This window comes from Dipteris shenzhenensis, chromosome 13 (genome assembly GCF_047967505.1).
Source record: "Dipteris shenzhenensis isolate YYH24624 ecotype China chromosome 13, Dip_SZ_1.0, whole genome shotgun sequence".
Taxonomy (NCBI): Eukaryota; Viridiplantae; Streptophyta; class Polypodiopsida; order Gleicheniales; family Dipteridaceae; genus Dipteris; species Dipteris shenzhenensis.
The window spans coordinates 27,550,096-27,622,184 of NC_141608.1; the positions used below are offsets into that span (position 1 = coordinate 27,550,096).

The 72,089-nt window shown below is 41.1% G+C and overlaps 1 protein-coding gene across 7 annotated transcripts; it reads right to left on the minus strand.

Moving 5' to 3' along the window:
• Positions 1 to 28,226: 28,226 nt before the first annotated feature.
• On the minus strand, positions 28,227 to 53,013 carry LOC147895236 (serine/arginine-rich splicing factor SR30-like). 7 transcript variants are annotated; one of them, XR_015541998.1, is made up of 15 exons: positions 52,873 to 53,013; positions 45,860 to 45,984; positions 45,708 to 45,773; positions 45,450 to 45,524; positions 44,612 to 44,714; positions 44,435 to 44,481; positions 44,253 to 44,310; positions 31,115 to 31,164; positions 30,863 to 30,919; positions 30,481 to 30,539; positions 29,831 to 29,947; positions 29,601 to 29,628; positions 29,424 to 29,495; positions 28,756 to 29,291; positions 28,227 to 28,344 (listed from the first exon to the last, which is right to left on the minus strand). XR_015541998.1 is itself a non-coding variant. In XM_087383769.1 (15 exons), exons 2-14 carry the CDS (start codon positions 45,944 to 45,946, stop codon positions 29,271 to 29,273), a joined length of 840 nt encoding a protein of 279 aa, XP_087239895.1. In that variant the 5' UTR covers positions 45,947 to 45,984; positions 52,873 to 53,013; the 3' UTR covers positions 28,658 to 29,112; positions 29,229 to 29,270. The 7 variants fall into 7 exon arrangements, 5 of the variants coding, with proteins under 5 accessions (XP_087239895.1, XP_087239894.1, XP_087239893.1 ...); XR_015541999.1 differs by lacking the exon at positions 28,227 to 28,344 and having other exon boundaries at positions 28,658 to 28,867; positions 28,963 to 29,291; XM_087383769.1 differs by lacking the exon at positions 28,227 to 28,344 and having other exon boundaries at positions 28,658 to 29,112; positions 29,229 to 29,291.
• Between the last annotated feature and the right edge of the window lie 19,076 nt (positions 53,014 to 72,089).

The window sequence follows — 72,089 nt, forward strand, 5'->3', positions numbered from 1 at the left end:
ATTTGTGCTATACATTTTTGTCAAAGTATCCCATGCCTCCTTTGGTGTGCTTGCATCCTGAATATGCATAGAATATGAAATACTGATAGACAGTCAGTACATAACTTTTCTGTCTCTCTCATGCTAGCCTTTAAATGCCTGCAACTCCTGTTTATTAGGAACATTAGGAATAACTAGTTCTTGTTCAACTCTAGTAATGAACTCCCAATAGCCTTTTCCCTTAAGGAAATTCATCATTCTAAACTTCCATGCTTGGAAGTTGTTCTTATCAAGCTTTTCAGTGACAATCTGTGAAAGAGCATCAGACGCCATTACAGAACACTGCAAAAATATTATGTCACTACAAAAAAACACAACTTCTGCCTCACAAATGCAATCTACAAAACTGACGAAAGTGGTATTTGACCACACAGTCACTTCCTAGTGACGATTATGCATCAACAGGCAATAAGAATGATTATGTCACTCCCAATATCTCTGTGCACAGGCATACAATGCAATTTCTCGAGTAACTATTCACTGACATGCGGAACAGTGGTCACACAGCAAAAACAAGGCACTTTCCTGAGTGCCTACGGAAAACTTCCGCCAGCAAAATGGGCCCGAAAATGGCCTTGATCAAAAAAATAATGTCACCAAGGGCTTTGCCTTCTCCTGCATTATATACTGCCCTCTCACCGCACCGCAAAGGGCATCCCAATCTGAGACACTGCACTCTTGCACTTTCCAGCTATGCTACCTATAGAGATTTGCTCCCAAACTCGAAAAGGGACAGCAACACTGATCCTCTTACCAAGACACCATGAACTTGGTTTGCTTTCTTGAGCTCCTTGCCATGAACCGAGCTCTGATACCATGTGAAGAGAGGGGGAAAGAAGCAAGGAGTCTCACTTGCAACTTTCTCACATACACAATGGGGGAATATACACAAAGGTGGAGGCTGAAAACGGTTTTCCTCTTCTTAGTTGTGAAATCCAAAAGAACTCTCTCTAAGTACAAAAGGAATAGGTGAACCCTATATGTGGGTCTCAAACCAAACTCATCTAACTAAGGTGGCATACTAATTGAGCCACTAACTAGAGTACATAAAGATAGCTATCATCCAACTATTATTCATGGGTGGTGTACCAACCGCATCTGCAGCTAACAAGTCGGTGACATAAATGCACAACAGTCACCTTGGCATATCATGAGTGGAGCTCGATATCTCAACACCTCTCTCTCTCTCTCTCTCTCTCTCTCTCTCCTGGTGTATAAGCCATCCTTCCCCACCAAGTTTAAAAAAACCCACGTGGGTCTTGGTGGTTAAGGCTCTGGTTTCTGTCGTTGGGTGTTGTGAGTTCGATCCTCAGGGATCGACGTCGGATGAGTCAGAATTGGCTCCGTGGGATTGTTCCTACGACGTTAAAAAAACTATCTATCTCTCTCTCTCTCTCTCTCTCTCTCTCTCTCTCTCTCTCTCTCTCTCTCTCTCTCTCTCTCTCTCTCTCACGGTATTTCAAAGATTGGAAAAAACCTTGCCGCATGGCTTTTCGATGATTGAAATGCCACATGGTAGTCTTTTTAAATAGTATAAAGTAGTTTTTTTTTATGTGTTTTTTTGGGTTGTGTATATGTGTTTGGTGAAATTTTTTAAGAAGGCAAAGTTACTTGGATTTCTTTCAATTGGTAAGATCAAATTTATAGCCATGCTTGTTGGCATCATGTGTCCCAAGGACACCATCGAGTGCGAGAGATCCCAACTCCTAGCCACGTATGCCTCTCTTCCCCCAAAAGGACTTTGGAGGGATGAGAGAGAGAGGGGAAATCAAGACAATATATCCAAGGCCACTAGGGCCACATTATTGCTTATGGGATTAAATCCCACCAATGCCACATGTTTATAGTGCGACAACAACCAATAGACCATGCTCCCCTTAGGTCAATCAAGGGGTGAAGGCTACCACCTCCAAGACCCCCTTGTGGACAAACCCTAGTGCAAACAAATGTGACCAACTGGTCAAACCTAACAAAGACCAAACAACACAAGGTCGGGGGCAATCAAACACAAGCCACACCAAATGCCACGTGGGTAGCACGTTTGCCAAAGGCCACACGAGGGAACACACATGTCAAGGAGTCAACAAGAGCTGCTGCTATTGCTAACACACACAAATTGAATCGCACTTGAAAGTCACCACACGAAACATGAGAGTCTGTGCCATAGTTGCGCAATTACCATGTGTCACTCACATGATGGATGCACAAAAATCCACCATAGTTGTATGACAATAGGGAACACCTAATCTAATAATATGTTGCATGAGGCTACTGCATGTCCCAGGGACATCACTGACTATAGGGGGTCACAATCGCCTACCTCTAAGCCACGCACACCTCTGTCTCCTCCGAAAAGGTCCAAGGAGGGATGAGAGAGAGAGCGGGGTAATCAAGACAATATATTCGAGGCCATTAGGGACACATTAATTTTTATAGGAATAAATCCTACCAATGCCGTGAGTCCTACAATGGGTACCGGCCAATAAACCATGCTTCGCTTAGCTCAATCAAGGGGGGAAGTCCACCACCTCTAGCAATTCCTACTTCCATAATTGATCAAGATAATACTTATAAACTTTTCCAATCTCTCAGCAACATGTTTATGTTTCTCCATATGCTTATTTTAGTCTTTTATATGTATCCATAGTTAGACCGTGACCTACTTCATAAGAAACATATTCAAGAGATTTGTTCCACCCTTCTCTTGCAATTATGTGTGTGTGTGTGTGTGTGTGTGTGTGTGTGTGTGCGTGCGTGCGTGCGTGCGTGCGTGCGTGCATGCATGCGTGCGTGCGTGCGTGCGTGCGTGCGTGTGTGTGTGTGTGTGTGTGTGTGTGTGTGTGAGTACATGTGATATGAGAGCAAGTGAAACAGACATTCAAAGAGAGAGAGAGAGAGAGAGAGGTGTGGAGGGATAGAGTCATGGAGGGAGGGAGAGGGTGTGAAGCGAGAGGGTATAAAGAGGGGGGAGAGAGAGGGAGAGAGAGGGAGAGAGAGAGAGAGAGAGAGAGAGAGAGAGAGAGAGAGAGAGAGAGAGAGAAGAGGGTGGGGAGGGAGGGAGGAAGGGGGTAGGGAGGGAGGGAGGAAGCAAGGGAGGGAGAGATAGAGGGACTCTGAGAAAGAGAGAGAGAGAGAGAGAGAGAGAGAGAGAGAGGTGTGGAGGGATAGAGTCATGGAGGGAGGGAGAGGGTGTGAAGAGAGAGGGTATAAAAAGGGGGGGGAGAGAGAGAGAGAGAGAGAGAACAAGGTGGGGAGGGAGGGAGGAAGGGGGCGGGGAGGGAGGGAGGAAGCAAGGGAGGGAGAGATAGAGGGACTCTGAGAGAGAGAGAGAGAGAGAGAGAGAGAGAGAGAGAGAGAGAGAGAGAGAAGGGGGCACAGAGGGAGGGAGGGATAGGGGTACTGAGAGAGAGAGGGAGGGAGGAAAGAGAGAGAGAGAGAGAGAGAGAGAGAAGGGGTGTTTATGAAAGGGGGATGGCTGTATAGACGAGTGTAGAGAAGAAGAGAGAGTACATGCACAATTAGGGAGCAGGAAACATACATTCAAAGAGAGAAGAGAGAAAAGAAAAGAGAGAAAAGAGAAGAGAGAGAGCATACTCACCAAAAAAATCCCCCAAAATCCAATTGCATCTACTCTTGCACTTGACAGATGAAGTGGCATATGGAGGCACTTTGCATTGCCAATCAACGTTTTTTCTTAGAGTAGTTTATGAAGGTATTGAAAGGGTATATAAGACCAAAAGCTAGACCAGAGGGAAACATGGTAGAAGGCTAGCTGGTGCAAGAGTCAATGTTTTAAATTATGGAGCTTCTTATACAACTCATGCCAGACATGCCTCAATTTTGGGATCATAGCGATGACCCACATGTTGTAGGAGAGATTTGACAAGGGAAGGGAAATTTAAAAAAATGAGTATAACCTTCCAATAAAATTTGAACACTTTTTGTCTTTACAATTGTGGAGGAATTGAGAAATGGACCAAAAAATATGAAGAAGAAAGAGCTAAAAGAGAGGAGCATAGAAAAGTGTGGGAAAGGGCCAATAGAGGTAGGAAGAATCCCCCAGAGTTACTAGAAATGCCAACTAAATGCACCATGATTTGCTAGAAGACACTCTCAAAGTTGCTAGTCAAAGAGAGGAGATTGTGACAAAAAGGGAGGAGGAATTTGCATGAGGTTGTGATAAAAAGGTATGTAATTATCTTGCTTTTTGTATAAACTAATGAGAATCATTATACCATTCATTCAATGCAATGTGAGCATATGGTAATCACTATTGATTAGAGAAAATTGATGTAACGCACAACACATTTGATCGAGGCGTCATGGCCAATTGTTTATAGAAGAGTAGAGCTAGTGCAAGGGATACAAATCTCAAATGGACTATGTTGGAACCATATAATATATTTTTCAAGATAATTTTAGGAAATTCTAGGTATTTGTGTTTGATGTGGAATGGTTCAATGTGGTCTTCCAAGGTGCTCAAGCTACAATCAAGAAGGATCCTAGCAGGGTTTTGGCCATTGACTCAACAAAAATTTGGGTGGACCTTAGTGACACATTTGTGCTACCCACGCATTGTGAGTAAGTAAGAATTTTCTTATATGGATATCATTTGCAATTCAACTTCATGAAATCTTGCATGAACATATCATGGATTTTTATTTTAGTTGGTCTTTCAACCTGATCGAGTGGACAACCAATGGTGGTTTGTGATTCAAGTTGCACCTAGAAACCAACATGTATTTAAAGATGTGGAAGTAGAGAATGAAATGAAAGATCAAGAAATAGATGGCTAGAAGATAGCACTTCCCATACCCCTTCTTCTAGAGTTTTGGAAAGTGAAGATAGTTTGAGTTAGTCAAAGTTTTGCTTAGATACTGATTTTGGAGACCTTGATCTACATGTGGAAGATGTACGAGACCTAGCCACAAATGCTTATTGAGAGGATAAGCATCAATCTCACAATGAATATTCCAATGAGTCTTCAATTGATTAAAGAATGTAGATCAATATTATTATTATTTTGTAAAAACATTTGAGTTTAATTTTATTTCTGCAAGGTTTAGGAAGGGTGGAACCCCACACTGCCCATATTTTTTCATGTTAGAATATCGATGCTTTTTTCAAAGCTCTGTTTTATTCCAAATGCATTTTCAACATAAAAACGGACGCTATTTCCAATAGGCAACATTATTATCGATGCTAATATCGACAAAAATATGGACGTTATGTCCTTCTAGCTCTAATTATGACTGAAGGCTTCTCCACTAAAAAACTAAATGATAATCATTGAAGAAAAGTCAAAATAGGAGCTAATGGTTGTAGTGCCCTAGAATTTAGGCTAAGAAAGAGTATTGGAAAAAGGTTCCACTATCTTTTGCTGGAAAGCTAGTTCTACTCAAACATATCTTATGTGCATCCACAATATTATGGCTCCATTTTATGTGTGTAGTGTTGCCAGCTAAAAAAATATTGGGACAGAGACCAATTGGGACGTGACACACCTCTTGAGGAATCTATATGGTGTTCATAATTGATTTTAGAAGGATGCATGGCAATGACAAAGTAGAATGGTGAGAACCATCAGTCAATCAAATGGAAAATGGTAAAAATAATATAGTTCAAATTGGTCAGCACCCTTTGAATAGGACGTGGGTATGGTTGAGTCAATGATTGTATGTTTCAGGGGTGATTGTCATTTCCTTTCTTGTAGCGCGGTCCGCCATCTAGTAGAAAGTCAGACCTTGTGGTTGATAGGCCTTTGAATCAATACTTCCTTAGTTATTTGAGGTGCTTCATGATAGTCAGTTAGAGACCTCTCAAAGCTTACACCAACTGGTTAAATTCATGGGGAAACCATTTCCAGCTGAGAGTGAGGCCACAAATGGTTGTGAGTAGAGAAGAGACATGGAGATGAGGGTGAGCTCTTCGTTGAGACCTCTGCTATAGTCTTCGAAGCTTGTGGTCTTTCCATCAACCTTGACCTTTTGTTATGGCCATCTTTCTTGTGTGCTTCTAGCTCGAAGTGAGCTCAGTTTTTCCACTTAGGCCTTGAGGGTGCCACTAGAAATATGTAAGATAGCATGTGCGATGTGTAGTCTTAACGGTGACTCACATGTCATGGGGATCTTGCAGGAATGCCGATGGAGCCTCCACTCCAAGATACTCCTTATGAGAGCAATGCAAGGCACGAGCCATCCGCATGTGTCACTCAAGCGGCTCCTGGATTGTTGCAATGTGTTCCCACAAGAGAAAGGGGGAAGGGGAAGAAGGCAAAGAGAGAGGAGAAGGGAGGGAGAATGAGAAGGGAAGAGGAGAGAGTGAACGGGGATGGAGTGGCAAACACAAAGGCACTACAAAGGAAACATGCCGATGGAACCTCCATTCCCCAAGGGGTCCACTAGGGTTTATCATATGGCACCACGTGAGTGTAAGGGAGGGGGGTTATATAAGGGAAGGAAGGTACATTTTATAAGGTAAGGTCCCGTAAATAGGGGGTAGATAAGAGGAATTTTCATATATGTATTGCACATAGGTGACGTCTCCTTATTACTACTAGTGAATCCCCTGTGCTCCATTCCAAGCTACTCCTTGTGAGAGCAATGCAAGGCACGAGCCATTCGCATGTGTCACTCAAGCAGCTCCTAGAATGTTACAATGTGTTTCCACAAGAGAAAGGGGGAAGGGGAAGAAGGGAGAGAGAGAGGATAAGGGAGGGAGAAGGAGAAGGGAAGAGGAGAGAGTGAAGGTGGATGGAGTAGCAAACACAAAGGTGTTAGATACCAATGCTCCACTCTCGTATAAATATGCGGGAACTAGGTAACTCTACTTGTAACCCCCCCATATGAGAAGAAGGCATTTGAGTAGCTCGGTTATCCAATAGGTCCTGGTTTGGACACCAGATGGGAGCCATGTGTGGCCTGATGGCTAGACGGCTTCAGATAGAGTTGGCACACCACCAACTAGGCTACATGCAAGTGTGGGAAGGCATCCCTTGACTGACCGCACTGAGGGTAGACAGAGCATTTCCTGGGGCAGCCCATGTTGAGAGTTGTGGTGCCATGAGCACATGTAGAGCAAGGTATGAGCAAAGGGTAAGCTGCCACATGGCATGGAGGAGATATCCCACATGTGAGCAAGCAAATGGATGTAAGTACCCTCACCACCATGAATGATGCAGGGTGTTTAGAGCTTAGAAGAAGCTACTCGATGAGATTCTTTGAGAAAGGATCAAAGAAGATTGGCTTTTAGGCATTGTAGTTGCTAATGCATGAAAATCTATCTTTCTTTTCCCCATCTCTCAATACTAGTCACTTTCCCTAGTGCAATCTCTAAGGGTGCATGATTTTGAACCATTTGTAAAGGTTTGGGGTCTATCCAAATAGCTTGTATGGAGGTTCAGGTGAGATAATCTTTGGAAAAATGCAACACAGTGATTATGACAAGATTTGTTTGTTAATGATGTAACTTTGAAGAAACAGTTAATTTGTAGTTCATTTTGTGTAGTTGTCTTGTTTTGTTTTATTACATGGTTTGAAAACATTCAAAGATTTATTTTTTTTGTAAGAAATTTCATGAGAAATGAGTCTTTTCCACTGTTACTATTAATCATTTTCTACAAAATATTGCTTGAAATAGATTTCGAGATGTTTGGGAGCATATAATTTGTTTTGAAGCAAGAACCATGAACTTCAACATTCCTAGAACACAAGAGGGACGACTGGGAGGGACAAGTTTGATCACATTTTTCTTTCAAAGAACCTTGCTCCAAGACTCTGGTAGTGTTGATTCATGTAGTTTTAGAATGTTTTTAGTTTTTAACTCAAATCAGGGTCCATCAGAGCAACTTGCATGAAAATGAGATTTTATGATGCAACTTTGAAGAAGAAGTTGATTTGTAGTTTGTTTTGGTAATTGATACAAGCTTTGACGAGGAAGAAAGTTTTGCTTGTTTTAAAAGATACACTCTTACTATTGAGGTTTTTTACAAAAGATGGTTTGAAATGGATTTGGAGTTGTTTGGAAGCATATAATTAGTTTTGGAGAAAAATCCATCAACTTCAGCATCCTGGATTACAATTGATAACAACAAGTTTGATCACATTTTTCCTCCAAATATCCTTGTGAGGTATTGTTCATTCACATAGTTTAACAATGTTTGATGATAAGTAAATGTTTTTTTGAATTTTTAGATTTCAATCATTAGATTTTGCATGCAATTGGGGTTTTCATTTTTGCTCGATTTGTTACTTTTCTGAAACATGTCATGTTTGTATATTGTTTGTTGATGTCAATGTTATATTATATTAGGTGGAAAGGTATGAAATCATGCAAGCCCCTTGAAATATTAAAAAATGTGGATATCCATTTTCAAATTAATGCAGAGAATGCACCATTTTTAAAGAGGAATGAATCCTCCTTAGCAAGTGAAAGTGATTTAGAAGCTTTTTGAAATCAAGGAAAAACACATATGGATTTGTGGTTAGAAGGGAAAATAAATCCAATAGATCCAAAATTTTATCACTCATCAATTCCATGGATTGACCATCTTAATACAGTTTTTGTGCAAGGGTGAGAATGGTTTGTTAGGATATTGTCAAAGGACTCGTCCCCAATCAATAATGCCCACTCGTGGGACAGTGATCCTTGGTAAATTGAGAATCACATTGAAAGTGTGTATCACAATGTATAATGTATGCTTAGTGTACAGTTGCTAACGCATCAACCATTTCATGTGTGATGTATGGGGTAGCCTCCACAAATGACTTTAATCTAGTAAGCTCTGCATCACCAAGTATTTTAGACCTGGTTCTCTCCTAGTGACTCCATTTCATTTTAGACCTAACACTTGCTTTCTAAATGCCCCTTTCTCAAAGGGTAGCTACATCATCATATCTCCAATACTTCCTCCATTGAAGCATGGAAAAATGTTGATCCAAGGTTGATTTGAGTCACATCCAAGTAAATTGCAAAAGTCGGGCAATAGGTTCATCGTATCCAAGATAGTGTTGTCTCCAATGAAACCAATCATGTTTTGCTAATGCTGACAATGGGATTTGAACTTGGATTCCCCAAGTTATATAAGTATGATTAATATAGCTCTATTTCATGATATTCAATTATATTTTTTACATGTACAACATTACAAATAGTTCGCCCATTTTGAAACCATGCATTGACATGACACATTATGTTTAATCCAATGGACAAGCCATGATGAGGATGCCGCATGTGTTAGATGAGTGTTAAACCTACCTAAGTTCTCTCTTACACACACATCATAAAATAAAGAGATCAATGAAATGGTACTATCCTAACACACGGAAATAATGCAACAACAAAGTGTGAGAGATAGCAAAGAGAGCACCCCAATTAAGGGTCTTCGTCCTCACTTTATTACTTTGGCAATCCATTACAGTTAACGACTCTAAGGCCAGAACTCTAAATTACACCTAGACCTTCAATCCAATGAAATATCCACTTTCTTACCTATCAAATCCTTTTGAAGAGAGTAATTTTCTTGAGATCCCCCAAGCGGTAAATCCTCTGTCATGTCTACTCCCCCTCTTGAAGGAATGGACATGGTTCTCCTAGAATGGAACAGCTTCATTCGTGCTATATGCACCATGTCATCTTTGTTTTTCTGGTTTGGTGTGCATCGGAGTAGAGAATAGGTTGTCCTTCCCACTTTGTTTGTCACTTGATAGGGACCAACCCACTTTGCTAAGAACTTCTTAGGGAGCCCTTTTTTCTGGGTCAAAAAATGCAGCATTACCAAATCTCCCAGCTGATACTCTATGTACTTGTGGCATTGGTCATAGTACCACTTTTTTCTAGCATGTGCTTTCTTTAGATGAGTAGCTCCATTATGTCGAATGAATTGCAAAGCTTGTTGTAAGAAATTTGACCATTGGACTGTATCTGGAAATCTAGGAGGTCGACCAAATAGCGATTCAAATGGACTTATCTGTGTGGATTCTTGCAACTCTATATTTTATGTTGCTAGGACGTATGGTAGTGAGGCATCCCAATTAGTGTGATTTGAATCAATGTGCATCGCTATGTTCATTAGTTTGATAGTTCTATTAAACTTTCTGTTAAACCATTGCAATTTGGATGCAACAGACTAGTGAACTGCCGCTTAATGTTGAGGTTAGAACCTTGATCAGATAAATTTATGAATTTGGGACAATCATGTTGCAGAATGATGTTATCAATAAGGAAATTTGTGATATTGGATCCCATGCCAACACTAGCAGTTTAGCAATCATGCATCTAGTCACGTAATCAGTCAAAGCTATGATGAATGCATTGCCCATTGCTCAAGTTAGAAAAGGTCCTGCAATATCGTAAGCAACCAATTCGAAAGGTTTTGAAGCTAAAATCGATTGAAGATTGAGCCCACCGGCTTCCTTGTTGGTGATTTGAACATTTGATAGGTAGGACACAATTGAAGGTAATGGTGAACAAATAACCTCAGCTTTGGCCAATAAAATTTTATTCTAAGCTTTTCTAAGATATTTATGACCTTAAATGACCTCCAAAAATATCATCGTGAAATGACCTTAAGTACAAATGCTGCATTGTTTGAGGGACATACAACCTGGGTTGAAATGGTGGTTAGTGAAAATAAAGAAGGCCATCATCCAGTTGAAAATTAGATTGACATCGACTAGACCTAACTTTTGACATCAAATTTGAAATTTTTGTGCCTTGTGATGGAAGGATTTGCAGATCATGTAAGGAAGGGAGGGATGTATCAGCGATTGGGACTAGTAGTGGAGTACGTGAAGCTACAGGCAACTAAGAATTGGATGACGAATTGTGAATGATTTGGACAGACTGATAAAAGACGCTTGACAAGGCATCAACAATTTGATTCATCTTACCAGGTCTATAGGCTATGATGACGAAGTCATAGTCTTGCATAAGCAAGATCCACCAAACTAGTCTTCCATGGGCTTCCTTTTGGGTTAACAGATTGACCAATGTGAGATGATCCATTTGGATATAGAACTTATATCCATGAATGTATGGTTGAAATTTCTGAACCGCCCAGATTGCGAGACCTTCTAGCTCTGTTGCTAAGTAGTTAGATTGTGACTTGGACCATGCTTTACTAGCATAAATGATTGGACGCCATTGATGGTCTTGGTCTTGTTGCGTGAGAACTGCTCCCAAATCTTTGTCTAAAGCATCTCTCCCAAACATTTGACTAAAAACCACTTAGTAAAATCTGGATGCCTCAACAACACATCTTTTTTCAATGCTTCACGAATTTCATTGAATGCCTTTTGATGCTCCATCGTCACTGAAATGGTTCCTTTGATTGCAAAAGTTTGCGCAATTGGAAAGACAATGCTTCCAACTTGGGTATGAATCTAGAGCTGAATTTAGACATACCTATGAATTGATGAAGCTAGTTAGTAGTTGTCAGTGTAGGATAATAATGCCTGTACTTTAGCTAGATCTGGTTGTACCCCATCGTTTGAAATTATGAATAACAAATACTTCATCTGTGACTGAGAAAACTTACATTTATCCTTGTTGAGATTGAAATTATACTTTTTGAAGAGCTGCATTACCTTATCTAGCACTTGGAGATGTTCTTCTATTGTCTTTGTGTGAACTAAAACATCATCCAAATTCACCACCACTTTGCCTTGCACAATCAAATCGTGCAACACAAAATTCATGAGTCTTTGGAAATACCATGGTGCATTCAACATTCCAAATGCCACTATGTTGAATGCCATTCAACATTACAAATGCCATTATGTTGAATTTGTAGAGGCCAAAGGGCATTCAAAATGCGCTTTTGCACTTGTCCTCTTCTTTCATTGGGAATTTGCCAGTAGCCGGATTTCAGATCGAGGGATGTGGAATATTTTGAGTGAGCTAACAAATCTAGAAGGTCATCCATTCGAGGCAATGGATACTCATCCTGCACTGTTACCTTATTTTTAAAGGCATGAAATCCACACAAAATCTAAACTCATTGTCACTTTTTGACCAAATGTGGCTCACAAGCCCACGGACATTTTGAATACCTTATGATATTCTCCTTGAGCATCATCTTGACTTGTTTGTGTATCTCTTTAATCTGTTTAGGAGAGCATCTTCTTTGCGTGCAAAGGACACTAGTCTTGTGTCTGTTGTTGGGACTTCATGAATTACATTAGTAGTTGTTACAGTTGGCCTTTCTTTAGCAAAGGCTTGGGGGTATTTTGATATAAGTTGATTAATTTGTGCTCAAACCCATGCGTCTTTGACTATGGTTGCAACTGAGACCTGATTTGAGAAATGCCTTGAAGATATCCATTGAATTGGAGGCAAATTGGGCAACAAAAGAACCCGATTGTTGAAATCAATCAACCCACATCAAAAGGTGCATTAATTTGACACCAAATTGAGATACTTTTTTTGAAGGTAACTGCTTCAATGCTTGCAATTGCATTAGCACGTCTTTGATTGTGTTTGTATTTCTAAAGTCAATGAGAGTGCCAATTGCAGGTGTGCCTAAGATATTGAGTCCAATTGATGGTACAATGCAGCTGCAAGACCTTGAAATGCTAGTTTGATCTCCTCTACCTTTTGGTGATCATCCCATATGTGGTACTCGGCCAAGCTGTTGAAGCGGTCCAGCCACATATAGATATCCTCATTCGGAGACCAAGTGAATGTCTTAAGTTGTACCTTCGAATCATGACCAGGACTAACATTCGACATTGAAGCACATGAGTGTGATGCTATCACAGCTACATTTGAATTTGAATGCACCAATTCGGACAACAATGTCACAAGAATCTCTAGCATGATTTGGGAAACAACCCTGAAGAAGACATTCATCCAAGCTCCCAACAACCCATTGGTAAGGATGGCCCAAGCTAGAACTTTTCTAGTTCAATTAGCCTACCTGACTAGCTCTAATACCAACTATTAGAATTACATCTATGGAGGAAAATAAGTAAACATGGCTGAGAGTTGCATGGTTTGAGCAATGTAGACACATAACAAACGAGTTTATTTATGATGAAGTCAGCCTAAAAGTAGAAATGACATCATAGCTTAGTTCTTAGAAGAGCATCTCAAATCCTACAATTACTCAATTAAGATTCATCAATCTCGCAAGGAACTCTAAGTCGAGAAGTAGCAAAGCTTTAATAGCTCTGTTATACAGAGTTAAACGGTGGTCATCAGTGCCATTGCCATAGTGCAGCGATAAGTATTAACTACTTTTATTAAAAATTGTGTCTTAATGTTAAAAATGCAGCATCATCCCAACTTTGTCTCTATTCCCAAATTGCAAGTACTCGAAGCTTCACATGTAGGTTCAAAATGTAGCATCATAAGTAATTTCTTCCAAACATTCAATTATTTCTAGTATTACATGATCCTTATTTTCTCATTTTGGCCATGTTTTCCCACATCATGTCTGTCCACAGGCTATGACAGTTTGCATCTCTTGTAGACTTGAGATGAATCCCTTATAAAACTTGAGATCAACCCTAAGGTTGCTAAAAAACCAAGAGCACAATAACAGTGTGAAAAAATAGCATGAGAGGCATAATTGGAAATGTTGTTGATTGTTATGCAGATGCAACATGCATGCCAAAAAGACAGAGGAGCACGGGAGGCTACCACGTGTCATTGAGTGAGGAGTTTCTACTGGAGACACGTCTCATAGAGGGTGCACAGAGGACAGGCAGACTGAACACATGGCGACAATGAGCGCGACGCATGGCAATGTGCGATGACACACAAGTCACAATGAGGGGCCAATGGTCACACACACACACACACATGTGTGTGTGTGTGTGTGTGTGTGTGTGTGTGTGTAATATATATTTTTTTTAATATTTATATTTACAATGAAAGATGACATGAAAAAATATAATTAAATATGTTACGTATAATACAAAATCTCTCTCTCTCTATCTCTCTCATCTCTCTCTATATTTATTTATGTATAATTAATCCTTTTTAAAATTCTTTTTATTTAAAAGTAACTAAAAAGCATTTTAAAAAGGATTATTTATAAATAATCCTTTTTAAAATGCTTTTTAGTTACTTTTAATTTCTCTCAATTAAATAAAAAACAGAGAGAAATTAAAAGTAATTAAAAAGCAGGTAAAAAGCATTGTAAAAAGGATTATTTATAAATGAATGAATATAGAGAGAGATAAATCAAAATTAAATAAAAAGAATTTTAAACACAATTACTTATAAATAAATAAATATAGAGAGAGATCTGAGAGAGAGAGAGAGAGAGAGAGAGAGAGAGAGATTGTATTATATAATGGTCCCCTGATGAGCTTAATGAGTCGTGCAAGCCTTTAGAGTTCCCAAGTGGCTATCAAGCACCACAAATCGTGAAGGAAGTATTCAAAGAGAGGCCAATCAACCCCAAGGATTAGGGGCCGGTGGACACCAAGTTTATGTTGGATGGCCAAGTGCGCTACAAGAAAGGAAACGACAATCATCCCTTCTTCAAGGAATCATAAAATCATCAACTCAACCGCACCCATGTCCAAACTATAGGAAACATATCTTTGAATGTAACTAAAGTTTCCTTCTGAGTTTCTTCCTTCACCTCACAATATGCTCCCTATGTAAACTTGCTACAAAGCTACTCCCTACTTAAACTTGGATCCAAAGTATAGGAAATATACCCCCAAATCTGTTCCCATAGCACCTAAAGTCTCCTTGAACTCAAGTTCTTCCTTCATCTCACAATATGCTCCCTACTTGAACTTGCTACAAACCTACAAACCCTCTTCCTAACAGTAAAATCATAATTGAATAAATGTTCTACAAACCTACAAGGGAACCACCTTCGAGAGAATGTTTGAATGTCACTAGATGTGGTGCTAACACAGGGCGCCATGTAATCAACAATGGATTCAAAAATATCCCTATGTAGTGTGGAGGTTTCCATGGCATGGACCTTGCAAATGTGCCTAAATAACACTTCTTCTCTCTCCACATAGGACTTATGAGACAGAAAATATGAAAGGCATCCCTCTCCTGCCTCACAAAAAAGTAAATTCAGCTCTCTCATTCCTTCCCTAGAGGTTCATTGATTTTACCTACAACATGGCAACCTCCCTAAACTATCCTTCATAAGTTTGTAGTTGTGAAGTTGGACACTGACGGCAATGACAATCACAAGTTTCAATTAATGCCTTTTGACTTGGCCTTGAAGTGTTGTCTATGCTCTATCTTACCAATGTATTCGTCCTCCAACAAGTTGTGATCCACTTCTCTATTTTATTCGTCCTCCAACAAGTTGTGATCCACTTCTTCCTTCAGATTTTATAAATCTCAATCTTTGTAAGGATATATCCCCAATTTGATGTAGGTTTAGAGCCCATGGGATTTCCCTCATCCTTACGTACCATGAAATTTTATATTGGCTCAAAAAATGATTCCTTGATGGGAAAATCAGCAACCTCTCTTGCCTCACAAAAGAGTAAATTTAGCTCTCTTTTCGGGTAGTTTGAGTAGCTCCAACCTTAAATGGACAGCAAAACTCACATTCTTCAAGAAAAAGAATGCATTGCAGTTACCATTCATTTTAGACCATTGAGGTATGGATATGAATGTTGTACCAATTCATGGAGCTAGGTGCTCTACCAACACACATACAACTCAACATTGTAAAGGCATGATCGCTAATTGTGAAACCTCAAAAGTTGAGAAGCCTTGCTGCAAAATAATAATCAACCATTGATACTTTGTCAGCATTCTTGGCCCAATCAAATGTTTGAGAGATTACAATGCACGCGTTCCACAAAAAAATATTGGTCATAACAAGGGAAGGTGAGGGGGGTTGAGAGAGAAATTGTAAGGAAAAGGTTGTGGGTACATGTGAGGGGGACTGAGGGGGCATCCATGAGGAAGGGGGAGGGGGACGTGGAGTGAAGGGAAGGGGGGAAATGATTGTAGCCCATGAGGAGGGGATGGTGAGCAAAGATAAGTGTTTAATGCAACGAGATGGAAGGGAGAGATGGAGCGAAGGTGAGGAGGAGGTGGAGCAAATTTGGGGGGGCTCAGAGAGCACCAGCATAAGGAGGAGTAGTGAGGAGGTGCCAGGAGAAGAGGATCTGAGAGACATGATTTCACTATGGGCTATGCAATGGGTGATTACAAAGTGGAGGTTGGAGAGCGTGCCTAAGTCTTGAGGGGGGGGCACTATGTAAAATTCCTATATAGGACGTGCGATCAAGAGGTATTAGAAAAACCCCTATCTAAAGATTTATAACCTATATACACCCCCTGTTGCAAATTTTGAGATGATTAAAGTATCCTTTATGTATGAAAATTTTTACTTTCTGAATTAAAAACCACTTTATGTTTGTATATTTTCAGTAACTCCATGAAAATATGAAACCTCTTCCACTGATCTCACCCCTTTTAGAGCCGGCTTTGCACATCTCATGTATCTATGATCTTTGACCATTCTGTGATATTTAACCATTTTGCCAAAAAGGAATTCTTTGACTAGACATGTGCCTAAAGCTCGTGTTGAATTCTAGGTTGGTTGCAACTTACCACTCTTGGAGCCTCATGAATCCTTGATCTTTGACCATCTTATCTTATCTTACTTTATACTAAATATAAAGGAGACTAATCCAAACATGCCACCTTGAGGGGTTTTGGAGGTTTGGAAAGAGGAGGGAATTTGCAAGAGGTTCAGTTAGAGGAGGAGGTTCAGAGGGAGTGGAACTTGGAAGCAGTGGAAGTTGTGACATGTCACATTGGAGAAGTGAGGCACAAAGGGGCACGTAGACAGATGATGACATAGTGCAACCACGAAGGTAGACAAGACTGAGAGGGTGGGCACACCAGAAAGGGACCAGAAACTGACATGACCATTGGCAAATTGAGTCCCGGAGGTGTGACAATGATGCGACGTGGGATTGGGTTGGCATGCCCATGTGGCCTGCAAGTGCAACAGGACTCCAATAAATGGGTTCGCATGTTGACGTGGCCCACCATCTAGACTGATGGGAACAGGCCTCCAATAAATGAGGGATGATGGTGTCATGCTAGAGGAGAAAGGATCCAAATATCACTGTTGTCCTTCAAAATGTGACCCACACAAGATTGAATTGATAGCTTTGGCCTAGGGGAAGGGGAGTGCTTCACCATTGTAGAAAGAATGGGAGCAAGCAAAGATAAAGAGGTTGGGAGGAGGAAGAGGTTGAGAGGAGGAGGCTGAGAGGAGATTGAGAGGAGGAAGAGGTTGGGAGGAGGCTGAGAGGAGGTTGAGAGGAGGAAGAGGCTGCGAGGAGGCTGAGAGGAGGAAGAGGCTCAAAGAAAGGTGGGGAGTCAATGGGGATAGTTTGGGGAGACTCCTGGGAGGAGTTTGGGATGCTAGGGACACTTTTGGATATTTTCAATTTTTTGGAGGGAAAAAAAAGTCGCGGATTTGGGAGCCTACCAAGAGAGCCTAGGAGGGTATTGGGACCATCCAAAAGTTAAAGGGGGGAGTAAATGCCTCAAGAAGTGGCAGTGGCAAGAGAGAGGCAAGTGGAAGCCTAGTGGGGACCAAGGAAGACTCTACACCAATGAGAGGCCAATATGGAGTCCTCCATTCTTTTAATGCCCAAGCCTTCCCATTGGCTGGTTTGCTAATCACAAATCTTAACGGACTAATCTAAGAGGCCCTTTTTGAGTCCAAAATTCCCCTAATGTCTCACTCATTAGTAGAGTAATTGGATTTAGTGGGCATGAGCAATCTACTTGCATAATAGACTGGATAATCAAGCCTACCATCCGGTTGAGCCAATATAATACCTAGAGCATAGCCTGAAGCATCCACATGTACATGAAAAATAATACATCTTGGTTGTCTAATTATGGGAGTAGTCATAGCTCGGTTTTTTGAAAAATCTTTGACAGTTCATCAGTCCACTCGAATTAAGTATCCTCTTTGTCAATTCATATAAAGGAGCTACAATTTTGGGAAAATCTTTTACAAATATTCTATAGAAACGTATGAAGCCCACAAATGATCGTAGTTGTGTCAAGTTAGCCGGTTTTTGCATTGCTTGAATAGCAGGAATCTTACCTGGCTCAGCAAACGCCTTCCTTGGAAATTACATGTCCCAATAATACACCAACTTGAACACAAAACACAAACTTGGCCAGGTTAAGAGATATACCTTCCTCATTGAAAAACTTTCTCCAAATAGACCCAAATGGTTGGCTTTTGAAGAGAAAACACAAAAAACATCTAGGTATATAACAATGAATTCTGTTAGGTACTCACGAAAAGTTTCTACCATGAATTTTTGAAATGTTGAAGGGGCATTTTGCAAACCAAAAGGCAACACCCAAGTAGCATATGCTCCCCACTCGGTGATGAATGCAGTATTAGACTAGTCTTCAAGTGCCACAGTAATCTGGTTTACCCACTATAACCATCCATGAATGAGTACATCTCATGTCCTGCAACCTGATCAAGAATTCCATCTATAAATGGTATTGGAAATGGATCTAGTACCGTTTTGGCATTGATTTTTTGTAATCCACACAAACACAAAGCTTGTGATTCTTCTTTGGTACCATGGCAATTGGAAACAACCAATCACTACGATCAATTGCATAAATAAATCCTGCCTGAATAAGTTGATCCAGCTCTGCCCCTGCTCTGCCTTGACCTATTTGGCATAGTTGGGATTCATGTGATACCTTTGCTGGAGAATGGGTTTAGCATTTGAAACAATTGGAATTCTGTGTTGACAAATATCAGGTGGAACTCCCAGGAGATCAGTATAAGTCTAGGAAAAGGCATCTTTATAAGTCACAAACAAATCTTTGATGAGATTGAGTTGATCCAGTGTTAAGTTAGCACTGACAACAACCATGCGAGGATTGTCTTCTGTACTGAGGTTGAGTTCTTACATTGACTCAGGAATCAATTGATCAATACCGAGTCGAGAGATGGCAATGGGTGTTTTGGCAATTTCCCTTTCACCCACATTATCTTCCATGAAATGACTCAGATACATATCCTTATGTATTGTATTTGTTCAACCTTCGTTTTACATTTTATATCAGCTGCCACTTGATATATGCCAAGTTCACCAATTGGAATTATCGGCAATTCCATGAGTTGAGACTTGACATCTTGGGGAAATTGATCAGTAACTTCTAATTCTTTAGGACAACAGCTATTTGGTATTTTACAAGGATTAGTGGGAATACAAACATCCTTCCCTTCCAACTTGATAATCATTTCCTCATATCCCAAATTATGCAATATCTTGGCACTTTTTAGCCATGGACATCCTAACAAAACTGCATAAGCTTGTTGCTCCATTGCAATCACAATGAGACTGATGGTATAATAAATACCTCCAATAGAAATAACCACATCTTTGTAACATAACTTTGGGCTCCACTAGTCTCTGATGAGCCATTCGAACTCGAAACAAAGACGACTTATAGTGTTTAAACTTTAACCGAGTCACAAGTTCTTCAGAAATAATATTCACTCGTGATCCACCATCTACTATCACACCTGGAGTGGTTTGCTTTTTTGCCTTAACTGTGATAATAGGAACCTCTTCATCTACCACAGGTGTGTCAATGATAGGTATATTGACCAAAGCACCCATGTCCTTTTGTTTATTCTCAGGCCCCTTTGACCGAGTAACTACTGAGCATCCATTGTGTCAAGCATATCTGCTTCAACTGCCCTACATGCAGGATCAACTTCTCCCCTTTCCATCTTGTTCTTCAAAAATTTAACATGTTCAGTCCATATGGGGCAATCATTCATGTAATGATTTTCTCCACATCAGTAGCATTTAACCATTGGAGGATCAATCTTTTATTTTTCATCTTTCCCTTTACCTTTGTTATCGGGTCGAAGTGGCTTTCCACCAGTAGTTTTTGTATCATTGGTCACTTGATGTGCACTTTTTGTGCGATTCGTACCATTGAACCAACATTCAAAGTCATCATGCCCATATTTGGTACAAGTATTGCAATAGTTTGTTTTACATTGATCTTCCGTGTGTCCATTCCTGGAACATTTACCACACCATTTCTCGTTAGAACCTGACTTTCCTTGAATGCCCAGTTCTTTTAAGGCTTTCTTTATGCCTTTCATGATTGCATCTTCAAATCACTGTTAGCATGCTTTCTATCAGTATCCTTTTTCTTTGATTTACCCTTGAGACCCTCACTCTTCTTCAAGTCAACTACTCGATCAAGCAATTCTTCATAAGTTTGAGTTGCAATTATAATTTCTGGCTTCCTCAAGTCAATCTGAGTACATCTAGTGATCAACCATGCTCGCATAGACATATCATCAGGTATAGTTGACAACTGATTGATGAGAGCTCATTTGTAATGCAAACAATTGAACAGATCCTCCCTTATTTTGTTTTAACACACTTAATCGAGTTCAAACATCTTCCTCATGAATCTCTTGTCGAACCTTCGTAAGAAGGCTTCAGACATAGCATCCCAAAATCAGCAAAGTATCCAATGGGAAATTGATTAAACCACTTTTGTGCTCCCTTAATCAAAGTACAAGGGAAATAATCCATGTGCTCTGCATCCATAGTAGCACCATTAATATGGCTGACTCGTAAAAAGCTATGTAAATGGCTATACAGGACTTCATCATTCATACCCTTGTAATTCTGAAACTTCACCTTGATGTTTTGAGCTTTGAGCCTTTTTGATCGCTCTGTAGGTTCTGCTACTCGGTCTGCTCTGTACCCTGGGTAAGCAAATCATCCACTTGCTAGCATGAAGTCTACCAACTTTGTGGCTGGAATGTACATAGCGATCACAATCCCAATGCACTACATGAGGACGCTGTTCGCGCGAGGACGTTCAATAGGTACACCCTCAAGACTATCATGTAGCTCATCCTCATCTTGAGTCCTCATCCATTCAGTTCGTAGAGGAACGCGATTGAACCGCCTCAATTGTTCCATATCAACTTCATACATTCGACGTCTTTCTCCATCTGAAGCTCTCTAATCGACCATCTCCCGGAGCTGGCTGCCTTTGATTATGATTTGCTTGATGATTCCTGTCTGGAAACACCGAGAATCGAGACAATCTCTTGTTTAGTTCATTTTCATTATGTTGGCTTGTAGAAGCAATTCCAAGCTCTCAGTGTATGAGAACTCCTCATCCACTTGATGTGACGGCCCTTCAATAGCTCGTCTTCTAGAATCTCTCTGTCGATTCCCAACAGTTCTTCCAAGGGCCAACATCTCGCCTCGGCTTTAAAACATAGTGCCCTCATGGTTGGGGTCAAGGAGGGCTCCAAACGAGATGTTGCTCGAATGCAGAAGCTCCAAGATTGAAACCACAGGGCTTCTGAGACTTGTTGGGAGGCTTGGGAGGTCAAGGCTTCCTGTTAAACCTGGAGGGCCCAAGTTCATTCGTTCTGCATAGTAGTCCACTCCCACCCCTAGGGTAGCGAGGCCGAGTCTCTCATCTCGTGCAGGTCACTCTTGTTGGGTAGTCGAATGCTCTACCAATCTCCTTTGAACTCCCATCTCGGGTTTTGAAACCGCTCCAACTCGCATGGCAAGATGCAACTGGTTCAGATAGTCCCTTTGTCTAACTACATACCGATGTCTTCTTTTCGAGTGTGCGTCAGACATTGGCTAAGTCACAAATTAGCTAGATTGTTGCCTAAATACTCTCGGCAATCCACTTGCCAGACCTCAAACATGTCTACAAGCTATTCCAGTCGTCCATAGTCAGTCGGAGAAACTTCTTATAGTACATTGCGATGCTGAATAACTGCCCTTAGTTCATTACTTGTGAGAACATGAATCTCTCAATGACTCTGTAGTTAATCCTAGGATTACTAAGCTCATTCCACTCAATACCCACAACTCACAATCCACTCGACACTATTAACTTCTATTCTTCCTATCCCTCCCCAACAAGATTGCCAAATGTTGATGCTCTGGTTTGCTCACGGTTTCTTGCAACAATGAGGTTCTAATACGAGTTGCAAGGTGCCAAGGTTCCTAGTAAGAAGTGCTCAATTTCTCGATGCTCAGTGCTCGAGTGGATGTGGTGTTAACACAAAGATGCCCTCTCTTGCAGTCCTTAGGTTGTTGTGCAAGGTTTGCAAACAAACTCGATGACCATAGAGAGTAATTGAACACGAGGAACTGGGGTGATTAAAGTTGGGGCGATCGTATGATGATGGGGTGGAACGGCTTACATGAAAACACCACTGTTGTACACAAAGAGAGACACTTCCATTACTCGTAAACCATTTACAACAAGTCGCCTCAGCTTGGCTTGAACCCTCTCAATTCAATCGACAGACTTGAATAAGGACATTCCATTCATATGGACAAACTCGACTAAGGATGTACTCTCGCTTTAGTTATGGCCTGACATGACTAGGAAGATCAATTGTTCCTCTTCATATCTTGCTCTCTACTCTCGAGGGGTCTGCTTATCTTTCTTCTGGCCCCTCTTTGTTAATTGCATGTCCCCAATTAACAACACTCTGGGGCTCTTTTAGCTCTCACACTCTCCTTTCTGCTATCGCAACCTCTCCACTATTTTACTCGCTACTCCAAAACCGCCTTCTAACTTTGCAAGTACGATGATTGCTCAAGCCATTACACACCATTGGACAACCACCCGGGTTCCCAATTGTGCTGCATCACCCTCGAAGCTCTGGAAAATTAGCTAAAGAGGTTTCCTGGTTTCAAGGAAATGGGCCACCTTGCGTACACCGCTTCTCTCATTTCAAGTAGCTCGACTTGTGCAACCAGTATATCCATCAAGGGCTCTATGGGCTAAAGACTACAACTCAAGAGATGCACACATAGGATCCCAAGTTGTCACACTTTGGTCACCATCATCTGGACTATGAAAGAGCACTTGAGTGCTTTTGTAGTCTTGGTCACTGCCTATCTTCATTTTCTTATGGTTTGTTGTGTTGGGTTGTCTATTGTCTATATTTATTTATTTTTTTTGTGTTTGTGTGTTTTGTGTGTCGTTTATGTGTGGATGCATGTGTTTCGTGTGTGTGTCGTCTACATGTGTTTGAGTGTGAGGGGCGCTGATAGATACAGAAGGGGGGCTATTGTGAAAGGAGAAGGGGCGAGGGGGGGGGGATGATAAGGTGAGTAGATAAATGTCGAGGGGGCTGAGAGTAAGGAAAGCGAGGCTAGGGGGGATCGGCATGCTTGCTAGTGGAGTTTGTAATATCATTCTTTCATACCAAAGATGCATGGATGTATTGATGGTGCTACATAAATCTTAGATGTGTCTTGAAACATTGAGAGGCCCCAATGCATTCATCATAGTAGCCATTGTTAGCTCTTCTCCACTTTGGTTGAAGATCTATCCTTATTACCACTACAATAACTCCATTTCAACTATGGATAATTGTTACTCTACCCTAAGCATGATATTTCATCTAGATATGTATGTCAAAATTCCCTAATTGGATATGTAAGATGAAGAATTGTTCAAAGATAATCTCTATCTACATTGGCATGCCGTAGGGGTGTCTAGTTGGGATCATCATCATCATCCCCCACATTCCAAGTGAGTGAGTGAGAAATCACTCTTGGAACAAGAATGCTAGGTGCATAGACTTCGATTGAACAACGTGGCAAGAAAGGTGAGGCTTGAAAGTCAAGAGGTATGTTGGTATCAAAGGTAAAGTCAAGAGCACTTAACAAATGTATGACATGGCAATGACTCAATTAACTAGAGTAATGCTAGGCAAATTGTTAGGACAGTTTAACAATCCTTGGATTCTCAATGCTGGTCAAATAAGAGGTGGGTTAATGGTTGGTGGACTTTGGGTTGAGAGGTTAAGTGGTGATGAAGAGAACTAGAAGGGTATAGAGATTGGCTCTCTACTCCAAAATTGTGTCAAGTATATTGGAAGCTCAAGGCAGAGGTTCTAAGAGCCTAGCCTAGTGTGGATAAGAACAAGAGGTTATAGGTTAACTGAATCAAATGCTCCTCAATGGATTTCCTACAATTTAAATGTGCATAATTTGAGTGCAAAGTGTGTCAGTGTCAAGTATCATAAGGAGTTGGCGGTCTAAGAATGATGACAATTCAAACCAAGCTATTTTAAATTAGTAAGGCATAGTTTCAAAGTTGAAACTCAATTTGATCTAGGTTTCCCACACCTAGATTGTGGATCATGAGGACGAGGGGACCCACAAAAATGTTGATGTACATAAGAAGCTACCACCTTTCGAGAGAGCATCATGGGATGTACAAATGTTGCACCATCAAGAGCGAGACATAAAGATAATTATAATGCAAAAAATTCTTTAGGTAGATAAAAAGTACTAAGCGATGGTAGAAATTAAAGATAACAATGATTAGGAATTTTCAAGAGCGCCAATTTTGAGAAGGCAATAAGACATGTGGATGATTATAAGGAAGCCCGAATGGTTTTAGAGGTGGGAATTAATATCATACAATGAAGACAACAAATAGGATTAGTATCCACCCTTTTTTATAGAATATGCAATGCAAATAATCGAGCATGCAACTCAAGCAAGCAAATCAATGAGTAATCCTTTATGTTTTGATCATAATGATGTACTCCGAGTCCAACTCATGTGCAAGGTGATAGATTTTAATTGTTCAAAGCCTCTGTGCAATTCACAAACTTCATTTGAGAACCAACGAGGATCTAAAGGTTTATGTATGCCAAACATTGATGATGCAACCTTACTAAACATATGGATGTCTCTTCATGGTCTTAATGTTTAACTTTTGAGGGTATTTCAAAGAGTGTAAGGAAGGACTGGACTTATTTAAACTATTAACAACCTTATCCAATAAACCCGAAGTACTTATTAAGGCAAAGAGTGTAAGCTACTTGCAATTAGCTTCGCTTACTTCGAAAGCTCAAAACGTGACCACTTCCCAACTCCATTCATGGATACTAACAAGATAATGTGGTGATCAAAAACTATAATCTTTCATGGATGGATTCAATGGATATAATAATTACACATCCGTCGAGAGGATCAATCAAATGTCATTTTATTCACAGAATTGGCATTTTTTGTTTCTAGGATAGCATATACAACAAAGCGATTGCTTATACAGTTTCTTGACATTCTTCTTGATGACATCACAAATAGTATAATACAACATCATTTTGAAGTATTTACAAAATGCTTAGTAAGTTTTGAAACTTTATTATTTCTAACAAGTGTATATCAACATGAATTGCTATTGGATTACATGGTGTCCAAGGAGGCACTAATGATTAGTTTTAAAACACATATGTCAAAGTATCAATGACCTTGCATCATTCACCATCTATGAACACAATCACCTGACGCCCAAAAAAATCCAAGGTACTACAAACATATTATCTCACTTCATTGTGCACACAAGTAGATAGAACAACATTCCAATTTAAAAGAGAGTGCACTCAAATGTACAACATATAAGTAGATGTAGAAATCCAAGTACGAAACCTAAAAACAATTATACTATACCAACATCTACGACATTCACTGGTTGAGATATGGCATCCCAAAAGAACATCACTTTGTAGGGGTTGACCGGAGCTAAACCATAGTAGCTACATGGATGCGCTTCACCATAAACCATCTATGGCTCTTCTACTAGTGTGGATCTACCCCTTAGGTATGCCTTGGAGGACCCAAAAAACTTTTACATATCGAACTATTTATGATTGCATAAAGACTTGCCCAAGACCCAAATGGATAGCCACAAGGTCTTGTGTAGAATGAAAGTGCCCAAGACCCAATGGAATAGCAACTGCCCAACAATGGACCAATCGCTAAATGCCAAGGCCAAGGTGGCCCCTTTACTCCACCTAATCTAGCTCTCTTACCAACCATGTCAACAACCCTACACGCTAACCTAAACAAGATGACTAGAGGCTGTTTCTCTTCCCTAAGGGACCTACTACAAGTACCATCTGCTATCCATTCCAAGGTTTGTACCAATTGCCAACATATATATCTTGATCCAAAATTACTACCCGCATGTGCATGTAACACTAATGTTGTGTACCCACAATGGCACATTCTACAACCATATACATACCACTAACAAGACGGTTTTTGGAGATGATTAATGTCCAAAGTTTTGAGAAGATACACATTTTGAGACTCTCTACTAATATAGGAAACAAGAAATGTACATGTTATGAAATTTCGATATGATTTATTCGATTTCGTGCTAACAAAGCACTTTCATTGACCAAATAAAGAATAAAACCAAGTTTGAGTGGTGACAAACTTTGATCTCAACTCACACCCTCATTCAATTGAACTAGAAGAGGGGGAAATTCATGTGCAAGTGGATGCATCTGCTACACTGCTAATACTTGTTCCTCCAAAATCAGAGAGAGAGTTTTCATGCACAATTGGATGCATGTGCCCATGCAATGGCAATAATATTGAGCCAAGCACAAGTGAAGGTTACAATCCTCTAATCTATTATGCAAGCAAGCAACTGATTGCAACAAAGAGTATTCCACCCCTCAATGTGAAGTTTTGCATATGATATTTATGGTACAATAATCCTATCATTACTTTCAAGCTAACCACTTGTGTACTATGTACACTACTAAGCTCTAAAGTATCTTACCTATGACCAAAACATTTATCACAATGGTTAATTCCCTCGCAAGATAGTTTTGAAGACATCAAATCAACCAACAAACCAATTATTTCACCTTAGATTTCATGCTAACAAAGCACTTTCATTGACCAAGTAAAGAATAAAACCAAGTTTGAGTGGTGACAAACTTTGATCTCAACTCACACCCTCATTCAATTGAACTAGAATAGGGGGAAATTCATGTGCACGTGGATGCATCTGCTACACTGCTACTACTTGTTCCTCCAAAATCAGAGAAAGAGTTTTCATGCACAATTGGATGCATGTGCCCATGCAATGGCAATAATATTGAGCCAAGCATTTGTGAAGGTTACAATCCTCTAATCTATTATGCAAGCAAGCAACTGATTGCAACAGAGTATTCCACCCCTCAATGTGAAGTTTTGCATATGATATTTATGGTACAATAATCCTATCATTACTTTCAAGCTAACCACTTGTGTACTATGTACACTACTAAGCTCTAAAGTATCTTACCTATGACAAAACATTTATCACAATAGTTAATTCCCAAGCAAAATAGTTTTGAAGACCTCAAATCAGCCAGCAAACCAATTATTTCACCTTAGATTTCATGCTAACAAAGCACTTTCATTGACCAAGTAAAGAATAAAACCAAGTTTGAGTGGTGACAAACTTTGATCTCAACTCACACCCTCATTCAATTGAACTAGAAGAGGGGGAAATTCATGAGCAAGTGGATGCATCTGCTACACTGCTAATACTTGTTCCTCCAAAATCAGAGAAAGAGTTTTCATTGCATCTGAGCCAAGCACAAGTGAAGGTTACAATCCTCTAATCTATTATGCACTAACTGATTGCAACAGAGAGTATTCCACCCCTCGATGTGAAGTTTTGCATATGATATTTATGGTACAATAATCCTATCATTACTTTCAAGCTAACCACTTGTGTACTATGTACACTACTAAGCTCTAAAGTATCTTACCTATGACCAAAACATTTATCACAATGGTTAATTCCCTCGCAAGATAGTTTTGAAGACATCAAATCAACCAGCAAACCGATTATTTCACCTTAAAGTGCACCCCTTTTCTCCAACACTTATTACATCTAAGAGTGCACCCAACACATGAATAGTTTGCACTATCTATGCGCACATACGTACAAGCATGCATGTATGTATATATACACAAGTGTGTAAACATCTATATCTACATACGTAGGCGCAAGCACAAGCACAGGTGTGTGTGCATGTGTGTTCTACTTATTTACGTTAAATATCTTCGTGCAAGTAAATTTGCAAGCTTGACACCGTACTCTAATGACCGCCCTCACCAGACCACTGAAGGGCAAAACTATCCTGAGTCAGGCAGCAGGCTGTAATTATACATGACAGGAAAATGAGACTCGTGTGTGCATTCAAAAAAAGAGCCAAGAACCTGTCTTTATCTGGGAGGCTGAATAAACTCAACAATTTCGATACGTGAAACTTTAACATTTCAAGATCCAATAAGGAGCACTTGGACAAAGTACAAGTACAAATGGAGAAAGTAAATATATTCAATGATGTCTTCTCAAATTTAACTCATATACAGTTGAAAAGGAGAGCGAAAATCGTGTATTTGAAGCTCCAAGGCCAGTGTCTGAAGCTCCAAGGACATTGGAATGAAGAATGACCTTCTGGGACTGAAAACAAGGGGGATCCAATATTTTTAAAAACTCTTGAACATAAAAAGAAAGGCGTCAATTTTATCTTCTTTAAAATGGCACATAAAGTAGTCCTCTTTATTAGCATCATCTTTTCAACAAGGTGTACAAAGACATGCTTATCACAGGTGGAGGGGCACCTGTTAATTGAGGAGTAAGTCCTTTGTCTAGAGAAAGATTTGTTTAAAGGCAAATTACGAAGGGCTTTAACTAGGGGAGAGGATAGTGTATTCTTTTGAGCACGTCTTACAGTTATAACTTTGTTTTGACTCACAAACTCAGATTAATATTCAAAATATTTTCCTAAAGAAGTGATCAATACAAATCTTCAACATGCAATGATAGCTTTTAAGAGGATTAATATCACCCCGAGCATAAAAAGAAAATCACCTGTTATGGAAGTACACAAGAAATAGCCCTACAACCAGAAAGCTATTACTCGCACATCATTACAGCACAATGACTGGTGTGCCAGGGCCCATACTGTCTCCAGGAGCTTTCACTTGAGTAATAAAACCAGAAAATACTGGTAAGTCTCAATATCTAACAAAAAAATCAAGGCTACTACCAGAAAATATGTTTTGCTGCCATAATTACCAGTTCTTGATGCTTGATTGGTGGTTTACTCTATTTGCATAGACCTTGCACAGCCATGAAATGGAATACACCAACCATTTCATTCATTTTCATGGCTATTGGAATGGAACAAAACTTTGCAAGGAATTAAAGCTGCACAATAATCTCACCCTGGAAAATATGTCCTAGAAATTGCCGAGTGTCAATAGAAGCAGACTCTGGAGAGAAACATCAGACAACCATAGCCCCACCTAAGAAGTTACTGAATTCAACAGGATCATACTTACACAATCCATGGGTATTGGACTAGCACTGCGATTTTCTGTCCCTTAACTTGGACTTCTCCGCTTCTACAGTTCCAAAATTATTAAATTAACACAATTGTTAATAGATCTTTTTTACTTTTTGAAGTTACACCCCCCCCCCCCCCCCTTCCCAAAAAGACAACCTAGCAGATAGGTGGTAAAGAATGAGATACATACAGGTGAACGTGACAAAGACATGGAGCGAGAAGCACTATGACTCATGCTCCTTCGTCCACGACCTTTCGAAAGCTGCAGTCATTGATCAGAAAGTCTAAAACAGCTCAGAGAGTCCGCTTTTAAGGCTTGTGAAAGCTCAAAAGAAACCACACATAATAATGGGAAGGAGCATAATACCTTGCGAGGGGGTGACCTGGACACAGACCTGAAAAAAATATATATATACACACAATAATTCCAATAAATTTGAGGTTAGCAAGTCTATATGGTTCTTCCAAATAACATAGAATAATTTTTTTCGAGATACTAGCTGCCTCAGTGGTCTAATAAACTCTGATTGCTACTTTGTGTAGTATGTAAAACACAATGCTAATATGTAACTACATTCACAAAAATCCAGATTTTACCTGGAAACGGACTGGGACCGGGACTGGGACCGGGAAGAACGTGGTGACAGAGAGCGCCGGCGAGATTTCGATCGAGACCTTGAGCGCGATATAGATGGACTTCTGCTGGCAGACCGGCTGCAACAAAGCCAGTAGAACATGTCAGCCCTAAAAGCATGCCTATAGGACAACTCTTAGTGGCTTGTTATGCCCAGGAAAGCCTGACACATCTTCCCAAAACAAACCCGGTTGAACCTGTCACCATCCATTCTAAAAACACTTATCAACCTAGCCCTACATAAAAACTTAGCACCATGTCTTATTACAGCAAAAGCGATGAGAACTAGAAGCCCCAGCACTTGTTCCCACACCTAGATAAAATCTGCTTTGGTAGTATGCACAGTAGACTACAAAAATTCCAACAAATACCTCAGACTAGCTTTTTACCCCGTACCTATATGACATGGATCAACTACTGCGCCTGTAAAAGTTACTTATCCTCATGCCTTTTTACAGCCCTAATAGAATGTCACACTAATGGAACAATGGAGCACTGTTCAAGCACATGCAGGTGACTCAGTTTGTATGCTAATCGAAAAAAGCTGCATAATGAGCATATGACAGAATATGACAAACTACGTCAACAATTTGAGCAAATGCAGAAAACATACCTCCGACTAAGGCTGCGAGAGTAGCTCCTACGAGACCCATTCGCTCTGTCTTCCTGTACCTATATAGTTACATTAGAAATTGTGCTCAGTAGACTTCACAGAAACAAGCAATGGACTTTACTACATTGAACTCAAGACCATCTCTTCATACCGTTCCTACAGGAGAGGCTTAGGCATATTTTATAACTAGCTGCGAATACCCACAACAGTAAAATACCTTCCATGGTCAAAAGTGACTGATAAATGCTCCTCTTTGCTAAATAAATGATAAACTCATGGATTGTACAATGTTTGAAAATTGTTTCAGAATCGGTATGTTCCTTATATGTCATATCACAACATATGCCAAAAGTCAATAATGAGATTCTATTTCAAATTTTACCCGGATATAGGACCGAGAATATCGATTGCGAAATTCAGAATCATCCAGCTTTCGAATCTGAAGCAATCAACCCACAGCGCTCAGATCCAAACATTTATGCATGCCCCAACAACAAAAGCCAATAAAGGGAATGTCACATGCAAGCACACAAACAACCACCAAAAAGGAACAAAAAAAAGTGGAAAAGATAGAAGGAAAGTGGGATGAGAGAAATTTCTCCCCATTGAAGACAGAAAGGGTTGATATACTTACAGCATATTTCATATCCTCATAGTTTGTATAATCGACTATGCCCATTGTACCTACAAATTCAAACTTTGTTAATTTGGCTTCTAGCTTGAACGATGTTTTCAGTAGAAGGGGGAGTCAGCACAAACTGCATCAGAAATTGTAAAGTCCGCGTGTGTGCATGTGTGTGTGCGCGCGGGTGCGTGTGCATGGACGGAGAGAGGAAGGGGGGCAGGACTTGTCACACGGACAATGGGAGGCAGGGGTGAAAAGGGCAAAGGAAATGCAGAGGAAAAAATGGAGGGCAATGAAGATGAAAGCTGCAGGGGCAGAAAGAGACACACAGACGAAGAGGACAAGATGGAGGGCAATGAAGATAAGATGAAAGGTGCAGGGGTGGAAAGAGACAAATAGAGGGAGAAAGCAATGGGATACTTCGCTTCTCCCCATTCACGTATCTGATGTATCTGACTAGACTTGATATTAGATTGATATGATGATGATGATGCTCGTTTAGTAGCTCCACCCTTTCAGCTTATTGTATCAGGTTTCTGTCTCATAGACCCATCAGTCTTCCAAAGACTTTAATCTCTCTCTCTCTCTCTCTCACCGACACACACACAATTATAAGTCCAGATCAATTACGTGACAATAAGTCCAGATGCGAGATATGCCTTGGAATATCTCAAGATTGATGAGGAGAACGTGGAATCCGACCACAGAGCAATGTCACTCGGACTCAAGGGGACAAAGTATGATGCAGGAAAACAGGAAATTACTGCACACCCCAGGCTGAGGATGGACTGTAGAAAGGCTCACATTTATGAACAGATCCCGTAGGTACAAGTACCCTTTAGATACCTCAGCACCCATAAACCTGCATCCCGATGACTCTTCCTGGGAGAAGCAGAGAACTGGCATAATAGTCCAACTACATAACAAATATTAGGTCAAGTATTGGTAAGGTAAAGCAAGCTTCCTACCAATCGTCGGTACAAAGGAGTATCGACCGGCTGAGATGTGTCGTGAACACTTAGCTTGAGCCCGACCTCCATGGGAGTTACTGCTGTCTTGCAATTCTCCATCTGGAATCTCTTCCGAAGTTCTTTGCAATATTTCTCCTGTGAAATGAAGATCCTGTCTTTGGCCTGCTTTACTTCTATCCCAAGGAAGTAGTGTAATAACCCAAGGTCATTCATCTCAAACTCAATCATGAATAGCTCCTTGACCTGGGAAATCTTCTTGACATGGTCACCTGTCAAGACAAGATCATCAACACAGAGAATGAGTACCAATCGCAACCCCTTCTCAATGAACAAGTAGAGGTTTGCCTTGGAAGGGCTCCGACTTAGCCCTATCTTCTGAAAGAATACATCTATCCTTTGGTACCAAGCTCTAGGAGCCTGTTTCAGCCCGTATAACGCCTTCTTCAACCTGCAGACTTTTAATGGGGACCCTGGATCTTGAAGGCCCTGTGGCTGCTCCACGTACACCTCCTCCTCTAGGGTTTCATTAAGAAATGCGGACTTCACGTCCATTTGAAAAATAGGCCAATGGAATTGGGCAGCAAGGGCAATCACTATCCGGATAGTAACCATGCGAGCTATGGGAGCAAAAGTTTCATCAAAATCCATGCCTTCACTCTGAGCAAAACCTTTGACCACTAATCTTGCTTTGTACTTATCCAAGCTGCCGTCCGGTTTAAATTTAAGTTTGTATACCCACTTAGTGCTGATGACTTTCCGTCGCGGGGGCCTAGCCATCAAGTCCTAGGCATTGTTCTTCAGGATAGCATCCACCTCTGCCTGCATGGCAGCCTGCCATTCTAGATTGTCCTTCGCCTCCTCGAAGGACCTTGACTCTTCAAGCTGAACCACCAACGCAAAATTCACGGATGAGGTCTACTTAAGACGTTGGGACCGACGCAATCCGAAACTGCTACTCTCAGGTATATCGGTGACCCAAAAGTCTTCCAATGTTTTTAGATACCATTGGGGCAACTTCTTCTGCTTCTCAATGGGAGGAGGAACTGGAATTGCTTCTGGAACATCCTGCTCTTCCTCAGTACCTTGTGGCACATTAGCTTCCGATTTCTTCACCTCTTGGATGGTCAACCTGGGGCGGGGTGGGTTCGGGGATTGAACAATCTCCTCCTCAATCTGAGGCTCCTCTTGGGGTTCAGATTCCTTTTCCTCGAAGATGACATCCCGACTGATAAGAATCTGCTTCTATACTGGGTCAAAGAGTCCATAGGCCTTGGATTCTTCGCTATACCCAACAAAGATACATTTTCTGCTCCGGGAATCAAGCTTGGTCCTCTCTTCCTTGTGCACATGCACCCATGCGTTAGAACCAAAAATGCGAAGATGAGTGATAGAGGGCTTCTTACCATAAAATGCCTCATATGGAGTCTTGCCCTTGACGGCCTTCGTCTTGGTCCGGTTGAGGATGTGTACTACTATATTGATAGCTTCACTCCAATAGGCTTTAGAAAGGTTCCTTCCTCTTAACATAGCAAGCCCTGTCTCCGTAGTGGTTCTGTGCTTCCTCTCGGCTACCCCGTTTTACTGAGATGTACGTGCAATGGTGAGTTGTCGCTTGATCCCATGCTTGCGACAAAATGTGTTGAACTCATTGGAGGTGAATTCTCCCCCCCTGTCTGTACGGAACATCTTGACATTCTCCTCTATCTCCTTTTCAACTCTGGCCTTCCAGTCCTTGAATTTCTCGAAAGCCTGTGACTTTTTAGCCAAGCAATACACCCAGGTTATTCTTTTGAAATCATCCACAAAGAGAAGTGAGTACCTGGATCCTGCCCACGATGCTGTAGACATTGGGCCACAAATGTCAGCATGAACCAACTCAAGTGGTTTGCTGGCCCGAAACGAGGCCTCTTGTGGGAACTTGTCCCCGTGCTACTTGCCTTCTAGACAAGCCCTACATACACCATCATTGCCTGTAATGGGTGGAAGTCCATCCATCATCTTCGACTTTGACATTGCAGCCAAAGTTCCATAGCTGATGTGACCGAAGCGCTCATGCCAAAGTTTGGACTTTAGGTTGTCTCCATGAACCAACATTGCACTGAGGCAGTACAGTCCGTTTTCTTCGACTCCTTGGCCCACCATCTATCCATTTGCTTTGGATGTCACGGTGACCTTGCCGTCCTCAAAGAGAACTGACATGTTGTTCTTGTCCATCTGACTTACAGACAATAAGTTCTTGCAAAGGTTGGGTACATAAAGTACTCCAGAGATATCCTTCTCCTCTCCCGCGGTCGTAATGAAAGGAATGCTACCAATGCCCTTCACAGGACATGTCCGGCTATCCCCGACAGAAACTTTGGAATCCGGGTGTGTACTTTCCATGGTTTTGAACCAAGTCTTTCTGTTGGACATATGCTTTGAGGCTCCGCTATCAACATACCAACCCTCTTTTCCTTCACTGACTGCATACGCTGAACAATGTTCACTGATTAAAAACAACTGTCCTGTCGTCATATTGGCAGAATCATTCTTAGGCTCTTCTTTGATCCTGGCTTCTCTCTTCCCCTTCTGATCCGCCTTCTTCTTTCAGCATTCTTTGGCGGAGTGGCCAAGCTTTTCACAGTAAAAGCACTTCATTTTCTTCTTTCGGTCTACGTCCTCTGACTTCTTGAATTCCTTTGACTTGCCTTTTCCAAGCTTGTCTTTGGCCACTAATGCCTTTTCATCGATTTGCATAAAGAGTTTCTCTCAAGCCTCCTCCTAAAGCAATAGTGGGCCAGCTCCTCAAAGGTGAATGGCTTAGTCCGTTGACCTACAGTGACCGTAGTCACAAAACTTTTGAAACTCCGTGGCAATTTGTGGAGTGTGAGCATTGCCAATTGACTCGTGCCCACCTTCTGACCAACCCCTGTGAGCTACTCCTGCATGACTTTCACCTTTGTCAAATGGTCATGCACAGTATCACCCTCGTTCATATCAAGATTATAAAGTTGATGCTGAAGAGTAATGATACGGGCTGTATTGTCGGTTTCATACAGCTCCTTCAGTATGGTCCACGCCTCTAGAGATGTCTCTGCCAACTGGATATAAGGGATCACAGCATCTGCTGTCGTGCCGATTAGCATTGCTAAGGCTCGAGCATCCCTCTCCTCCCATTCACTGAGTTCATCCGCATCTGCTTCAAATAGAACATCACCTCTTTTGTCCACAATGTCCTCCGGCTTCACCTCGGTCCCAATCACTATCTTCCACAGCTTCCGTGCCACCAGATGGCTTCAGATCTTGACTTTCTAGATTGGATAGTTCCTCCCATCAAGCTTTCCAGCTTCACCAAAGTTGGGAATGAATGAAGAAGGAAGATGACTGGAGGAGGAGGAAGGATGAGCAGTGGGTGTAGAGGCTTCTAAACGCTAATCCATCTCGGTGAATAGCAAACTGAAAATACTGAAGCAAAAAGATGTACTAACCTCCCGTGCTAGCCTGAGCTGAAAACGAAATCGCCTTTCTGCCAAGGGACTCCTTCCTTCAGAGAGTGCTTTGATGAAGAAGAGTTGAGAGCCTATGGCTCTGATACCATGTTAGAAATGAAGAGGGAATGAATCACTCAAACCTCCACCCAAGATCTCTCCAACTCTTACACACTCAACTCAGATAGATGATCACAGATGCAACACACACACTCAGAAATAACAGCAAGAATAGATGGAGAGAGAGTATATTCATCCACCAGATGGTGGGCAGAAAATGGCTCCAAGGGAGCAGTACAAATCACAGCAGGATGCTGGAGAAAACTGATGAACTCTCTCTCACAAACTCCCCCAGATCTGGGTGCTGAACACTGCCTTGGAGAAGGCTTTCTGTAATGCACTGGATACTGGGCTCAATGGAGAAGTGGGCCTTTTATAGGCTCTGCCCGACCAGCAGAGTCGGTACCCTCTCTGGTGGCCGACTTCATGGGCCCCATAAACCGACCAGGGTTGGCCCTGGTCGGTGGCCCTGGTTGGGCCGACTTGGCCAGCCACAGACCCCTATATAAGGGCGCCCTGGGCAGCCAGTCCACGCTGCTTCTGGAGCCTCCATGTGAGGCCTAAAGCCCCCCCTCATATCTGCTGTTGCAGGCTGCGACCCAGCCCGTGTGTTGGTCGCCTATGATGCCGGCCTGAGTCTCTCTCCCCAGCCCTCCTACCTCTCACTGCCCCTTGTCCCCTCAAATCGGGGGCTCACAGGTGGACACAGTGAGATTCTAACAGAGAAACAAGAAAAGAGACTTTCTCAAGAGCAAACAACTTGAAAGTTTTGAAGAACCTTAAACTTCAGAAGCTACATGGTAGCGACAGGAAAGGAAAGCATTGTGGGCAGACATGATACAATTTGTTAAAGAACTTTATGAAAGCGATGGAGAGGAAAAGTTCAGTCATGATTTCTCTATCAAAGCAATGCTATAACGGAAAAGGATGTGGAGAGTGGGCTGAAAAAGCTAGCAAACGGAAAGGCCCCAAACACCCAAGGTTTGGTGGCTGAAATGTTACAATATGGTGGAAAAAAGACAAAGAGATGCTTATGAGTAAGGCCTTGGAGGGGGGTTTTCCCCAGAATGGCAATTAAGAAAGATTGTGCCAATCCACGAGGGCAGGGACAGCAAGATTGCAAAAAAATACCGGACCATCATGGTGAGCATCCTGATGGCCAAGTTATATGGAACCATTCTTGAACAAAAAATCACACCACAGGAAGGATTTCATCAGAAGCACTTGACAGTGAATCATCTGGTCACCATAAGAGCAGCAACTGTAGGAGCAGAGAACAGGAAAGGGGCTATCTATTGCTGCTTTGTAGACTTCAAGAAAAGCATTCAACACAGCACCGCATTAAAAACTATGGGTGAGACTAGAAATGATTCAAGTTCCTCTGGAATTCAGAGAACCTACATACAGACTTTACGAGAAGATACTAGCTGAGTTGGTGCAGTCACTTGTAGATGGTTGCGGTTACAAGGAAAAGTTATCAGAAGCAGCAATACAAGGGTGAAGTGGCAGCATTGGTCTAGTAGTTATACTCATCCACCAAACATGTCAATAGATTCAAGTGGGATACGTTTGTGACCGACCTCAAAGCTTGGTTCTTGCTGCCTTAGTACTTGTTGAATCTGGAAGACGAGTTTTCTCATCTCACCCAGAATGGTCTACCGATATTAACCTACAGTAATTAGGCCATTACCTTGGCCCAGCAGTTAGGCGTTCAAGACTAATACGCTCAAGCAGTTCATTAGGGGGTTGGATTCTGGAATTTTGACCCGCTCACTTACGAGCGTGCGCTTACCCACGCCTGGCTTGGAATCAAGAAAAGATGCTAAAAGGGGGAAAGCCTAAGCAAGTTTATACAGGAGCCAAAGCCCCACAGCAATCCACAACCCCAATGGGTAAAGGCCCTCAGCCAAAGGACAATAGCTTCCAAAAGAAGGATAACCAGCAATCAGCTGGTCAGAAAAAGGAGTCTAAGCCCAAGATGACCCCAGATGAAAAAGCTAAGGCGGGCATTACGGGAGGATACTTACAGCCCGATGAACAGAAGCGGTACCACGCGGAACACCATTGTTTCCATTGCCACCACATTGCAGGGCATAGAAAGAAAGATTGCCTCAAATGGTTGGCCGAGAACGCTGCGAAAGCGCCAACTTCTACCGTCTCCACTGCTTTGGCACTCCCAGCTTTGCTGACCTCGACTACAAACACACAATTCTATCCGCTTTGAATGCCGTGCCCTTGGTGGTCTTTGAAGGTAAGAAGGAGGGTATGCTCAACAAGTAAAAGAAAGCTCTCATCAGAGCCCATGGCACAGCTAAAGAACAACGATTTGTTGTCTTATTCGACATGGGAAGTTCAGAAGACGCTATCTCCCCTCAGCTTGCCAAAAAGATGGGGTGCACTTTAGTGGGTGAATGGGTTCACACCCGGGCTACGCATTCAAATCACACACAACACCAAAAAAATTTATTTCACAGTTCAGAAGGCCTCTTTTCAGTGTGACTTCATCCCCACACCACTATGAGGATGCGATATGATACTGGGGATCTAATGCTTGGCCGAGAACGCTGCGAAAGCGCCAACTTCTATCGTCTCCACTGCTTTGGCACTCCCAGCTCTGCTGACCTCGACTACAAACACAGTTCTACCCGCTTTGAATGCCGTGCCCTTGGTGGTCTTTGAAGGTAAGAAGGAGGGTATGCTCAACAAGTAAAAGAAAGCTCTCATCAGAGCCCATGGCACAACTAAAGGACAACGATTTGTTGCCTTATTCAACATGGGAAGTTCAGAAGACGCTATCTCCCCTCAGCTTGCCAAAAAGATGGAGTGCACTTTAGTGGGTGGATAGGTTCACACCCGGGCTACGCATTCAAATCACACACAATGCCAAAAAATTTTATTTCACAATTCAGAAGGCCTCTTTTCAGTGTGACTTCATCCCCACACCACTATTAGGATACGATATGATACTGGGGATCTAATGGTTTCGAGAATATTGACATGTGCCCGATTGGCGACAGGATTCCTTCACCATTGTCGAAGAACTACCTGAGCCAGCCATCGTCCGCGGGGACGGCAACATTCCTCGCATCCCTTTGATCTCCCACGTCCAAGCAGCTTGTGCTATTCGCAAAGGCACAGTATGCGCATTCGTGTATGTCCGTTGTCAGCTAAATTCAATGCAGCCAGTTCCTCCTTTGGGGCAAGCCATGGCCGATCTAATCCAAGAGTTCCAAGATATTACACTCTAGTTCAATCTACCACCACGACAGACCCGAGGACCATTGGATTGAATTAACCTCAGACTCGACGCCTTCCAATAAGTTCCCTATCGATTATCTAGGTCTATGGAGGCAGAGCTACTCAATTATTACGTGCTCGGTTTATCTCGCCATCCTCATCACAATTTGCGGCTCCAATATTTATCCATATATATAGAAAAAGGATAAGACGGTACAACTATGTGTCGACTATAGGGCACTCAACAAAATCACAATCAGCAAATAAATTTCCCATGCCCCACATAGAGCACTCAGCATATCTTAGAGCGCTTGAACAGTGCCAAGTATTTCTCCAAGATAGACGTTAAGAGCGGTTATCATTAGGTCCGCATTTTCGACGCAAACATCCCAAAGACAATGCTCAAGACAGAGTGAGCTCAGTATGAGTTCGTTGCCGTTCGGTCTCAAAAATGCACCACCAACATTCAACAAGATGATGTCACGGGTGTTCAGTGAGCATATAGGAGTGTGTCGATTCATCTTTCTAGATGATACCTTAATCTTCTCAAGCACAGTGGAGCAGCATATTCAAGATGTGCGGAAAGCTCTTCAACTTCTACGCAATAATCAATTATATCTCAATGCCAAGAAAAATGAGTTCAGCCTGATGGAAATCGAATATTTGGGTTACATCATCAGAGCCAATGGCATTCGCTTGTACCCTGAAAAAATCCAAGCTATCACAAGCTAGGCAGTCCTCACAACGGCCCAGGAGATCCAATCTTTCGTAGAGCTTTGCCAGGCCTACAATTCACATATGCCCGGATTCTCCACTACCTCAGCACCCTTAACCGACCTATTAAAAGGGGTGAAGATGCCGGCAAAAGATATCCATGACCAGTGCAGTTTTGCAGGCCTTCCACGACCTACAACAGTTGGCCATGACAGCTCCATTGATGAAAATTCTTGGTCATTACCGATGCAAGCAATGTAGCCATCGAGGTAGTTTTACGACAAGAAGAAAGACCCACGGCATACTGCAACAGAAAGCTTAACCTTGCCGAAAAGAATTACTTAGTCTATGACAGAGAATTACTCAACGTTATCCACGAATTAAACACTAGAAGCCGTTCCTTTATGGACGGACCTTCATAGTCAAGACAAACGACCAAGTCTTAAAGTGGTTGCAAACAATGCCCAGCTCCCAATGGAACAATCGAAAATCCCAATGGAGTTAAATATTCCACCAGCTCGGGGACATGATTGAATGTCCCTGGAAAGAATAACCCCGTCGCCGCCACTCTCAGCAGGAAAGCCTCCATTCAGACAATAGAAAAGGGCAATGTACTAGAGATTCAAGGAAAGGACCTTGACTCTATGAAAACACAGTACACGAACTCCGTAGAGCTTGGCACTCAATATCAATTTGACTTGACTCTTGCGCCCAGCCATTATTCAATTCATATTCTATAAGCAAAGACTTTGTGTGCTCAAAGACAAGCTGTAGACTCTACTCCATGACGTCCATGACGCCGTCATAGGTGGCCATAGAGGCATCGATAATACATTGGAGAAACTAGAGCGATATTTTTACTGGCCCAAAATACGGAAGGACGTACATAGCTATGTGCAGAGATGCCAAATCTGCCCAAAAATAAAGGAGGCAGGATTGCTTCAGCCCTTACCAATCCCCGAAGGTCCTTTCTAGGACATCACGATTCACAATGGATTTTGTGGGACCCCGTCCCACATCTGCAAGTATGCGAAACACTCAATGTCTAACCATTGTTCATCATTTTAGCAAATTTTGTATGCTTATTCCATGCAAGCAGACAGCCAACGCAGAGGACGTAGCCCGCTTATTTATCAGGTATTGGTACCCGATTGGAGGATTGCCACGGACCATTACCACATACAAAGATTCCAAATTCACCTCACATCTATGGAGGGCTCTGTTCAAAAAGTTTGGCACCAAGCTCCAAAAATCGTATTGTCATGATACGCAATCCAAGTGGGAGAAGTACCTTTCAGTATTAAACGATACCTATTCTTCAAGTATTGGACGTACCCCGTATGAAGCCGCTTTCAGCAGGAGGTTCTCTTCACTCCTCACCAAGATGATATTCACATCTCTCGAAGCCAATAAAACTACAGAATCCATGGATGAGATCACAAAATCAGTTAGAGACCGCCTCGCCAAAGCACAAGCAACGTACACGTGCCAAGCCAATAAGTCCTAACGAGATGTCAATTATAAAGAGAGTGATTGGGTTTATATAAAGCAAAGGCGAACACAAGTGGGCAAGTGATGCCGTAAGTTATCCTTCGAAGTTTTGGACCATTCCCCATCATTAGGAAGATCGACGACGTCTTTATGAAGCTGCAGTTACCAAACAGTTGGACGATGCATAATGTCTTTCACATGGCGCGGTTGAAGCCATACACAGCAATGTTACCGATGAGCAACAGCCCGAGGTAGTCGACGATGCACATGTCATTGAGCCAAAGAAAATTCTACTTGCAGCGATAGCTTGAAGACAGTAGAACGGATGGGTCTAGACACAGGATCCGCGAATTCTACATGAAATTTTGAGATTGAGGAACCCATGAAGGTGTGGCTAGACGAAAGTTTCTTCCAGGAGTTCCCATAGGTATTGGTGGACTACTTGGAGGCCATGCAACTACTTCCAAGTTAAGGAGGAGGGAATGTCACATGCACCCCTGCACTTGGGTACAAGGGGACAACTGGCTTCATCGACAAAGTGCAAATAGTTCCTATGATGTCGTATGCCGTGATACCATTGTGAGCCCTTATCCAAGGACAATCAAGCACGAGCTTTGTAGGTTAGTCTCTCGGCCTTAGGTCAAGTCAGAAGTCGAGTCCTTGTTCACTAGTACCCACTGGAGAACAGTACGTTAGTGTTTCCATCTTAGGGTTTCAGCTAGGTCTAGGTCTCGGCCTAGGTTAGGAGCCCAAAAGGGCCCCCAAAGGGCTGGACCCCCATCAAGGGAAAGTGGGCTGGGGAAGGGCTGCCTTTATAGGCTGCCCTGTGCCCCTCCCTAAGCGACAGGGTGAGGATGTGAGCCCAACCAGCCGACTGGCTCATTGGCTCATTTGGGGCTGGTTGGCTCACCACACAGCCCCCCATTTGAAGGGGGGCCTGCTGGCCTCTTTTCTCATTCAGCTCCCCCTTTCATCAGCCCGGTGCAGCTCCTGTCCCTTCTAGAAATCCCCTGCAAGACAGCCATCCATTCAGCAGTCCCTAAGGGTGATCCAGGAAGGTGTCCACGCAGCACCATAGCCTGGCTCAGAGTAGAGCTTTGGGGTTCCTGTTTCAGCAGCTTTCTTTTACAGTTTTCAGCTCTTTTCAAACTTCTTTCACAGCTCTCTTCAGCTCATCTCTCTCCGCTTTCATATAGATCTCTCAAGCTCCATATCTCAATTTCCATCTTCCCTTAGTCTCTCTCACTCACACAGCTCCGCTGTAGGGCAGCAAAAGCCTCTTCCATAGGCTTGCACAGTGGTCCACATCTTCCGTGTGGGCAGCGTTGGTCTTGGTTGAGATTGGGTTGCTTCTCAGGCATTCGTGGGCCAGCTCCCAGTGTTGGAAGGGTCATCCTCAGAGTTGCATCCCACGCTCTCTAAAGGAGTTCCATATGTATCTTTTGCACTTCTCCACGTATAAAGCAAATTCTTCCCTATATGGGGAAGGGGGCTCTCAGTGGGTACAGGGACCCAATCTGGTGTCATCTACATTCTCTCTAGCCCGAATCTCTCTCTTCCTCTTAAGGTGCATACGCATATGCCTCCCACAAAGGCCTAAAGAAAGGTCTTGCTGCGCATTAACACGATCATTAACCGTTGCATGTTACAGAGGGGATCCTAGAACCAGCTTGGGTATTGTTTCAGAGGCGTAGAGTGACACGGTGACAAACAGGCTAAGGGAACACGTCAGGGCTGCCACTGGACATCAATGGTGGTATTGTATTCGCCATAGATGGTGAAGAGCTGGATGATGATGACGAGGATGGAGGTGACATTGAAGCGGAAGCTGAGGCTTTAGGTGCTGTAGGAAGGCTCCAAGAGCATTCCAAGTAACAAAAAAAAGAGCGGCTGATCACAAACGAGCTGGACAACAATAGTTTTCACACAAAAATATGTTCTTTGCAATAAAAATTGTCCCCAACTGTGCGGGAACTGAAGGGAGATGTGTGGGAGCAAGGGGCAGCCTGCTTTGATACCAAAATGTGAGAGTTGGGAGATGGAGAGGGCTCAAAAATGTGGAGCTCAGCAGAAATGAGATTGTACAAGCGGGCTGTCAACACGGCACAACTCAAACCCTAGGGTGAGTCAAAACTAGCTGTACCACTAACGATGGTTAGGGAAAAAATGCCCCCAACCCTTATTACATTGGGCAGCCACTACCTTAGATATTAATATTTCTGACATTCTTTGGCATCATCAATCTCATGTGCACTTGCACCTGTTTTTCAGCATGGTTTTGGGCTGTTCCAGCCGGTTTGGAGAGTACTCAACGTAATCGAATGGTAGACAAATCAGTGGCCTTGAAACAAATCACACACAACAGACTCATCTCAATGATGGAGATGACGTCCAGAGCACACGAGGCTTCGAAGGTTTGAAGGAACAGTTTATCAACTAAGGATACACAAATCTCTTTAGAATCAGCTAATCTCAGCAAGGATGGGAGGAAACGAGAATATTAAAGACTTGTTAACCAAAGCTTCAGAGTTATCAGGGCTTTATGACAGCAGCACAAGGAGGCAATCAAGCAGCTTCGAGGAAGGTTTCAAGACTCAGCCAAAGGGCAAGTACATGGCAGACAAGGAAAACAAAAGCTAAGAGTAGCAAGCCCTGACAGCAATCATCCACACACAGACTTCAGGTTCTAACGTCCCAACACTGAGAATGTGCAAAAGCAAATGTTTCTACTGCAATAATACAGGTCATTATGCCAGGGATGCAGGAAGAAGATTGTTAACAAAACGAAGAAGGAAAGCGATGCCAACGAGAGAAGAAGTTCAAAGTTACATGATGCAGATCGATATGCTGTGTATTTCGAGAACTTCCTTTGGTGGATACTTACACTTCCATGAGTCTAAAAACTTAAAACAGGCTGACAGAGAGAGGGGGAGAGAGAGAGGAGGGGGGGGGGATGGGGGGAGAGAGTTGGGGGGGGAATGTGGGGGAGGGGTGGATTTTGAGCCAAGAGGCCCACAACATTAGATACATGAGTCTAAAAATGCACTTCAAACAGGCTCACACACACACACACACACACACACACACACACAGAGAAAGGGGGGGGGGGATTTTGAGCCAAGAGGCCCACAACATTAGATACAAAACTGAGATGAGAGAAAAATACTCTGCACTAAGAAACGTAGGTCGTAAATGATCAAATGTTACCTCCTCCTTCATGGAACACTTGAGCAAAGCAAACGTCACCAGCTCTCCTCATATGGTCCTGCAAGAAACAGGGGAAGCCAGTCATAAGTACAAAATCAAGTATCTTGATACTTGAACACGATGACTTCAAACTTACATCACGCAACCTTTGAGGTCAAAAAAACAACTTGATAGAACCTGACCTTCAAGTCTTGCCATGAAGCTGATGAAGGTAATCTAGACACAATCACTGTAATACACCACAAAAGAGGCTATACAAATTACACCTCAATGTAGCATAAAAGTTGAACAAAGCATTGGATGACAAGCACAGCAAGCGGATACTCCCATGGCACATTGATTTCGATTAAGTGACTCACCTCTATACTCTGCCCGTCGAGAAACACCAGAGCGGCCACTGCTGTAACTGCTGTAGCGTTCACTGGGTGGTGGGAGCCCTCGCCCACCATGAGCGAGCTCAACCTGTAAAGAGTACAGATTCAAATCCTGCAACTTAGAGCACATCCAAGCCCTTACCAAAAAGCAGACCATCAATTTCCCAGGCACTCTCATACAAAGCAGCAGTCGACTAGCCAAAAAAACATCACAGCCATGCGCACGACCAACTACAACCACCACCTGCTAGCCTGATTCAGGTGTGCTAACATCCATCCTGGATGTCAATTCTATGACATGCGAGATGCACTGAAAGCTATCAGACACCGGGGTTTGAAAGCACTTTCCACAAAAACCTGCTGATGAGCTACAACATGGATAGAGCTGTTGAATAGGAGAGCATTTCATCATGAACCCTAACGGTATGAGTTGCAGCCTTGTCATCTAGCCTAATCGAACAAGAATGTTACAGATTGTTCCTATTACTTCAGGCTGCAGCGTGGTTTGTTACCCTAGTTCAACAATGAAGTAGTGAATGCTGTATGGTTTCACTATGAGAAAGTTTTGTACCAAGGCATTCACAAATATGATCATTCATACAGCATTGCTTGTCTGCTATTCTTTGAAAGGCAAATGATAAGATCGGAGAGCAATGGTGGGGGATATTTTTCTCAACAATACCCCAGCAAACTTGTTTCCCCCTCAAGAAAGTACTCCTTTTGCATGTTTATAACATCCCACAAACAGAAACAACACTTTAAAGAATCATCAATGAAATGCAATTCTAACACCCAGCTGTAACAAAAGTTCTCAAAAGCCTACCCTAAGGTAGTGACCATCAAAATTGTAGCCATCTCGTCCCCTTATTGCATCTTCAGCATCGCGAGGATCTTCAAACTGCAAAGATGACAACACAAATGTCATACCAATCCCTCTAGAGAAAGCTAGCCAGTTCAGGTCTTATAAATCAGAGCTGAAAACTATCAAAGCACCATAGATGCAAGTAGAACCAGAAAAACAGCAATTGATCTTTAGGTTAACATTTGCCATGTCAAAGCAAAAAGCTATCATAAGACTTACCTCAATGAAACAATAGCCAGGAGGTCTAGGAGGCAACTTCAGATCAATATCCACAATTGGCCCATACTGTCAACAGAAATCAGGAGATTTCATGGTAAGTAATTAACTTTATGTGACCATAAATAGAGTCATACATTAAACTATTCTCAAACCTTATGAAACAGATCTTCAATTTCGTGCTCCCGTATATCTCCAGGTAGATTGCCAACATAAATGGTACAGCTTGCACGGCGGCTCATGGTTGGGGAACAGCTCCGCTTTCCTTCTTAGTGACAACCTTCAATCAAAGCACAATAATATCCAATGTGATATAAATTTGATAGATTGTACCTGCCAAAAACCTACAGACATGTGGACACTGAAAACAAGAATGCTATGAGGCAAACCAAGGAGGGGAAGATTGCTCCAACTGAAGCACCACAAGCTCCATCGCTCCCTCCCTTTCTCCAAGAGCTCCTCCACTATGATGCACACAACGATCAGGGCACATCCCATGTCCAACCACAGTCATACCGCCCCTACATATGCAGTTATCCTCCTCAACTCAAACGTGTACCACAAACCTCATCAGACTGGAACATGACCATGCAAGGCAAGCATAACACAGAAGAAAGGTACAGCTCCACGCACTAACCTCCACCAATCCCCCCCCTCCCCCCCCGGGGAAAGAAAAAACACAATCGCAAAATATAATTGTGCACACACCAGCCACCACGTCCAAACCACACCCATAATGGCAGGATCTTACGTTTGACAAGGCATGAAGTCCAAAGGGAAGATTGCACGTCCATAAACTCAAACAACGCAACACTCGAGCAAGGATACCACACAAAAACATCAACTCTGTCTCTTTCTTCTCAACATGCATGCCCTCTCAACAAATACATGGCCTTTCTAGCCTAACATGCACGTTATCACAAATAAATGATGCATGTAGATCTAAAAGGAATCATGGCAATCAAACCCAATCAATTGTGGTTGTGGAAGCTGCCATGTACCCAGCTTCACAAGAAGAGGTAGCAACTGTTGATTGTTTCTTAATCATGAAATGCATGAATGTCCAGTTTCCACCGGTTGACTACCAAGTGTCATAATCACTAGGCCAATCTGAGTAACTCTAAGCATGCAATTGTAAGTCACCTCCTCGCGAAACATCAATCCAAGAATATATTTTAGCTCGAGGAGCCTTCTTTGAGCCATAAAATGCTTTCCTGCATATCTTTTGCTCTTGAATAGGCACTTTACATATACCTAGATGAATCCAGGAACATTCCCAAACTCATCCTCTAAAAACACAACACAGTGCAGTTTCAATCTCACGATAGTCACTCATAAAATTGAAAACCATAAACTCCATCACGCATCCAATGCTAACCTATGTAATCTCCACTGGGGTAAGGCCTAGACTCTGTGGAGAAACATCATTGTTTTAAAGATGGCATCAACTTGGAGAGGGGTCATGGCGAACTCTCCTTGTATAATCTAATGGGGCACTGAGGTCTTACTCCGAATCATCCTGGATCCCATAATCACCTATAGCCTCTTAAATCTCCTCCACTCTGTCGCTGAAATATCACTCCCCCAGAAAGGTGATGCATACATTGCAGACCGTCTCACCAACGCCAATCCTTTGTCGGAGGGTCGTGGAAGTGTGCCTGCAGGCATCGCCTCTCTAGTCGGCCAGAACAACCTGTCCTCGTGTGAGTCGTGTCATACCGACATGGGTCATCGTGAACCTGTTCCGGTCAACACTACCCCCAAATATGTGTAAGGCTGCACTATTTCCACCGGCTCGTCACAGTATGTGAAGTTATGGCGACAGGAGACTGCTCGCAAGGTGTTGAAGATCATAACCTTGGTTTTCCCAAGGCTAACTGTCAAGTCTCTCTTGCTGCAGAACATTTGTAGAGACTCTAGATGCGCCAGAAGCGAACCCTCTCTACCTAGGGCGATTGACAAAAGAAGTAAGCTCGTCGATATAGAGTCTGAAAAGAGTCGATGAGAGGGGGCAGCCTTGTTTCATCCGATAGTGCTCTCAACCCAGTCTGATAGGCCTCCTGGGGCACTTACCTTCCCTCTGACGGACTCATATAGACTCATGACCCCTGAAATCATGACGGACTCATACAGAGTCATGACCCCCAAATCATGATCTCTGGGAGTTGCAACTTATGTAACCTCCTGATCAGGCGAAAACGTGGACGGTATCAAATGTCTTGTGAAAGTCTACGCAGCAAGTGTAGATTTTCTAATGCCTTGACTTTGCCTCCTCAAAATGGGTGTAGACCATAGTATAAAAGTATGCTCTCATACATACAAATCCACACACCCACACATACTTGAGCATCCATTTATACAAAGTCTTCGTACTGAGTTTCTGTCGGCACTCCGGAGGTGAAGGGCAAACTCAGCCAAGACGAAGGCTAGCACTAAAGGAGAAGGCTAATCAAAAAGTAGTCCAAATCTCTTCAATCAAGCTACAACTGCTTGTGAAGTCTAAACGATTTCATTTTAGTCTCTCCCAAACGAGCATCTATATCTAAATCTAGCTGATAGGGCAACGCACCATTTAAGATAGAAAGAATTATCGCAATACCAACAGGCCGCAACTTGGACGAAAACTTCACAAGGTGAAATTTGCATGTCCGCTAATACGGGAAAAGCATATACCTAGATGAATCCAGGAACATTCCCAAACTCATCCTCTAAAAACACAACACAGTGCAGTTTCGATCTCATGATAGTCACTCATAAGATTGAAAACCATAAACTCCATCACACATAGCAGGGACTAGCTACTATAACATCCCCACTAACATCATCAGCACCCAACACTGGGTGTAGACCATAGTATAAAAGTATGCTCTCACACATACAAATCCACACACCCACACATTACATCCCTAGAACGTCCCCATTCAGGAGGGCTGTTTTTATTTCCAACTAATGCACTTGCCAACAAAAATGTGCAGAAATTGCAATCACACAGCTGATGGTAGTCATCCTCGAGGTGGGGGCAAAAAATTCTTCATAATCTATGCCCTATTTCTGAGCACAGCCTTTGGCAACCAACCGTGCTTTGTACCTGTCAATTGTATCAAAAACAAAGGGAGAAATAGAAAATTCTTCTTGACCCCAAGAACAAACAAAACATCATAGATCAGAGCCATCAATGGTGTGAGCAAGATCTCCCCAACTCCTCTAACGGAATAAGAATTGTTGGCACAAGAAAGGTCTTGCCCACAAGAGCAGAAGACAGCTTGTCAAACACCTTTTTCGACATTATGTGCCTAGTTACACCACTTTCGAAAAAAATGTGTCAGCAGTCTCATTAACACCGAATGTGCATGGCTTCCAAGAGGCATCATAACTATAAGTAAGAATGCCCAATCATGCTCTAAAAAGTTGACAATAGCATCATCCCTACTAATGTGAAGAATTTGCAACTATCATGTTCTCTCCGTTGGAGTCCTCTTTGGACACTCATTGATATGGTAACCTGGCTTTTTGCAGTGATGGCATTTGCCCTTTTTCTTGGCTTATCTGCATCCTTTTTGTCCTTCCCAGATGATTGTCATGCACCATGCTTTCGCTAAAAACAAAGAAACTTAGCTTTCCTTTGTACTTAGCAGCAAATGTTTGCTACCACAATATTGACTCACACATTTTTCTGCATCTGCTCCTCTTGCAACAAAAGTCCCACAAGCTCCTGAAGGGGTCGGTGGGTTTGGATTAACCCTCAGGCGCATTGAGCAACGTGTGAAAAGACAAATACGCTCCAACCAGGAGTTCAAAGTAGTAGAGACAAGCTGAGCATTTGTGATAACTTCATCCATATTCAGCAGTTGCACCCTAAGATCCTGAAATTTAGTCAAATGGTCTGACTCCCTCATGCACCCTTACTGAATCAAGTTGCTATTTTAGAAATGAGACAAATGCTCAATAACTTCATCAATATTCAGCAGTTGCGTGTTCTACACTCCGGCAACCCCAGGATTATGGGAAGAAGTAACTGGGAACGTCAAGTTAGGGCTTGTGGTGAGCTAACCTGAAAGTCAGTATTCTTCATCCGGGAGGTTAGTTGTGTCAAGACAGGATCAGGAAGGAATTGTTCACTCCAACTTCATTTTATGTCCAAGGGGGGCTTGTATGGACTGTATGGACCGAGGGGATGCAGCAATTGATTTGAGAAATCAATTACAGGAAGGAAGGAAGAATGAGATGTGGATTGCAGATGATCCGAGAGACTATTATTTAGTTGTTTAAGTATTACAGCTATGATTGAGTCTATGTTTTTAGAAGGCGAGTAGCTTGCCAGATACTCGGTGGATTCACAGAGGTAATTTTGAATACTTTGAGATCCAGACTGAGCCGATTTTGCTGATTGAGACCAGTAGATTTCTCAGGTAGAACCTGAAAGAGATTGCTAGCAGCTTTGGATGATCTTTTAAGAGATTACAGACTGAGGAATGGTGAATTTGTAAGACATATATGGGGAATGTTCTGGTGGTATGGTGCGGATTTACAGAGTTCCACTGGCAGATGGCCTTTTATCCAGACCTGAGGATCGCTGGATGCCTTGGTTATGAGGTGAGTGCACTCTGACATGGCAGATGTACGGTTTATTAGCCTTGATGTGGCCATTATCCAGGCTGTGTCGCAGGGTATTGACTGATGGCGTTATCCTAGTTCGCAGTAGCATTTGATGCTGGTTTGCATGTTCCTTTCACACAGTAGTTGAGCATATCTTGAAGTTTCTGGATACTTCAGGTAGTCGAGACTGACTTAAGTTCTTGCTCGTGATAATGGTCCTCATTCTGTTAGGCAGCAGGAGGATTTATTTGATAGAGGTGGAGTGTTATATATGTTCAGCACCAAGATGATGACTTGATTGATCACAATTTGCCTATGTTGATGCTGAGAATATATCCCTGGCAAGACAGCTAGGTTATGTTTAGTACAGGTTTCATCCTGGATTTCCCTGATATTATAGGAATTGGATCTAGGTGCAGCTTGCACAGACATGATTTGTCAGACGTCTTCAAGTATGATGTGTCAATGACAGCTCACACCGACTTAACCAAAGAGGGTGATTCATTGTTGTGAGGTTATGTTTGTGCATAGATCTCCAGGTGACCATTGATTGGGAGACGTACATCCCAATGACCGAGTTGTTTGCCTAACAACCTAGTTCCTCAGTAACATTATGACTTCAGGGAATTCAGATTGATGCAGCAAGACGTTTCCCGACGGGTTATAGGGGAGATGCTGATACCCTTTGGGATACTATCAGAAGACAATCCAGATAAAGCGCTGACACAGTGTTCACCGAGCATGTCTTCTTGTGCACCTGAGAGTACCCGAGTTCTCAGGTGTTACAGACAAGGAAGTTCATGAGATTATCCCATGGATACAAAAAATTGCCACCTGAGTTTGGATAGGTAATAAGATTACTCACAATTCAGATTAACCAATTCCATGGGAGTTGGGGATTGATAAATTCTTTGAGTTACTCATGAGCCTGAGTTATGTCTCTTTATTCCATGCACATAGTCTGTTGGAACAGCAGCTTTAGATTGAGCTGGTTCTTATAGATCATAATATCGCCAAAGATCTTTTCATTAGGCCAATTGGGTGATTAGACCAACCTGTAAAATAGGTCAAGCTAATTTATGGGGGCCTCTGCAATAAGCTAGATAACCAACCAATGAGGTTGGGAACAAGATACTACGTGAAAATGCTTGATGTAACTTATCAAGTTTGTTTCGCCAAAAAAAATGCAGCTAGTTAGCCTTAAGTAAGCACACATCACATGGCTTAGACCAACCTGTATAAACATAGAATGCAACCTTGTGATTGAAAAATGCCAACTCATTAACTTGGGCTAACCATACCTATCCAAACTCCCTCATCATATGACATAACCCTTTTCTTCCAGCTTCTTCTAGACTGCGATGGATGTGGATGATTACATCCAATGCCCAAGGTACTAGAGTGAGAACTAGAGTGGCTTAATAGCACTTCAAGTTTGCCAAAGTGACGTAGGCCAATGAGGTCATAAACATGACATGAAACTACAAAAACTCCTTTTTTTTCACCAACTACAAAGGCTCATAAAAAGTTATGTAGCCATTGCTTAACACGTCACACCTACATGCACTCTTAGCTTTAAATGACCATGATTATAGTGAAAAAATGGGAGCTAACCTTGAATCATGTCCATTAATGCCATGCTGATTTTGAACCACATTTTCCTTCGGGATGACTTGTTGGGTGGGTAAGCCAGAAGCCTTCTACTCAACATTCCCAGAAGCCACAGAGAGAGAGAGAGAGAGAGAGAGAGAGAGAGAGAGAGAGAGAGGAGGGAAAAAGAGACTAGTTACGCTTATCTTCTTATAGGCACCCGAGATTCTTGAGTCTCCCTTCATGGAGGGGGAGAGAAGAGAAACTCAATCACGTTTTCTTGGACCCGTGGACTTATTCCCATTCCTCTTCAGCGCATGTGCAAATCATATAGCTGGAGAACTCTCGAGTATTAAGATAGCGTAGCTGGCATGCTTAGGTTTTATTTGTGAGTTCAAGTGCACCCTTCATCCCTCATGTGATCCCCGACGCATTCCATTCATAGGAACGGTTCCTCAACTTTGTCGTAAACATTTTGCAGGTCAGAATCAACACATAATACATAATAAAAATATTCACAACACGTCTAATGGTGAATGGCATAAATGCTACAGCCAATACTTATTACCATCTTTATCATGTTTCCTTTTTATTTAGATTAAAGAAGGTAGAATGTAATCTATCCCCGTGACACTCAGAACAATATGTCCACAAGCCGCTTAAATTCGGAGTGTTACATTAAAACGTATCTCCCGCGCGACCAAAAGGGCATCGAAATCCCTCGCATTAACACGCGAGGCTTCGAGCTCTGATGAAATTTAATCAGAGAAGAAAACAACACTCCAAGAACAAACCCTCAAAAAACGCCCGCACAGGATAGCAGAAGGGGCTGGGAAATCTGAAGAATCGAAACACAGGCATCGAGGTGCGCGAATCTCAAACGCGTGCCTTCGGGCACAAATTTCGCAGGAAAGAGCAACAAAATGTGGATGTTTGGAGTGGAAAAGACAGAATGTGGTGGAGAAAGCGGAGAGAGAGATACCAGGCAACGGAAGCAGGGATGGAATCGGCAGAAGAAGGGCAAATGAACTGAATGTGCGTAGTTGTGATGAACGGGGAAGACGACCGCTCCTCCTCAAGAACTCCAGCAAAAACAGAGTCGAAGAACTCTCCCTGTTTTACTTTATTTGGCACTGCAAAAAAAACAATGTTTTCCATCCTTACAAAATGTCTTAACCACACCTCGGGTTTAACTGAGGTAGAATTCACCACACCATACACATCGGCAATGCTCGCTCGCTTCCACAAAAAGTTTTCCGGCTTTTCCTGATGCCCGGCCTCCCCCGGCTCGGACACCTGCAAAAGTGGGCTCAGGTGGTGGTGCTCACCTGCAAACAACTGTCTCGAGCAATTTGGTTTTGCCCTTCATTCTGCTACTGCAACTGTGAACGTTTGTGAATGCACAAGCCACCCTTGCTTCTTTTCTCATGGAGACGTCCCAATCTGCCCTCAGGTTTCCTTAATCTTGACACAATGGAGACAGTGCGATCTCCGTCCTTTGCCTCGTGAATGTGCGTGGCTAACCCCATTATGCTTGCAATGCAATCTTAAGAGGCATATACAATCTCTTTGACATAGGGTCAGGTGGAGAAAGCCAAGAGAGCAATACCGGGCAATGGAAGCACGATTTGATTTGACAAAAGGGCTAATGAACTCAATGTACACAACCAATATTATAAGATATGCATGTACACATAGATACATCTTGAATGCAAAGTCTCATAAAAACCATGCGCATGCACTATGCACTCATGAAGATGCACACACTCACACGCTCACGCACGCACACACACAATCATTTCTTTAGATTATAATGACTGATGGTGTGGTGGAAATCTAAATTAATATGACATGAGAGGTTGAGATAACAAAATTTCAAGATGTAAAAATAAAGTTTTGTTACAAAATTTTACATGTTCGTATAGAATATATTTACTTATTTGAGAATAAATAGCAATAATTCAGTATGCTATGAATTACATGCATGTGCATACATGCAACCTTATGTCAAAGGAAATTCAACTCCAAAAATCCATTTGATCCCTTACCCAAACTCACTAGACTAGTTCCTATCAAATTCAGTCCCTTGGCTCACATGCAATTTCACACTCATTACATATCGTGAAACCGGAGCATCTGCAATACTATGAGCACAACTCGCAAGATATAGATATATTGGCATTGTAACAATGGGCATATTGCACCTTGTTCATCTTGTATTTCACATGCCTTTATTATAAAGCCTTAGTAACTAAATTTTTGGCATTTTGTGTACACTTTTTAGCCTTGTAAAGTTTTCTATGCTATACTCGTCATGCTATCCTTGTAAAGTTTTCTATGCTATACTCATCATCTTTTGCCATATCAAGTCTTGTAACACATTGGATTACATTGTAGTTTCTTTCTTCACTAGTAGAGAAAATTGTAGTTTTCACAAGGAGCATTTTCACAGACACTTTGAGTACTCTCACATAATGCTTACATTTAGAAAACTCAATCTGAAGGCATGTGCTAAACTAGACAATTCCAACTATGGTACTTGGAAGTATCAAATGGAGACCCTACTTGGTCTACAAGACAAATGGGAGTATGTAGAGAGGTCTACACCTAGACCACTGACGACATCGTGGAGCAAATCCTGCCATTGCGTAAGCATAGGTAGAATGGAACAAGAAAGACAATCATGTTTATCACTTGATCAAGAAAAATGTTTGAGGTGTCATGCAATTAAATACTAACATCCAAGGCAACATGGGATATGTTCTCTATTCTTTATGAGTTTAAGAACACTTCCAAGATTTTGACACTTAAAAACCAGATCGATCAAAGAGTCAAGGACTTCAACAATCAACTTGCAATCACAGGAGAGACTATGGAGTCCAGCAAAGATGTATCTAGTCATCCTTAATGGTATTAATGAAGGATGTAAGAATCTAGTTAGGGTCTTGCCATACAAATACAAGTTTCATCACTTGAAGAAATACAATCAAGTTTACTAGGTGAGGAACTCAAGACTCAAGCCATTCAAGCAAGGAAAGGTCAGTCCATTGAGTAAGCATTTGCAACCTCAAAGAGAGGAAGAGGTAGAGATAGATCATCTCAAGGAAGTGAGCATTAGCATCAACAAGAGTATCAATAACAACAACATAATCATTTCGATCATCTGCATTATTATCCAAGAGATAGAATCGAATGCTCTTCCACATCAACTTGCAAAATAAGGATGTGTTGTTGTGCTTAATTTAAAATCAATACCTATATAAGCATTTGTAATATTCTTAGGAATATGCCTCTATGGTATAAATTCATGTTAGGAAGGATGCAAAACATCATTGAGGTTGTTTCGTTGGGACCAATTTTACCAGGCCTTCTTCCATGTAGTTGATATATTATAAACTCATGTTAGAAAGGATGCAAAACATCATTGAGGTTGTTTCTTTGGGCCAATATACCAGGTCTTTTTTCCATGTAGTTGGCATATGTTGAGAAAGCCACACACGATTGACCACATATAACAAAATTGGGAAAGGAATGTCCCAAAAGGTCATGCAAACTAGTGTTTCTAGTGTGAGTCCATCCCACCCAGGAGATTTTCCCACTGAATGCATGCATGTAAAACATCAAAGTGTAAAAGGCTATTCTCATTCAACAACTTATTGGGAATCAATAACAGCATGGACGTGCGACAAATTTACCTATCTTGCCTGTAACTCTTGAGTTATAGGTGCTAAGGGGAAGCAAATAAATCTTAAAATTGAGAGATAGATGATTTTGCAAACTATAATTTAGATTGTTCCCATTGTTTCTAGCTATACAATGATTTTTGCCTATCAAGGTGAAAACTTTTGAGAAATAATTTATATGAGAATCCCTTGTCTAATAGGGTTTTGTTTCTTGTTCTTATGTGCCATTTAAGGAGCCTTTGACTATTGTCTGGCGAGCTTTGCATAGAGCTTGAAGCTCATCATTTTGAGTGGTTGATGTGGCCACCATGGTGGTGGATGTGGGCCATTGGGCTTATTATGATCAATTTTTTATACTTTAATTTTAGCCATCATAGTTGTTTATGTGGCTAATGTGTCCTCTACAAAGAACCCTAGCTGTTGCTTCAAGTAGTGCATAGGGTCTACATCAAAGATACTCTATAAATATATTATATCATTTGTCCAACTAACAAAAGAGATTTTAGGAACAATAGAGGAAGTATTTTGGGAATAGAAAATTATCATGGAGGACATCAAAGTCATAGTCATCATGCCAATCAAATTGACACAATGTATGTTGTGATAAAAGGGGATGCAAACTGACAGTGATTCCAAAGCTAAATGTGGTTATCATGTTGCTTTACAACTAGGCGGTATGCCCTTTGAATCCCACATTTTCCCATGGTCATTCATGACGTGTGATGATGTTGGGCGTTTAAACTAAGAGATGTTTAAATTACTGAGACAAATTAGACACCTAAGCAGTGATGTACTTAACGATTTAACTTGATTATGCAGCATGGCTATAAAGTCTTGATAGATGCAGCATGGCCATAAAGTCATGATAGATGTGGCTTTGACAAGGAGCGGATGATGCCAACGAAGGGTCAAATGCCACAATGTTATGGGAGACGGACCTACCAAAGTTAGGTGGGACAGAGTGTAATAATTTGGTATGCCCGAGGAATAGATGAAAATCCACAAAGCTTCATAGGGCTTGAGAGAAGCAAAATGCATCTAATGGAAGCTACTCGAGTATATACATAATTTTATGGTGGTAGACTTCCAAGACTAAGAACCCAAAATACTCAAATAATGCTTACTATGCATTGAAAATGCTCCCCTCTCACTGAGATGTCGGAGGGAAGGAATCATTTCGTAAGTGAGGAGAGCCTAATGCCAAACGTAATTGGGCACCTACTACTCATCAAGCACCCTTGCAACTTTTGAGCTAAAAGCAGGAGTGCTAACCATGACACAGGAGGTCGCGTCTCCCTATGCACATCCAAGTATCTCACCATCTACAGCTAGTCAGGGCAAAAGTCATGCTCGAAGAGTTCCCTAAAAATGCCAGGTGCTTGTTAACATAGCTACATTCCCATCCGGATACAGATAAAATATGTGTGATCCAAAAAAGTATAGGCGTAAGGTCATAACTTTTGGGATTAGCCATAATTGAAAAACCTGTAATCCGCACAAGGTGCGAGGATTAGGAGATCAGAATGGGACAAAGAATGTATCTGAGTGAACGTGTTTTGAAAGATAAAATCCAAATTACCGTCTTATCATCTCTATCTGCTTGTTAGGCTTCACGAATTATCTATTCCTAAGTCTTTTAGTCCAAAATGAGAGAGAGAGACACACAGAGAGAGAGAGAGAGACAGAGAGATTTTCCTCTTGAAGATGTGTTAAGGATATTTTCGAGAGTAAGGTGAGAGATCCATGTGGAAACATCAACCCTTTGCCTTGCAACCCATTCAACCGAAACAAAAATGCGGAGTACTCAACCCTGTTAACACTGGTGATCCTGTGGGCTTGAAAACTCAATCAAGTTTGGTGATCGGAGGACTAGATGAATGCCACCTTGTGCTATCGCAATTGCAAAGGGGAATGCTGTGCGATCTCACGAGCATCAATGCTCACACCTGCGGAGATCAAGGCTGATGCTGCGGTTCAAATAATTCCGAGAAGGTGCATGGAGAAAGAAGCAAATACAATCAAGGAGGTGACCCCGAAGACCAAAAAGCTCACAGCTTGCCACCCACAAGGTAACAAACAAGTAGAGACGGTGAACAAGATTTTGGTGCACATCTTGTATAATTTTGTCAAGAATTCAACAGAGAAGGAGTCAGACAACACTCGGATGGAACTACAAGCACTATTTGATGGCAGTTCATCAAGCTAAAGTCACAATGGTGGTCGCAAATAAGAAGAAAGTTTTCTCAAAGTCCAAAAACCTGAAAAGAAGCGAGTTCTAACATTTTCGATAATCAACAGAACAGGTATGCTTTCAAAGTTGTTTTGGAAACAACCTAATAAGTGAAAAATAAATGTGGGCATGGCACAACACATGCAGGATAATGAATGTTGTAAACTTTAAGTTAAGTTAAATTTATTTATATTTCAAATTTTGTGATTCAAACTAATAAGAATTTACTTTGTCAAAATTTAAACTGTGAATTTGAAATTCTTATTAGTTTTAAGTTAAATTAATTTGAATTAAAAAAGGGTTTGGGGGTTTGGGAATTGGGGGTTTAGGGTTTAGGGTTTAGGGTTTGGGAGTTAGGGCTTAGGGTTTGGGGTTAGTGTTTAGGGGGTTAGTATTTGGGGGTTAGGGTTTAGGGTTTAGGTTTTGGGATTTAGGGTTTAGGGTTTAGGGTTTGGATTTAGGGTTTAAGGTTTGGGTGTTTAGGTTTAGGGTTTGGGAGTTTGAGGGTTTAGGGGTTAGGGTTTGGGAGTTTGGGTTTAGGGTTTAGGGTTTGGGGGTTTGGGTTTAGGGTTTAGGGTTTAGGGTTTGGGTTTAGGGTTTAGGGTTTGGGGATTAGGTTTTAGGGTTTGGGGGTTAGGATTTAGGGTTTGGGAGTTTGGGATTAGGGTTTAAGGTTTGGAGTTTAGGGTTAGGGTTAAGGGTTGGGGGGATTGGGCTTAGGGTTTAGGGTTTGGGGGTTAGGTTTTAGGATTTGAGGGTTTGGGTTTCGGGTTTAGGGCTTAGGGGTTAGGGTTTAGGGTTTAGGGTTTAGGGTTTGGAGTCAATATAAATTTTTAGTTTTTATTAATTTTCATAAAGTCAAATTTAAATTTATTAAGATTTTAACTTCTTATTAATGTGAATGTTAAATTCTTATGAGTTGTAAGTAAATTAGTTTTTGTAAATAAAAATTTTATCTTTTTAGAACAATGGAAATGAAATTATTTATTGCTTTTCTTCGCTTCGACAGTTGGTGTAGTCTAGATTAGCATAGATTAGTTTGTCCTTAGAGGAGAGAACTCCAAAAAAACCAATCAAAGCCATGCTCACAATTTACCGACTAGTTCCTAATCGGAGTCAGTCCATTCGTTCACATTCGATTTGACACTCACAACAACCCTACCATTTAAGTAACGATCAAGATTTTCAGACTTTCAAGATGATTGGAAGTGCACAGGACAGATTACAGTTGAATCAGTTATGGGACTGGACAGAGCACATTATATTTGTACCAGTTGTGGGAGTTGACAGAGCATATTGCACTTATATCAGACAGACTTCAGATTTGTATTCAATTGTACTTTATTTCATTTTACACTATCCACAAGTTTGTCATAAATCCTTATTTTTTTTCACATTTATGCATGTATCTAAGCCTTGTAAAGCCTTTTAGGCTATTCCCAAAGCATGAAATTGACACTTATATGATTGTGAAGAATGAAAACTTGAGGTGTATCAATGGGACTCATTGTACTTTTGATTTATCAAAGTAATTGTAGTTTTCATGAAAAAGTATTATATTATTTGTACCTAAAATTTTTGTTGTGCTTTAATATAGGATGGATCTTGAGGCTACAACATTTGTTAATGGTATGACACTGAAATACAATGGAAGAATTTATGCCCCAAAGGACTTCACAAATTGGACCATTGTTGACACAACAAAGAAAGCATGGTCCTTGGTACTAAGCAAAGGAAATCTCATTCTAGTGATGACAAAGAGAGAGTTAGAGAAAGATGAGTAGGCATCAGATGTATCTTTCTCAAAGAGCAATTTGATTCAAGGGGGCACCTTACTAGGAATAAAAATTGAAAAAGATAGCAATACAATGATGATTTACACAAAGTCAAGAATGAGCAACAGATTGTTTCTTCTTTCAAAGAAAGATGCAATGCACTTTGTGATGCTGCCGCCAAAAGCATCTAGATTTCCTGAATTGGTTCCTGCATTGGAGATCCTCCAACATGTGTGTGAGGAATTTCCCATTGAGGAAGCAAGAAAAATGCAGTCAAAGATAATCCTTGAATACTTTTAGGGTGTCATTGAACAAGGTTCAACTTCATTGGAGGGACCTAAGGGACAAGAATCCACACATGAGAAAGGAAGTGATGAGACACACCATGTAGACCTGGTCTATGGTAATACAAATGAGAGAGAAACTGGAGTGGATGAGACAGAACACATTGTAGCATTGGATGAGGGTCTTGTACACGTGGATGCTTACAAGGGATCTACATCTGAGACAGGAATTGAATTGGCTGAGACACGACATGCATCAGATGAGACAGGACATGCACATGCATCTCTCATTCATGGTATTACTCACTTAGATTGTGTAACTCATGAAGTTGATGGAATAACAGAACAAGTGTAGCCCTTGAGTATACTTGAAGTTGAGGCAATAGAAGAAGAAGTAGGGCGATCTAAAGCGGTTCACATAGAGCCCCTAAAAAATAAACCCCGAAGTCAAATGCAAAAGGCGAGTTACTTCACGAGCTACGGTTCCAAGTGCTATAACTCGAAAAAGAGGTCATTCATATACAAAGAAAGGGCAAAGAAGAGAAGAGGAAGAATATGAAGAGGATGCAGAGGGTCTTGAAATGGAGTCAGATTCAGAAGCAGAAATGTTATCAACAATGAAGAACCTAAATCTTCGCTTGAATGAGTCTGTGACAAATGAGGATCCAGGATATATATGGGGCCAGAAGACTCAAGTTATACATGCTTCAATGATGGTCAAAGCAAGCGTCTTCACCAACAGTAGGACCTTAGATATTGTCTATGCTGAAAAGAATTTTCAGGCTTTGATTGATGGAAAAAAACTAGTTGCTTCTAATTTGGCACTCCATCCAAGGGCATTCTAGGCAGTCAAAGGAGATTCTAGTCAATCCATCAATTTCTTTCAGCCTATAGATTTTGAGATACAATTCACTAAGTTCCTCGGAAAACAAGTTCCCTCACTTCAAGAAGGACAGAGTTCAGTGAATGATCCAGAACGACATATAAAGGATGCCAAGAGAAATTTCTTAGCTCATTGCACATTTGAGGCAATAGATGGTCAGCACTATGCCTATGCTTGTAATGAGCGTTCTAGAGAGGCATACAACAAAGGAGAAATTACTTATCAAACCTTCGCGAGTGTGCCTCAATTCCACTACTATTCTGCATGCATTTGTATCTTCAACAACGAGAAAAAATATTTGATTGAGTTGGAAAGATTTAATCATGACATTCATGCACTACGAAAGATCACCTCCACTTCAGAGATGTTGCTCAAAGCTAGGAGCATATGGAGAACTTTTCATTCTCCTGTGACCACTCTCAAAAGAACTGCAACTAAAGTGGAAGCGGATAATCTTATTGACTTCTACACATTCTTGAGTGCCATTGTACCAAGGGGAAAGCAGGAAAGAACAGAGGTGATTACAAGCTTTAAGACAGTAAGGGACATGTATCAAGACTACACAAACATACTTTTTCATAGTGATGAAGTTTTTCATCAAATAAAAGACATGTGTCTTGCATGTGAGAAGGGAAATGTCACATATGAGGCTCCATCATTGATTAAAGCCAAGGCAAAGAAGATTGAGAAAAAAGAGTTGACGGCTCGGATGTGGAGGCCTCTACGAGACTTGCTAGACAAATATGCAAGTCTTGCCACAGAGAAATTAATGTCCAAAGAATGGTTTTTTGGCAAAAAGGATAAAGATCATTGCATGAAAGATTGCATCATCCAACAGGTCAAGTGTGATGCAGTAAAGAGTGCAATTGAATATTTGTTGGCAGAAAAAAATATTTCAATCAGCCAATGTAAAATTGATCATAGCATTATGAGGCAGATCGCATCAGATTTACCATCGACTAAATAGAAGGCTTGGGCGCATAAATGGGTGAAGGTAGAAGATGATGGATCTAAAATTACTCCTATGGCAAGTGACATTTCAGAAAATGTGTATGAATATGCACAAAAAGTCATCAATAAGCACTCTCTTAGAAAAGCAAAAACTTTGAACAAGGGATTTTTTTTCATACATGAGATCATTTCAGAGTTTGGAAAGAGTGTTGAGTGAAAGGGAGTTTTATTGAATGATTTTTTGTCCGACGACACTGCTTAGGAGAGGCTTGAGCTTTTCTTTATCTATGAAATATCACCAGATGACATTCGTCAACTCCTTGATAGAATATTACATACCACCAATGACAGAATATTACATACCACCATTGGTAGAGTGGGACTATGTAACATAGTCATATTTGCTGATAAAGATGACAAGGAAAAATGTATGCTACCCTAGAAAAACAATATGGCAATGAGCTTAAGATTTACAATGGTATATACTCAAGAAAGAGGGACAAGAGAGAATGCGGTCTCAAGATACAGTCTTGAAACCTTTTTCTTGTGCATGAAGAGCCCTTACAATGATCACTCCTTAAGAACAACATAAGAGGGAATGCAAAGAGATTGCAACTAGTGTTGGAAGAGCATGAAGCTCCAAGTCCCCTCCATCGCAACAACGCAAATCACTATGAAAGGCCAGCAAAAAGTGCCGATCTTTTAATTAGTATGATGGAATTTTTGTTGCCGTCTAGATGGGAAGTCACATTGTGTCGAATGGGACCTTTGTTTCAAGCTCTTATTTGGAAAAGGACACCATGTAAATATTGTTAAGAGCCCTCCTTGCTTGGAATACCTTGATACCGTGGCTTCTCTCATAATAAAGTATGATAAGAAAGGTTCGATCTCACATGAAGCGGATGCTTACATAGAGATGGCCATGTATGATGAGAGCAAGAAAGATGATGAAAATGCTGAAAGCTCTGGATATGATAGTGAGGACACTAGCGATAGTAAGGAACAGAAGGTTACATAAAAAGACCACGAAGATATCTAGAGGTATGAAAACTTATCTTTAATTTTCTTTATTTATTTAAAATTCTTTTCTAAATTATAATTAATTTAAAATTTTGAATCTCATAATTATTTTATCCTTTTATAGGAGGAGGAAAAGGAGGAGGATGAGAAGGACATAGCTGGAGTAGAGAATATAGGAAGCTCATCTCAAGAAAGCAAAGCTGCTCTGGCGGATGTGTCTAGAAAATAATCATATGTTGGAGCAGATGGAGAAGTCATTTCAAGTTAGGTTTCAAGTTTGATTGGAGTTTGGTGGTCCTGGACATCTTTGCTAAGAAGTGCTTCTTTGCCAACTTAATGGCATCCATCCATGGCACTGTGTTAGAGTAAGTAAAGACTACACTTATTGTTACTTCTTCACATGTAGATTGATAGGAAATGCACATATTCACTCTTGTTATATGTTTTGATATGCAGATCGGCTCAAAAGTTGGTAGGTGCTATCGACATAGTAATGTGGCAATGTGACTTGGCACAACAAATAGAGTATATAACATGTCAGATATCACATTAAGAGGATAGCCACATTACAATTGTGGATGGAGGGTGGGCTACAATTGGTTTTTGGTACTTAGTCAAATTTTTGAGATACAGAATGACACCACACTGTCAACATATATGGACTTGCATCTCTATGCATTTATAACATGTACCATTCGAGCAATCATTAAGGGCAACATTATGGACCCTCCCACAAGTCAAATAGATAATGGCTCAAAGGGGTGCGAAATGAATGTCGTCAAAGAGTCAAAGGGGATAGAAGACCTCAACTCTACAAACATGGCTTCATTGGAAGAATTGGGAAGCTCTTTTAATGTTAGGGTTATGATTCAACATAAACCTTAGTATCTTGAATTTGGTGGAGAGGAGATTTCAATCCTCTTGGGAGCTTCAAATGAGGTCGATAACAATGTTATGATGGCCATTCTTAGGTTCAATACAAACTTTTTCTCTGCTTGATAATTCAATATTTTGATTAAATCTGATAAGCTAATATTCATTTATTTGTTGGTGCAGTATAGTTATCTCACGATTTTGTAGATCAGTACAAAACTGTGTGTATATGTTGGATTCCCTCCTTTCTCCTATACTTAGCGATAGCAAAAAGACGACAGTCGATGTTTGTAAATGGTTATAGCCTTTACATTTAGATGGTGTGCAAGTCCTATTTATGGCATATCACGAGATGTAAGTACCATTGCAACCTTTATTTTCATCTTATACTGGCAACATTGTGTTAAATAATAATGGTTCTTAATTATTCATGTAGGGAACATTGGAGTTCGGTGGTTTGGGACCTTGAAGACAACTATTGTTGGTTTGTCAACTCGATTGTAGGCTTTCATGGCTTAGTGCAAACGTAAGTATTCTATTGATTTGTTGTTACTTCTATATTATGTATCTTATATAATAGGCATACTAAGTTTTTTCAATATGTCATGATGAGTAGGTCAGTTGAGAAGTTGGTATCTGCTATCAGAGAAACAGGACAATATAAAGACTCGCTAGACTTCCAAAGGTGTTTAGTAGTAGAGCAAGAAGATGGGCATCGCTGTGGGTGGAGAGTTGCCTATAACTGCATGTTGATTTTCAAAGAAAATTTCTCACTTAAACCACAAATCTCATCGGAAGATTCTTTGGAGCTAAAATATTCAGAGGAGGATATACAATTGTTTAGGGCTAAAATCATTCTAGAAATTGCTGCCATTGGAATACAACATGCAACTAAAGCAATATCAGAGCTTGCATTTAAGGAAGAGAAGAACATGAGTCTACTACGAAAGCACTACACACCACAGAAGAAGTAGAGACTCAGTGTACACCTAGAGCACCACAGCCTCCACTGGAAGCATCAAAAGAGTTGCCACAGCCTCCGCTTGCATTTAAGGAAGAGGATATTGAGTCTACTCTGAAAGCACTACACACTACAGAAGAAGTATACAGAAGAAGTACACAGAAGAAGTACACACTATAGAAGAAGTAGAGGTTCAGTGTACACCTAGAGCACCACAGCCTCCACTGAAAGCATCAGAAGAGTTGCCACAGCCTCCACTAGAAGCATCAGAAGAGTTGTGATGCATGTATGATGTTGTTTTTGTATATATGCATGAGGAGCATATTCTCATGATGTTGTTTATTCCATGAGTATTATGGTTGACATTTATTTGTTGTAATGTATTGAATCATGATGTTGTTTTTGTTGATTATACACCAATTTGTGACTTATTACTTAAGTGGCATTTACTCATGATATTTATATATTTATTTCATGCACACAATTTTATAATATGAATGTGTGATGATGTGATTATTTGGAAATATAACCTTGTGTGATGAGAATTATGATATGAATGTGTGATGATGTGATTATTTGGAAATAAATATGTGATGAGAAGAGCATAATAATTATTTGTAATATTTCACTTCAAAGTATCAATTCCCAATGCTCTGCAAGATTTTATTCCAAACCTTTCATTACATAATATGGGTTAAAGTGTCAGTTGGACCGTCTCCACTCACTTAAAGTAGAGCATTCCCAATGCTTCACTCACTTTATTCCAACCCTTATCCTTATCATAGCGAATACATCATGCATTAGTGAACTTGTATTTTTCCCTCCTAGTCCTTCCACAAATACTCTCTTATTTCTTACATCCTAGTCCTCATTAACTTGTATTCTTCTTTCACTTTACATCATTTTCTGTTCCCTCACTTTCTATCACTCTTGAAGGAGGGGCGGCTCACTGTGCATCCCTCACTATCGCTCCCTCACTCTTTTACTCTCACTTTCCCTCTAAGACAATGGCCAGTTACTACTTGACTTCATTTACTGAACTCAAATTTTGTCTTAGATCCCTTTTGTATGGACCCATGAAGGGAAAATCATTCGAGGAGGATATGTTATGCACATGGCTGCTTGATTTGAACTCAGTAGAAGAGGTGAATATCTCTAGCTTTCTTTTTTGCTTCTTTTAATCATGTACTTATGCTAACGAGCTAAATTTTCGTACAGGATATGGCGGTGGCTAGAAGCTATATTGAACAAAATGGTGAATATGAGGAAAGCTAAGAGCGAAAAGAGGAGTTGTTGAATGCTTACAAGTTGGTGGAAGATTCGAAACAGGTTGTGAGGAGAGTCTGTGAGGAAACAACCCTGGTTAGCATGGCCTGTGGCTTTAAAGTCTGCTTGCTTTCATGAAGCCAATGGCATAGTAGGCACTTTCGAGGGCATATGCTCTCTCTAATGGTGTAATAGTCAAGTGATGAAAATTTAATTCCATAAAGGCTTATGTGTTTTCTAAAGTTGTAATAGGTAAGAAATTATCAATAAAGAATAATTACTGTGTTTGAGACAATTCTAGCAATGCAATAGAAAAAACAAGTACGGTTTGCTGCTTACTTCTCATAATATGATGTAAAGATATCATTCATAGGAACATGCTTCAACCACTTGCAAAAATCCTCTATGTTATTTTTTTTGTTGCTAAGCACTTCAAAAATAAGAGAATTGAGCATATATGAAACTCTGTATATTTTGAGAAAAATTTGCTATAACATTACTACACAAAAAAGAAAAGTATTAGCTTATTGGGTCTAATCAAAATACGAAAGTATAAAGCCAAGGAAAAGGTTGCATCAAACCTGAGGATGGTTGTAATGATTTTGACATTAACATCTTTCTTAAGATTCAAGAGGATTAAAATCTCCTCTTCACCAAATTCAAAAGTATGAGGCTGTTGTCGAATTAACAACATAGCGTTTCTACTACAATAGAGTCATATTTTCATGACTCATCTTATTGAGAGAGTGGTCTACATCATATTCTTCTTCACTTGCTATGTCTTCTACATCCTCCTATTATAAAAATATAAAAAAGTTATGAGATTTACACATCCCAAATAAAGGCTTAAACAAGCATAGAAATATAAAAATAAGATTTCATACATGCTGCAATGTAGTCATATTTTCAGGTTGTTCCCCAACATTAATAATGGTTTTTTCATTAGACTGCATAGAAGTATAAAGATAATGTTTCATACATGCTTTCATTAGACTGAGTCTCTTCTCCTCTTTGAGGAAAAATTAAAAAAGTTATGAGATTTACACATCCCAAATAAAGGCTTAAATAATCATAGAAGTATAAAGATAGCATGCTTTCATTAGACTCAGTCTCTTCTCCTCTTGGAGGAAAATATAAAAAAGTTATGAGATTTACACATCCCAAATAAAGGCTTGAACAAGCATACAAGTATAAAGACAAGGTTTTATACATGCTGCAATGTAGTCATATTTTCAGGTTGTTTCCCAATCGTAACAATTAGGCACTGAATACTCTCAGCTCGAAACACTAGTAGATCAGCTTCTGTATATGATCCCATTTTGATTGGTAACTCCAAATAAAAAATCTCTCTAAGAAACAACATGCAATTGTAGGCAACTCTCCACCCAAAGCTGTGCCCATCTTTTTGCTCCACTGGTAGACATCATTTGAATTCTACCTTGGTCTTGTTGCTCCCTGGTTGTTCTGATAGTAGCAGATACTAGGCCGATATGCAACATTGTCAATCATGACATATGAATATATTAATATGTCATGATCACATGATACAAAATAAGAAAGTAACAAAAATATTAAGAGAACAATTACCTTGGGGAGTTGGCATGATAGCCTGCCATTGAATTCACAAACCACAAATGGTTGACTTCAAGGTCCTAAGCGATTAGACTCCAATCTGAGCTACACAACCAAATTAAAAATGATTATTGTTTAACACAAACTTGCCAAAGAAATAGTAAAAATAAGGTTGGAGTTGATACTTACTCCTCATGATAAGGCATAAAGATGACTCGCACCCCATCTAAATTCAAAGGGCTTAACCAGGTACAAACATCTTCTATAGTCTTTTGAGGAGAGCTAAGAATAGAAGAAAGGAGAGAATCGAGCATGTAGACACGATTCTGCACTACACTAGGAAGCTAAGATATAACTACACTGCACCAAGAAATAAACAAATGTTAGCTCATAGACATGATTCTGCACCCTGCACTAGGAAACTGAGATATAACTACACTGTAAACAAATAAACAAACATTAGCTCATTGAAGTAACAACAAATAAACAAATGTTACCTGAGAATGGCCAGGATAACATTGTCATTAACCTCTTTTAAAGGATTGGAGAGGATTGAAACCTCCTCTCTACCAAAGCTCAAATACTGAGGTTCTCGTTTCAAAACGACCCTAACTTCAAATGAGCTTTCCATTTTATCCAATGCAGCCAAATTTGTAGAATGGGTCTCTGTCATAGCTTGTATTCTATGTTTGCGGTCACTCTACTTTTCTATGGTGTCTTCAAAGCTCTTCTGCTCATGGGATTCTTCAACCAAATTTAGAGGTGGTTGCACTGCTGAAGTAGAAGGGAGTGCCTCCATATTGATTTCATCCATTTTTTCTCCCTCTATTTCTTGTAAACAGACATAAGAGATTAGATTCATTATCTGTAAATTTAAATCTTATTTTAAAATGGTATTTAGTTGAGAAATAGAGAGCTCATACCACTAAGCGTTGTCGTAGTGGCCTTTTTACATAACCCTATGAGCCATTATTATCAAAAGGAAGGCATCATCATCTTTCTCTTCATCCATCAACCTCTCTCTGAATGGGTCATGTAAGTCCATCTCTTCATCATCATCAACTAGGACATTATGATCTTTGAGGTCATCAGCCATGTCATCACTCCCCTTGTGCTCTACCTCTTTTTCATAGCCTATGGTCAGATATGCTTGAAGCTGAAAATAGGCCATGAAATGCTTGTTTTTAATAATATTTGTGTTCTCTTTTTTGAGGAGATCCTCAAATAAATATCCCATCCTGCACAAGGTGATCTCCCAACATGCCGGCAGCAAATTCTCCACCATGGTAAGCAGGAGACTCCCACTTTTGCTGGACTTCTATAGTTGTTTTTTTTAAAAGTATGGACCGGAATATCTTGCTCTTCTAGCATCAATCTCAAATTATTTGAATTCCCTCTTATGTTCTTTTGTAAGGAGTGATTAGGGTTGGGACTCCGCATACACAAGAAGAATGATTCAAGAGATTGAATCGCTATGCCACTTTCTCTCTTGCCTCTCTTTGTTGCATAAACACCACTACAGATCTTCAAATCTGATGAATATGCTCGCTCTAGAGTAACCTGCATGGCTTCTTTGTCTTTTTTATCAACAAAAATGACAATGTTGCAAATTGCCACTTTGCTAATGGTGGTATATACTATTCTATCAGTGAAGTTATGGATGTCATCGCTAGAAACTTTATTGATGAAGAAGAGTTGTGGCTTGTCCCATGCTAACTCATTCTTGATGAAGTCATATTCTGAAACTCCCCTGAAGTTCACAAGCTTTCCAGACTCTAATGTAACGTCTACATTGAATTGAAAGCTTTGATGCATATCTGTTGGCATCCTTATCTCACTGATCAAACTTTCCACATATGCAATCACCTATTGTGGGATTTCTTTTCTCATGTGAGAGGTTACTATTTTTGACCCATGTTCATCCTTTTTAATCCACTTGTTTGCCCATAGCTTTACCTTGTGTGTTGACAAAGAAGCTATATGCTTGACCACATTATAGTCAATGTTAAAATGACTAAGTTGGATTTGTTTCTCTGACAACAAATACTTAATGGCACTATGCATTGCATCACGCCACACCTGTACATTGATGCATTCTTCCAAGCAATGGTCTTTGTCTTTCTTTCCAAAAATCCATTCTTTCTTTAAAAGTTTCTATGCTGCCATGGATTCATACTTGTCAAGTAAGTACTTTATAGGCCTCCACATCCTTGCGGTCAACTCCTTTTTATCCATTACCTTTGACTTGTCGAAGATAAAAAAATGAGCTTCATAAGTCAACTCTCCACGCTCACATGCAATGCACACTTCAAGCATCTCATTGAACACTTCAACAGGACGAAAAATGATGGAAGTGTAGTCGGCATATCTTTTTCTCACCACCTTGAGGCTTGTCATATTTTCTTCTCGCTCTTAAGTTCCCCTAGGCACAACTATACTCAAAGAAGTATAGAAGTTTGTGAGTGTGTCGGCATCTGCATTTGTGACCTTTCTCTTCAAATCAGGGTTTGGAGAACCAACTGTTGTCCATATAACCCTTGCCTTCTATAAGACCTCTGATGTTGAGGATATCATACGCTTTCCATGGACATAATGAGATTAAGTCTTTCGGACTCAATTAAATACTTGATCTCATGCTTGAATATACAGATGGTTGCAGGATAACAATGGAATGAAGATATCTTTGCAAATTGTTCTAAAGGTAGTCTTTTGACCTCCTTTCCTTCTTTGGTGATCTGATGACTGAGGTGCATATTGTGCATCTTGAAATTACTCAAACATAATCTTTGCATGCATCTTTTTTGCCACCACACTTGAAAATCACTCCCAAGTAAATGCAAGAGCCTCCAATGCACTTTGCAGCTTTGGAAACTTTGATGGTTGAGGAGGCAGCATCACAAAGGTCTTTGAGTCTCTTCTTGACATAACAAAATGAAGACCGCCAACTTTAGGATCTGAACTCTTTGTGAAAATATCCATAAAAGTCTGTTTTGGCTCTATCATTATGCTTACTACAAGGCTTGAAGTCATATCTTTCTTAGAGAATGTAGCATCCCATGGGTCATCACCATCATTGAACTCCCTTTTTGACATAAGTAGAAAGAGTCTATTTTTCTTTTGATCAAGAAACCAAGCTTTTCTGCCCATGTGATATCGAGTCCACCTACCAAAGCTGTTGGGGCTATATGTGAAGATAGTGGGAGAGAGGGAAGGAGTCTCACTTACGGCTTTCTCACATGCACAAATGGGGGAATACACACAAAGGTGGAGGCTGAAAACAGTTTTCCTCTTCTTAGTTGTGAAAGCCAAAAGAACTCAAGTACACAGAAATAGAAGAACCCTATATGTGGGTCTCAAACCAAACTCAACTAACTAAGGTGGCATACTAACTGAGCCACGAACTAGTGTAGATAAGGATAGCTATCATCCAGCTATTATTCGTGGGCGGTGTACCAACCGCATCTCCAGCTAACAAGTCGGTGACATAAATGCACAATAGTCACCCTGGCATATCGCGAGTGGAGCTCGATATCTCAACACTCCCCCTCGAGCTCAATCCCAAATCCTGCACACCAAGCAGGTCTCTGAACTTGCGCAGCTTCTCTGCGCCCAATGCTTTCATGAATATGTCAGCTACCTGATCCTCTGTGCTGACATAAACTAGATCAATAAGACCTAGTAAAACCTTCTCCCGCACATAGTGATAATGCACCTCAATGTGCTTTGTTCTAGCATGAAAGACTGGGTTCTTTGCCAAATGTATACTGCTCATATTGTCACAATAATGACAACCGGCCCATCTGTAGACTGATGCATATCATAAAGTAGCTTATGCAACCAAGCTACCTCACATGCAGCCATTGCTGCACCCCTGTACTCAGCCTCTGTGCTTGACAAGGCAACTGTAGGCTGTTTCTTGCTGCTCCAAGTGACTGCAGCACTCCCAAAAGAGAACACATATCCACTGGTAGATCGTCTATCTGAAATGCTACCAGCCCAATCAGCATCAGTGTATCCATGCAACTGTATCTGAACCCCAGCCTCATAAAATAGTCCATACTGCAATGTGGACTTCACATACCTGAGTATGCGTCTAGCCGCATCCAAATGCGGTTTCCTTGGAGCCTGCATAAACTGACTTACCAACCCAACAGCATAGCTCAAATCTGGCCTGGTAATAGTCATGTAAATCAAACTTCCTACTATGCATTTGTACATAGTAGGGTCCTCCAGAAGCTCACCTGCATCTGCGCTCAGCTTCACATTCTGCTCCAAAGGAACTGAAATAGGCTTACAGCCTGTCATCCCATATTTGGACAGCATGTCCAATCCATACTGCCTCTGCAAGAGCTATATCCCACTTGGTGATCTAATCACCTCAATGCCCAAGAAATAACGCAGCTCTCCCAAATCCTTCATCTCAAACTTCTGCCTCAATAGCATTTTCACATGAAGGATATCTTCATCACTATCACCTGTGATGATCAAATCATCAACATAACTGACCAGCATCATTATCCCTTTCTCTGTTTTTCTCACATAGAGTGAGAAATCTGCCTTGGAAATCTGAAAGCCAATAGTGACAAGATACTGTCCTATCTTGTCAGACCATGCTCTAGGTGCTTGCTTTAAGCCATACAAGGCTTTCTTCAACCTGCAAACAAACTCGGGATGAATAGCATGAACATAACCTGCTGGCTG

Coding starts and splice junctions, on each gene's coding strand:
- LOC147895236 (XM_087383769.1), bottom strand. CDS start 45,946: ATGAGCCGCCGTGCAAGCTGTACCATTTATGTTGGCAATCTACCTGGA. Junction 30,920..31,114: donor ATGAGGATATGAAATATGCT/GTAAGTATATCA, acceptor TGATTGCTTCAG/ATTCGAAAGCTGGATGATTC. Junction 29,948..30,480: donor TCTCGCAGCCTTAGTCGGAG/GTATGTTTTCTG, acceptor GCTTTGTTGCAG/CCGGTCTGCCAGCAGAAGTC.